Here is a 72,089-nt window from a genome sequence, read left to right as displayed (position 1 = left end):
CTGACAAAGGGCAAACTGAGAGCTAAGGAAATTATCTTTAGAGCAGCAATAACCATTGACACAAGTGGGTCAAAACTGCATGGCCAAGACTTTGAGAAAAGTTGCTGGCATAATCAAGGGATACAAGAGAAAGGTATAAGGATGGCTGGCAGTGAAGACTAAGGCTTTTGTTTTAGCTATATTGTGCTTCAGCAGGTGAACAGACAGGCCCCAGGAGAAAGCAGGAAAGCCAAGATCTTAGTTTCATCAGGGAAGCTGCAGAATACTTTTGCATCTTGTCTGCATTTAGAGGGTGTATGCATTTCTATTGGGAAATTAGATCTTCAAAAGATGAAATTCTGAAAGACAGAGGACTAGAAAGAACAAAGCTTCTGGAATTTATAGACATGAATTAGGATGGTTTTGAGAGAAGGACAGGAGCAGATTCAGGAATTACAAGAATTCAGTACATTCTACATGCTACATAGAAGCCATGACAACACACTTTGCAAAGGGAATGTCAGTCGTTGATCCTTATTATTTCTTTATCTGTGTAAGCCGCACTATTAGTCCACATGCATATGCGTGCACACATTAAAAATCAGAGAGAAAGTAGAGACTTCTAACTCTTGAATGACAAGGGAATCTAATAACCACAACAGAAAAAGTGCAAGAACCTTACCAAACCAAAGATTACAGATAATTCACTGTCAATATTAAACCATTTTCTAAATAGATTAGTAAAGAAAAACAAAGGAAAGAGTCTCAAGTGTCACTTGCCAATTCCTTCTATCCTGGATCCGTTACAGAGGATTTACAGAATAGTAGAAAGGTTTTGCTTGGAAGGGACCTTTAAAGACCATCTAGTCCAACCCACTGCAATAAGCAGGGACATCTTCAAGTACATCAGATTGCTCAAAGCCCAGTCCAGCTTGACCTTGAATTTTTCCAGAGATGAGGCATCTGCCTCCTCTTTGGACTGAGACTGTTTCTGGTGAATTGATTCCTCTGGTCAAAACATACAATCTGTGCTTACCCTAAAAGGCCTCGCTATTATGTTTACTACTATTCATCATGGATATGGAAATGCCAAAAGTATCATGAGAGTTTTTGATCCATACAAACTGTGAAAAGCACTCCTCCTGTTTTAATGTGCTTACCTGAAGAGAGTCAAGAAGTCCATACCTTTCCCGTACCTTGTTGAAAAAAAAGTAAGCCCCCCTGAAAAAATTGCCTTTTATGCTAAACACTAGCAACATAGTATAATTTAAAGGTTTTCCCAACCTGCAGACAAGTTCAGTCTTTTTGATCAACTCTTTTAATTTTTTTTAAATAAGTGATGAAATTCATCCCACTGATGAAGTGGGAGAGACACATGATGCAAAAATAATGAAAAAAATGTTCTTTAGAAGTTCCTACATTATTGAGTACATCAATTGTCAGATGATTAAGATATCTTGGGCAATTTTGTGGACTTTGCATCACAGACCCTATAGAATCTACCAATCAACAATAGAGAAGCTGCTGAAGACGTGGTATCTCCTCCCAGGCCCCAACCCTTCAGCTTCACAGGCTGACTTTGCTCCCAGATCTTTGCATGTATGTGAACAGTCTTGAGAGGAGAGATGCAGCCAACAATGGAAGAGTAATAGGTTATGCTTACTCACAGGAGCATGACTGAACAGAATCTGGAGCCCTGAAAGGGCTGAAAGTGTCAGCCAGACTGAGAGTAACATCCGTATTATAATTTATGAAAATTCAGGATGATCAGGTCACTACTTTAAAAAAACAAAACACCTTCTTGTCAATGCTGATCTTTGGCGTGTTGAATCTAACAGCCAGATAAAGCATCTCCAACTAAAATACCAAGAAATTCAAAACCAACCAAACAAAACACCCAGTAAAAGCTCCATCTGCATAAGGCCACCAAACCCCTCTACTCACCCTAAAAACTTCTTTCTCTAGGAGATGACAGGAAAAAGGAGCAATGACTGAAGTAAAGAGCATGTCTTCCTTTCTAGATATCTAGTATTCTGTGCAGTTGCCACAAAAGGCCTTTGCAGGCCTGAGCTGTCATTGCATAATGTTTCAAAGCCACATTCTTCATTCTGTACTTCCCCTCTAGCCCAGATCTGTGTTTCCCACTTAGAGAAGAAAAAAATTCAAGGCCCTCTATTTGTAGCTACTCTGTATGCCTGCAGTAGAACTGTCAACATCTAAACATTCATGTAAACAGGTGCATATTTTATTTTTTTTTCCTCCCATCAACATAATAAGTATTATTAGGGCTAGGGCAGGCAGCAGATTTTTAAAAGACTTTAGTTATATCAGTGGTAAGTTTGAATGGATTTTTGTCTGCTGTAGTAGGGCAGTAAAACATAATAGCCTCTTCACTGACACATTGTTATCAGTCTTATGGCTTTCTTCATGCCTGTCAGTGGATTATGGCAATTTTTTTAGTCATGGGTCTAATCAAAGTAGAAGACTCTGAGCTACTGACAACTCAGGAGAGATAACTGCTTACATACTGTCATTAAATTATAACACAGGCAGAAACTTCAGCACCTCTCGCCAAACTCTCCTCCTAGTAAAACAAAACAAGTTTTGGAACGACAGGTTCCTTTTCTATGTCAAACAAAAGAACAAAGAAATAAAATTCAATGCTTTCCTTCAAATTAGTACAGCATTCAGAACAAGAAATTTTGTTCTTCAGGGCAGCCCACTGTCATGCAGTTTAGAAATGGTTTTGAGACTACTACTGTAAACGCATATTAGTATCTACCTGTCCAAAACACCTCCTCTGCTTATTTCTGAGGATCTTGTCAAAATAAACCATTACTTAGGACTTTTTTGCTATGCAGTATAATGTTGAAATACCACTTTCTCACTCAAGCAAGCAAGCTACATTTACTTTATTCTTCAAAGCCCCAAGGTATGGCTTTGTGCAAGCATTATACAGTGGCTTAGAAGGGGAACAGCCAGGACTGTAAATACATGCAGGGTGTGCAGCGTCTATGAGCAGGCATACATTAAATGCAATGGATACAGCCATGTGGCAGTTGTTGGATTGCATCATATGTGGGGGAAATTGCTGTGTTCCTCAAGCTTTGTGGGTTTCTACAAAAGTAGATACATGTATACAGAAGATCCCAGCATTAAAAACTTAACAGGGCGTAAACACTCCGTGTTTCAAAAGCAGTAGTTCCAGTGAACTTGAGTGGGATAGATTAAGAACTGTGAAAGCCAAATTTATGCTTAGCATTAGGGGCTAGACAAAACGCTTCATGAAGGCAATTCACATCAGCTGTCCAATAAAATAGGAGCTTCCATTTTCCATTCTCTTCAGGCCTACTCCATGTGTCAGTCGCAGCAATGGTCAGTGACCCAGTGTATCCATTATGAACACCACTATCAGTAACATATTTCACATTGGCTACTGAAGAATGAGATTGCATTAGTCCTTTATCACAGTTGATGTGAGCTTGAAAGACTAACTTAGAGGTGTAAGGACTGACTTAAGAATATAAGCCTAAGATCAAAACTACTAGACTGTCTACTGAACACTAATTTCATAAGTGGCAAAAAAAAAAGAAAACAAGAAAAATAAATCCAGAGAGCAGACTGGTTGCACATTCTATCTCACCAGCATTCATCACCACTAACAGTACATGAACAATCTAGGAAAATAACATACCCTGCTGTGGAAGACTAACAAATTCTTGCTGAAGTTAGCAGGAATGATGCCACAGCATAGATTTCATTCATTCACCTTTGCATACAAAAACAGAGTCCTGGAGCTTGATCTGATAGTGAGTAACATTGCTTCAATGAAGTCATTTAGTTTTTTCATATCAATGTATGGGATGTGAGAACACTCTGGGGCACAGCAACCAAGCACCAGGAGGGTGTCTAAGAAAGAACCTATTCACAAAACATAGCCTTCCCTCAACAGAGAAGTATCAGTCTGCAGAGAAGTCTTTTACATTTTAGTATTTGCAAGTCTTCTGCTTCTCCTTCTCCCACTTCTTTATATTTTACTTGAGTTATAGACTGCTAAAAAGGCCATGATCAAAAACAAGCACAGACAAGTGAGCTAAGGATTTAATCTTCACATAAAATAATCAGAACAGATACTGAAGTTTAAGTGTTGCCTGATACTACATTTGCATTATCTGCAATGGTACAAATCATACCCAAAGAACATCTTCATAAAGAAAGGCAAAGTATTTAAAAAAATAATCCAAATTTGTTTTCTATTGTGTGCAAGCCGAGTTTCATTTTTCAGAATCAATTTAAATTACTGGCTACTTGAATAGCCATTGTATTATCTGTCAAGCGCAATAATAACAACTCCGCAGAGCTCCATGAGTCATAGTACTAGATCCAAAGCCAATTGATGTAAAGGTGAAATACTGTCTTCCCATTGACTTTAAAGGTTTTTGGCTCAAGCCTATAGCAAGGTACATGAAATGAAGCATTGCAAAAACACTTGAAACAAGCTAAAACACTTCTTAAGATAAGAGACAAATTATGACACAATACAGAACCTTCAGCACTTACTGCTTATCATTGTAGGATAAAATGCCATTTTCCATAGTTTTTATTCTGCAATGAACTAAGGTTATCTGCAGTAAAGATTTCTCTAAGACATTTTACCCTGCTTTTGCAAATCCTTTACCTTTTCCACTAGTTTTTATTATATACTTCAATCTCATCCATCCTTTTTAACAACATACTAATTTAAGAAACTACTGAACATAAACTTTAACATAAACAAGTAAAAACATAACTTGAGGGAAGAAAGCAGTGGAATCAGAAATATTTTCCAAACAAGAGTGATAGGGAGTTACATCTTGTGAAGCTAATTTAGCATTTTGGCTGAAAGAAAGCCACTGCAAATAGTACAACGGGGTTCAAATTATATAGGAGAACAAATAACTTCTACTAAAATCCTGATAGGCTCCAGACAAATACCACATGAGGTTGTTTGGTTTGCTGTTTTTTTTTTCCTTTGTTTGGTTTTGGTTTTTTGGGAGGGGGTTTTTGGGTTTTTTGATTGGTTTTGTCTGGGTTTTGGTGTTTGGTTTTTGTTTCTTTTAATATTTACCTTGCAAATAAGAAATTCAAGTACAACAGGATTCCAGCTTGACTATCAAGTACTGCCACTGCACAACAATGCAGGAAAAATAACATTTTAAGTTTGCTTTCCATATGAGGTATTCTCTGCCTTCCTAATGGTAGACCTCCTGTGGGGGGCACCTGCTAATTTAAGGTGCTGGAAGGTTCAGCTGTTGGCATAACATACTATTAGGTGGTATTTCTCATTACCACAGCAAGGACAACTACTGATCACAAAACTCATTGTAAACCATTGTCTTCAAAGATAACTGGTAAAATGCTAACTGCTTTTTCAGATTCCCTGGAATAGGAACATATTTCTCCATCTACTCTGCTACTACCCTATAAGGTTCTTCCTGTAAAACTGGCACAGAATAGACAATATGATCTACACAGATTTTGGCCCACTAAAGAAAGAAAAGCTAACAAAAGGAGCTGAAGGGTGATAGGTATACAAATTAAATACAGATTTCTTGACATCAGCTTTGACTAATGCCTCCAGGGGATCCAATAGGTTCCATCACCACCCTCTACACCCACCTGAAAGGAGGTTGTAGTGAGGTGGGTGTTGGCCTCTTCTCCCTGGTGACCAGTGATAGGACAGGAGGAAATGGGGTCAAGTTGCACCAGGGGAGTTTCAGACTGGATATTGGGAAAGATTTTTTCACAGAAAGAGTGGTGAGGCATTGGGATAGGCTGCCCAGGGAGGTGGTGGAAGCACCATCCCTGGAGGTGTTAAAAAAAAAAAAAGGGGTAGATGTGGTGTTTTCAGAAGATGGTTTAGTGGTTAGGGGTTGTAGGGTGGATGGTTGGACTTGATCTTGAAGGTCTTTTCCAACCTTGACGATTCTATGATTATTTACACCTAAGAGATTGAGGGTTGGGGCTTATTTCTTTTGGGGTGTTGGGTGGAGTGCATTGTTCCTTTTCTTTGTTACATTGCTGGTTTTTGGGGGTTAAGATTCAGTAACACAGATTTGAAGGTCATTAGATAAGGACATGACACTAGAGTGTTTTTCTTCCTACTGTTTTCCCTGTACAGGGCACCTGAAATAACATCATAATATGCTACTTAGTGAAATTGAATCAATTATATCAGATTGCTGTGGTTTGTTCACATACACAAAGCCAAATAATGAGCATTTGGTTTATTCCCCCTTTTCCGTAAACTCAGGTCTTGTGGGAAATTGATAACCAAAATAAAACATTATCTTTTAGCCTGTGGGGAGTGCTTCTGTTCCAAAAACAAAACAACAACAAAAAACCAACAAAACAACAGAAAGTGCCACTGTCTTTCATTGTGGAGGTATCTCCCACCAACATGGGCTACTGCTGATTAGCAGGCAAATACAAAATAAGCCATCTGTATTCCACACAACAGATTTCTCAACAATACCACTTTTAAGGACCCAGAAGTATCAGGCCACAGATGGTGCTTTTAAAATCATCACTAAGGCAATATAACACATCTCACCTCAATCTTTATTGTTGCAATTATGAAGCAGTATATCCAAATCAGTCACTCAATTTCACAACAGCTATAGCTCTTTCTCACAAAATGCACAGGATCACAGTAATAAAAGTAAATAATACTCCACATCATAGTCTTATGAGCCTGCATCATGACCTGTGGATCAGCTGGATAGTAAAAGTCAAGACATGACACACCTTGGTCCCTATGAAGGTTTCACAATAACAGCTTTTTAGTGACCAAGGATGCTGATGGAAATACCCAAGTTACTGAGAAAAGAGAAAGTGTTTTAAGTTTTGGACAGCTTCCAAACTCCTGTGATGAACTGGCACCATTTCAGTCTTTCCTCTTCGGGTTTTTTTATTGTTGGTTGTTGTTTTTTTAAAAAAGAATTCCCTGCTTAAGGGATTAAAGACTTGCTGCTCTTCTTTCTCTTTCTTAGGTCCAATCCTCTGAATGAAGTCATTGATACTATGATCTGGGAGGAAGTCATATTCTTTCCATCTAGTCAACCATACTTAATAGGTTGCACTGTGATGGTTTCTCAAGAACTTTGGGCAGAGGAGGTCTTACAATCTATCATGTGCCATTTCAGTGCCCCAGCCAGATGGGAAGAGCTTGCTTTCCTGCATGAACTCCAGTCCATTAGAGTTCTCTTTGCTAATAATTTCCATATTTTTGTTTTCCACACAACTGATTCTCTCTAAACATATGCATATTCTAACATTCAAATCTACACTCATATTCCAATTCTATAAGGGAATATTATGAAAATGAGAAGGCAGAAAAGTTAGCTAAAAAGACCATCACATCCCTAAAATACTATAGACTTCTGAAATCCTAACAATTTTGGATCTGACAGGACAAACCATATTATGGCTGCTCCATATTGTATAAGTTTCATGATCATCACTTCTGACTGCAAGACCATTGTAAGTTTGCAAACAGATTTTCAAAACAAATCTCTTCCAACTAGAAAGGGAAGGAAAAAGAAAAAACACAACTCAAAAAACAAATCTTATGTGCTACTGACAAGTCAGATGGACTACAACAGCATTAAATCCTCAAAAAATCCCCTACAGAAGATTGACTCACCATGTATTTTTTCAATTACCACCATAAAAATTATTTCTGTATTGCCAGATTTTCTCTCACAGAGAAAGAGGTAGAACCTGCTTTCTCTCAAGCAGAAGAATCAGTGTGTTAATAAAAATTATATAACTTCTAATATTAACTGGAAAATGTTCATATCAAGTTTGTAAACTTAGGTAGGAATTATTAACTGCTCAAAGCACACAGGAAAGAACAGCTTGCTAGGTCTTAAGTTCTGTAGGAATAATCTGGTCATTACATTGGACCTCTAACATGAATTATTTCATTTTTTCTTTGTGTTAGCAGCATACAATAAGAAAAGCAGATATGCTATTAGTAGGCATAAATATAAGCCAAAAGATAAGTGAAGTAACTGTTTAGCACATGTAACACATCACCTAAGTTATGGATTCATGTCTGGGTGTGGCATTTCAGGAAAAACAGACTACGTGGAGCGAGTTCAGAGAAGAGGAGAGATCAAGGATGATGAGAGAGGACTATTTAGCTTTAAGAGATCAAATGGAAACATACTAGTAAAAGTCTCACCGATAAAGGACTGCTGCAAAGAGGGATTCCTTTGTTCAGCCTATCCACTGTGGACAGGACACAAAGTAGCAGTCTTAGCTGCAGCAAGGGAGAGATTTGTGGTATGTATTAGGAAGAGTTTTGTGTGGTAAATATTAGGAAAAGTTTTGCATTAGTAAAGATAGTGAAGGACTGAAACCAGATGCCTGTGAGGAAGGAAATATCTATTGCTGGTGGAGAACAGGTTAGACAAACACATTTTGGGAACACCGCTAGAGTACAGGCCCAGGCACAGATGACTTCTTGTGATCCAAGAGTATTTCTTGATTCTTTGCATATTCTCTTAATTTTCAAAGCACTTTGTAGCATGTAACTGTTACCTGTTCCAGCCCATCTCTATCTTTCTGGCCTAGGATAGTTCAAATGTTCATTCACTCACTGAAAGCTGTTTTAAGTGGAACTGCCAGGTTTGAGAACTCAAAACCAATGCCTAGTATTAACTGAAAAAAATTTCTAATGGATAGAAGTTCTACAGAAACATACCTGAATTTGTGAGGAAAATAATTAATCTAAAGAATAAAGTAATAACTTAGGAAGTACAATCCCCTGTAAGACTACTTGGGGACTAGCAAAGGCCTGAGAATATTCTTGGTAAACCAAAGCTACACATTGCTGCACCTGAAAAGCAATACATTAAAGCTCTCAACTTACCCAGGGTACTGTGCTTCATTTCTCTCTTTCAAAAAATCTGAAAAGCAATGTAAATTCTAGGAAGACATACACATCATCTTGCCCCAACATATACATGGATATACTAATTGTGTTTAGGAAACCAAATAAAGGAAATTAAGAAAGAAAAATATCAAAAGTGACTCAGCAAGAACACTGCAATATTTGCATGCCCTATTCTTCTGTATTCCTTTGTCAAATCACAGCTCACCAAAGAGATAAACACTTTGAGAAGGGAGTCAGGTTAAGATTTTTTTTCATCCCTTACACATGATTTAGCAATTTTAGTATTTATTTGCAGAGGAGGAGGAGGTGGTGGCAGATAAGAGAGAGTTAATGAAAAGAGTGACTAATGGGTAGCACAGAAGCATTAATAAGACTGAGAGCAGATGGAGCAAATACTTCAGTAATAAATAAAAATATATGAAACATTGCACACTTGCAAGAAGTCTCTGTAGGTCTTCTTTATAAAAATAGCTGTTGCACCACTGCACTGTTTAACCTCTTAGCTACATTATGTTATTCACCTTCAAGTAAGAACTGACAACCAGCAGGATGCTTACAGGCTCCAGTAGGATGAGTGTTACAAAATTTCATGTGACTATATAGGATAAATATGGCAAGTTAATCAATATTACCATTGGACTGGTACTTATTTTAGCTTAAAATCTTGCTACATTATAGTTTTTAAAATATTTTAAATGTTTTAAAAATATTTTAAGATACATGTACCCAGTTGAGTGAATAATCTGTTAGTATGAAAATTCATTGGACTTTTCATGCAATCAAGGAATTACTCAAGTTAGAAGAGACTGAAGGGTTTGACCCAAAATATTTTTTCCTCCATCCTTGAGATTAAGTATGGAATGAGGCAACAATTCAACATAAACACCATTATCAGCATTTGGAACTTAATCTACTTTTGTGAAGGAGAGTCAAAGAACATACTCACAAGGAATAGCAATTCACACTGCAGTCTTGCTGAACTGAAAGAATGAGTGTGCTGTTAGTTTCACATGCCTATGCCAAGGCACAGAATATGCAAATAGCTTGTTCAACTGCTTGAACAAACACAGAAGCAACACAACAGGAATCCTAGACATGATGACAAAACCATTGCTATCTCAGCCATTCCTCCTCACAGTCCAGCACATCAGCACAAACCTACACTCTCTCTCCCAGCTTGTGTCAATACACCAAAGTATGGGAATGTGTTTCATTCTCTGCTGCTGGAGAGATGGTGTTTACATCTGGCATCCAGGTGGAGAAAACAGGAGGTACAATAAAAATTGCCTGCCCCCAAGATCTGGTAGCAGAAGTGACAATGTCTGTCACCCTAGCAGAGACTCACTTGTTGACTGTATTCAGACTGGGTCTGACTGTGAGAGGCCATTTACTTCCCTCTTGCATAAGAAGGGAAGAACAGGTAAGGCATTAACTTCCTCTTTCCTAAGGAACTTCCCTAAAGGCCCATATAATATATACACATTTCAATAAACCGTATTTCCTCTGCTGACTACATTTTCTCTCCATTTTCATTCCAACCTAGCTGAATGGTTTGTCAACCACTGTTTGGCAAGCCTCAAATTGTCCCAATATGTAAATTAGACTCCCCCCTCACTTAAATACCCCAGAGAGCTGTTTTTCCTGCATTAAAATCATTGTACCACCCATAACATGGACAATGACTCCAGTCCCAAGTGTTTGCCTACACTAATGAACATATAACTAATGAAATTAGTATTAATGAAATACCAGTGCTGTGACATAAGATAGGAAGTACAATGAGAGCATTAAGTTTTACTAGTGATGTATTTATGAAATGTGTGAACAAACCCCAAAACTGAAAGCTAAAACGTCTTTGACTCTAGACATCAAAACCAGAAATGCAACTCCCTCACTGCCAGCATGCAATATACATGGATTACATGTGTAATAATTGCTGTGGCAAGCCAGTAGCCCAAGCAGGATGAAGCACAAGACATCATAAGACATCAGGCACTGTATTCACTTGGTTTACCACTAGGTAGCAAAGCAGGTGCAGCCCATTCATAAAATCCTCTACCCAATGAACAGACTTTCTGGACTGGATATGAGCTTAGACTATGCTAATTTTAAATGGCTGTAACAACACTGTCCCCATTACACCAAGATCTGATTTAAACTAGCATTGATGAAAACCAAGCTTTAACAACACCAACATCTGGTTTTTGCCACTGATTACAGGAGGAAAACACTCAGCCATGTCTGCACTTTGCTCACACACAGAACTGCTAAGAAGCAATCTGACTTCCATTATAACTTAGAAAAGCTTCAGGTTAGTTTTAAATTACATTCTAATGCACTGATACTTAAAGCATTTTTAATGTCCCTCAAGCATAGGTAACGCAGGACTCCAGAAAAAACTGTTTATTTCTTCAGCCAATACCTTACCACCTCTTCAGCTTTCTCATACCAACTTTGGGAGAAGCTGCTTAAGACTGCACTATCTGAACATGCTTTTCTACTTGGAGAATCCTCACAGGTTTAATGTTCTTTCAAAGACCACCCCATATTTTTTTTCATTGTTAGTGCTATTGTCACTGAAATTCAGGCCACAGCAGTGCTGTTTGCTGCACTGCTGTCCTTGGAATGGAGTCAAGGGAAGCTTTCTTGCTTCAGCTAGGGATAATTAAATTTAAACTGGTGTTTGTATTATTAGTCAGCAGTTATCACATTATCTGCACCAAAACAGAGGTCAACATAGGTGTAGCCTGGAACACTGAGCAGTTATTTTCTCACATACAAGCAATGACGCCAGAGGGAACAATGTGAACCTGAACCCAGACCTATTGTAACTGTGCTGAAAAAATGTAGAAACAATTCTGTAAAATCTGAGTGGAAGATCTGTATTACTATTATCCTCTAGATAATTCCACAGTTGGATATGAAAGCCTATATATAAAGTGATTTTTCAGCCATCTCTTATAAAATTAATCTTTGAGAAGCAGTCCAGAGGACAAATACTGAAGGTTAGATTTTTTGGTTTAATAAGTGGGTAGATAAATAGCACTAGACAAGCCATGTTTAGGAAGCCTAGTCAACAGTACTTAAATAGCAGTGTGTGGGATGAACATAGAAGCCTTAGGAGAGACAGGGTTTCTTGGCATCCTGTGCTACTTAGTAAGTTATAGTGGAGGGTCTTCTCAGAAGCTCTGCATTCTGGAGAAAAGCTACACAGAGCCAGGGAAAAAGAATCACTGCTGCTTACAGAGTGCATTGCTGGGTGGCACTAATGAAACTTGGCATTAAACCTGCTGGGCTCATCTGTCAATCATAAAAATTCAAGTTCAAAACTTCTAATTATCTTTCCTAACATGTTCTTCAGGCCTACCTCTCCTCTCATGTTAGTGACTTCCAGACATGCAAGGGAAAGCTAGGCTTGTATCGTGTTAATGTAAGAGGTGCAAAACAGATACAAAAATAATCCAAATATGTATTTGGGATGACATAGCCAGATCTCTAGATGGCAAGAAGGAAAGGGGAGAGGAGAAGGTCCCAAAGCATTAGTCTAGGTTTTCTGTCATGCCTGTGATGAACATGCTTCTCTCTCTCTCCCTCCTTAGAGGGATTTAGAATAGCAACCTATAAACTTCTGTGTCAGCAGCAAAGAACCAGAAAGGTTCAGCTACACTCTGACCTGCTCCCATTCCCACTAGAAGCATTTCTGTGCAAGTGAGAAACAGGATAGATGACAGAGAGGAAATACTAGCTATCACCACTGTCATACATCTTGCTGAATTCACCTCAGTAATGCTAGGGCAGATAATGTAAATTAACTGCCGAGGGCCTAGTGAGTTTGGTCCCTTGAGTTTTCAGTTTGGTATAATCGCTAGCTTGATTAATTGTGTGGCAGCTCCCTAATCCTGCTCTGTTCTCTCCAGGGATAAGCACTGGATACTAATTTTTTAAAGTTCTTTTTTAAAAGCTTCTGGAGAAGAAAGTCCGTCTTTGATGCATATTATTAGTCCATTCCTAACAAGCAAACATCTGACTGATTGAAGCGGATTACAGATGCCCTTGCACTTTTAAAATAATCACAGTATGTTCCTTACTTGGTTTATTTCCACTTCTATCAACAGAAGGAATCAACAGCTTCCATTATCAACTGAAATTACCCAGTGCCATCCTGGGATCTCAAATATTCGATACTCCATACTCTCATAATATTTACTTTCTAACTTTTATACAGACTTAGTAGTATTGTCCAATTCTAAGGTACATTTTGGTATTTGTTATTTCATTTGAAGTCACAGCTTTGGGAGCCTGGTGGCTTCATGAAAAAACACACCTCTACATTTTATTTTATATTGTTAATTCAAGTAAGCTTAAGGAAAAACTGAGAATACAAATCTTAACAGAAAAAAATAGAAGCCAAGTAATTAAAAACACGGACTACTACTACTTCAAAAAGAAAAACAAAACAAAAACAAAACCACAAGAAGTCACACACCTCCTGACCTAAGTTTTGTGATATTAAGGACTCAAACTCAAAGCTAAGAACTGCCCTTTCAATGAATTCACATTGCATGGATTTGGATCCACACTTAAGTGTGCAACAGAAATTCAAGCCTGACCATCTAAGTGAACACAGCCACATTGTGAAGAAATAAGCTATGAATGAATACTAGGCTGATTAGGGGTCTTAAGAACAGGCCTTACGAGGAGAGGCTGAGGGAGCAGAGAGGCACCATCCCTGGAGGTGTTCGAAGAAAGGGATAAACATGGTGTTTCATAAGATGGTTTAGTGGTTAGGGGCTGTAGGGTGGATGGTTGGACTTGAGTATCTTGAACGTCTTCTCCAAACTTGACGATTCTATGATAATACTTTAATTGGACACTTGCAACATTGTCAAAAGTATTTACTCTATACATGATCCAACTGGAAATGTTCAATATCAACCACAATTAAAAATAGTATTTAAGCTATTCCTTGGCCTTTGAAAGATATATATTCACAATGTGTTGCTTATTTACTATGCTACTTATATGCATTTCCAAATGTCTCAAACACTATTCGGTACAAAGAGATAAATTCATTTTGTGTTCATTTCTGAAGAGGTTAGCAGATACACTTACTATATTTTTCATGGATATTTTCTTATCCTTTCTTCTTAAGTTAGAATAAAATCAGCCTGACTAAATATAAGTCTTTGCTTTCAGTGTGTAACAATAAAAAAAATGGATTTTAAAATGAAACAGATGGAGACTGGGAGACATTTAGTTATTTGGAAAGATCAAGTAAACATTATCACGAGCAGGATTGTAATTACAAGACTTGAGAATTTGCACAGAAACTACCATGGAAGGTAGTTTGCTCCTTTTCATTGAAGGTATAAGCTGTTTTGCCTTACCAAACACTACATACACATACTTGCAACACATTATGTCCAGACCTGCACATTTCAGAGCACAGCTTGTTGTGCTGCTCTTGTCCTTCAGGTCTTTCAGTCATTAAAGAGTGCCAGTGGTAATATTTGCTTCAATATCTGTCCATTTGTTTTGTGGCTTTTTTTTTTTTCCAATTAATGCTTAAATCCACATTTCAGAACAGTGTAAGAAAACAACAGACATGCTTTGGAGAAAGGGACTCCAAGAGGAAGTTAAATCTCTTCCTTTCAGGACCTAAAAGAAACAGTGAGTTTTGTATGACTCAGAGTAGTAATAAAATGCTCCCTGAACTATACAGTTCCTATGCAGTACCATGAGATAGCAAATCATAATTGAAAAAATAAAATCTCTTTATACAGAGATGTATTTCTTCAATTCATGCATAAGGCAGCTGTATATCTACTTAAAAATAGATATACTCACTGAATTTCTAGAAGAACAAAGAAAGGAGGAATCCAAAGCATGCCGTTGAGGCCAGGTACATCACGTAGCCTTCCAATACACAGCTGCTAGTGCATGCCTGGCCTAGCAAAAACTGTTATTTTGTGCATTCACTAAAACATATGAATTGTCTAGTGACTTGGTAGAGTATCACTTCTCATACTGATACTACCCCGATGAGAAAAGCCTCCTACATAGCTGCATATGTAATGCCTTAATCTACATGGGAGCAGAAAATGACAGAAGAGACCAAAAGAATTGTCACAACAAAAGCCAGCAAGGCATTCATATGCCTTTGCCAATACTTAGGGCACTAGAGTGAGCATCAGGAGAGAGAAAATACTGCTAGAGTAGATAGAAAGCTGTGCTACCATACTGCAAATGGTAATACTTAGAGAGGAAAGAGAAGGGCATATGGCAAAGCTGGAAGGGTTGGTCCCAAAAGCCCCTTAGGCAAAGACATTATTGCCATTATCTAACACATGGTAAATCTTATACCTGCAGCTTTGGGATCAATCCCAAACTTTTACTGAAGTCCCCAAAAGTTTCACTGAACAAGGTCTGTAAAAGCAGTTTTCTGACACAAAGCACACTGTACTGTTGCTGGCTTGTACCAAATTCCTTGTACAGGCTGCTATACTGGAGAAGGCAAGGAGAAAATACGAGAAAACATGAACTTCAAAGATCATCCAATTTATTAAAACCTAATGAGCCATTGCCCCAGTATGTGCAAAGCACGCATCAGCTCTTACATTCTGTCTTCAGACTGCAATTTTCTAATCAGTTACTGAAGCACCTCCATCCCAATGCAGTTACCAATTTATTGGTTAATAAAAGTTTCTACAAAGAGAACTTCCCTTCCATAATTGGTTAAGGAGTAAATCAGAGATTATGTAAAAAAAAAGGCAACCAACCCAACTCCCAAAAAAACCCAGCAATTATTTTCCTTACCCTTAAAATAAAAAAAGTATTCTACTATCAAAATAGTTTATACATTGGCATACAGCTCTTGTCCAGAAGACTGCACAATTATTCATACTTTTTCTAAAGAAAAAAATAGAAAACAGAAGCTTTGTGATATGACATGTACAAGAAGTCCACCCCAAAAGTCTTCAATGGGGCCAAGTTATCCCATGAGCAACCAGGTCACAGTTTCAAAATAAAAAGGTTATGGGGAGACAGCTTACATGAAATAAGCTGCTGTTACTGGTGGGCAGCAGTTCACACCAATCAGCATGAACTCATGATGCCACAGAAAGGCCAAGGATAGAATAAACAATACAAGATTAAATACTTGATCCAACATAGTTAGCAGTCCTTGCCACGAGGACACTAGATACACAAGTAACAAAACAGGAAATACATTTGTGCTGCTTCTGTGTGCTCTGCCCTGTCTTGTACCCAAAGGCACTCATTTCTCCAGGTTTGCCCCTGCATGACTCTGTTTACAAGCTCTCAGTTAATGCCTGTGACTAATACACTATCTTCACCAAGTCTATAGAGAAATCACAACTAGGATTCAAAAGCAGTGAGCCTTTCTCAGTCTGCAGAAGAAAAAAAAAAACAACACTACAGCATCCCTCCATCTAACCTACTAAATAGTGGCACTTAATTTCACTCAGCATTTTGGCATACAAGTATTTGGCATTTATACAGGAGTAAGTATCACTTAAACTGAGAGATGGATGAGTAATTTCAAGGGCACTGTCATCTCTTCCCACTCTCAGGAGGAAGGAACATTCACATGTTTTTTAATTCACTAGGAAAAAATCACCAAACACACAGGTATGGCATAATTACAGTACAGAGAGGAAAAAACCAAACACACACTATAAACACTCTTGTCACTTATTAAAAAAAAAAAGCAAAACATGAATCAGATTTTGCTTCAAATGCCACAGGCACTGTGCAAAGATGAGGACAGTAGTACAACTATACAAGTAATATTTTTTTTTCTTTAAAAATCATATTCCAGAGTAAAGACATTATATCCAGTAGGATAAGAGTTTCAACCTGTGTTCTTCAAGCCCACTTGGGTGATGCATAATGCAAGGTAAGGTGCGTACATTTGGAGACAGGGAATATACAAACCGCTTTGAAAATAACCTCTTATAAATCAATCCTAAATAAGCAAAAGTCTGTGCTGTTTCCTAGAAAAAAGGTGAGACAGGGCTGTCTCACTTCAGGATCTGGAACCTTATTCAAAGTTTTGAGCATCTATTTACCTGCAGTATTTTCCCTCTTGCCCTTCAATTACATTTCTGCTGTGCTTTTAATGCAGTAATTAATCACAAAGTTCCATCTGGTCAACAGTTTTAGTTCACATCCTGTTGCTTCAGACCATTAAAAACAACCCTTAGCACTAAAAACAACAAAGGCAGCCCCTATAAGCACTATGCTAAGGCTCTGGATACAGTTTTCTTCTAAAGAAATCCCTTTCTGAAATCAGCACCTTAACAGAATTTAACACTTGAGATCATCTTTAAATTGGTTTTGATAAAAAAATTTTAGACTACTGTCATTATTATAACTAGCTTACTTCAAGCACTAAGTTGCTTAACAACTCTTTCAAATAATTCCATCACTTCATTAATGACAAAGAAGTCAATAATAATTGAAGGTTTTGTTATTAATTATTATTAATGCCATCTCTTAGTCAGAGAGAACACTTTGTTACATATTTCTGATCTGACTGTTGAACTAAAACTTTTCTTTTACAAATTTAGCAGATCTTTGTGTCTATTTTTTCTGGGGTGGGGCTGTCAGCTGGACTCCTGTAACTGAGTATATGAAACTGAAGACCTAAATTATTTAAAAGGGTTTCAGAATAGACAATCTATACCTCAAGTGCAGTCTGGAATGTACAGTCTGTCTAAAATTAAATACTTTGATAAGCATCAAGATTGTGTCAGACTACAGGTAGAGACAACAAATTAGAATTTAGTCTTGTACTTCGGACAATAGCATTTTGCTCCTCCCCTTAGCCAGGGGTCAAGGAAGAAAGTTCTTGCTTGAGTACTGGTTATGTGAAACCATATGCTGCTGAAATCCTATATCCCTGAGCTTAAATATAAATTCATAGACAGACTGCAACAAGAGTTGTAACAAGAGTTGCGGCTCTTAATTTAAGAAGTAACAGGCCTCAGACTTAATGCAGCTCTTTGAAATTTCAGTTGAAGATTGTAAACAGAAGAAAACAGAATATGCAAAAATGCAATACAAAAAAGTAATAAAACAGAGGAATGAAAATGAAAAAGCAAACATGCTTTTTCCCCTATGCCACATAGTAAAGAACAAGGAAGGATAAAGTGAAAAGCATAATTGGTTTTCAGATCTGCTTTCTTGCAGATGCCTACACAAGTAGAAAGAACATTATAGTAAATTTGAGATCAGCTGAAACATTATCAATCACATTCTTCTGCATGCTCCATCACCAACAGGACACACAACATTCATAAAATAAGGTTATGGACTCTTTTCTAACCTAGACACTTTGGTCTAGTCTCTGCTATTTCCCTGATGTAGTTCTCAGTGCTTGAAATACATGCTATAAAAGAAAACCACCACAACATATTTCTTATAGATTGAGCTGTATCTAAATACAAAACTGTCTTGATTCCTGAATTACACTTCCAGCATTTAGAAAACATTGTATATTATAACAGGCCCAAAACAAAAGAAGCGATCTCCCTTGGAATTAAATCATACTGATTTCCAACTAAAAGAAGTTTATCCCTAGGTAACTGGAAATCACACCAAAAGTAGCATAGGCTCAAAATGTGAATTTTCTAATAACTTACTCAAGATACAACATCAGTATGGGAGTGATATACTAGAAAAACCTCTTACACCTATAATAGCTGAACTTTACACTGGAGAAACAAGAGTTCAATTTACTAAACAATAGGACTAGCAATAGTACTTACTGTGACACAATGTTAGAGGCAACAAACTCCCTCAAACACTCAAAAGAATGAGTTGCAAGGCTTCACAGCTACAATAAGCCCAGCAACAACTTTGCTTCCAACTAAGTGTCCCAAGCCACCAGCATCCTACTATGTACCGAAGTGCTAGTTTACAGGATTGCCAACACCTGATTCAAATCACAGGTGCAACCACTTGCTCATTGCAGCACTCCGGGCAAGCTATGCCATGTGAAAACCAGTACAAGGGTATCTCATGGCTGAATCCCTGATACAGGTTCTCTCTTACAACACAGCCTCTGAGGAACTGTGAATTCACCTTCCACAATAATATCAGTATCTGCATGTTACTTTTATCTTTCCATTACAGTTTATAGAAATTGCTTGTAAATACATCTTTGTTGTATTAGCTTTTTCTAGCCAAGTCTGGCCCTTATTTTTCATTAATAACACCTTTATGAAATAAAGTGCTGCTACCTGTTTGTCAATAAAAATTGGTGCCATTTCGTACATCAACGCATTTTGACACAAGACCCCTCAAACCATGAGACCCTTCACGTTACCCAGTGTGTCACCGTACCCATGCATGCACACATGGTCAGCAGATCATAAAAGGCAGCTCTACTAGCTCCCTAAATACTGTCTCCTGTGGTTAAGAGAAATAACCTTCTCCAATCTGCACGATCAGGTACATTTTTTTGCATTTGCCATCTCCTGTTACTGGTAGACAGACAAATTGAATCAGTAGTCCAGGCTAAAAATCATTGCCCTTATTAGTCGAAAGTTGTGGAAAAAGAAGAACATTCTTGTCTTTTTTTCTCTACAGGTATAAAGGCTTCCCAGGTGCACAGAGGATCTTAGGGGCTTAGAAGTTTGAAAACATCCCTTACCACAGTTTGCTTCCAAATGTAACAATCCTTTCCAATACTCTTCCCTGTAGGGCAATGTACAAGTATTTGATAGACTACGGAACTAATCTTCCAAAGTCACACCCTCCACTTCAAAATCTAACAGAAATTGCTGCCTGTTCATTATTTCACATGCTGAAATAAGACACTGCTGACAGCCTGTGAGGTATGTAACAAGCACTTCAACCTGAATACCCCATTCTCTGCTACACCAAAAGATAGTGCAAAAAAGAATTAAGTATGCATGCTAAACATAGCTTGCAAGAAAACAGAATGTAGAGCTCAGCCTCTATAAACAAATTAAGAGAGAACTTCATTTAAATAAATGGAACAGACTGCACGGTTATGGCTTAAATTATAAGCTGTTGGGTTTTCATCCTCTACAAAATTCCAATTTCCTCTCAGGCATTGCTTAAATTCCTATAGTAACAAGAAACTCAGACTCGGAGCAAACTGTCCCCTGGGTCTACCCTCTCTAGACATAAGTCTACACAGTTAGGACTGAACTATCATTCTACAAATCTTTATGCAGTGCTGGAGATATTTTCCTATTCCAAGCCACAGCATGATCTATAAACACACTGCAAAGTAAAGGCTGCTGCCCAGGATATATAAGGACCAAATACGTAGCCTTTCCTACCTCAAAGTAAGCTGCTGTGAAAAGCAATTATTCCCTGTTTGTGTCTGATTGATCATCTTCCCGTATATGAATGTGTGAGCTTTCATTTATTACCTACTTGGTCCCTGGCATAGGGCTGCAAAGGAAAAGGTCTTTCTACCAGGGTTGTTGTTTTTTGTTTTGGGTTGGGTTTTTTGCTGGGAGAGGAATTAAAATAGCATTTAGACAACTTAAGTAACAAAGAACGGCAGTTTCCAATCCTCCTCTGTATGTAAGACAACTCACAAATATAAAAAGATCCAGAGTAATTGTTTGGGATTCAGAAAGTGGATTTCAACCCCTCTGTGTTGTCTATTCACTTTTAAATAAAATGCAGAGAACGCAGAAGTCTGTGCAATCAAGGCAGAGAAAAGCTTTAAGTAACATTTTAATATTCATAACATTTTAACTTCTTAGTGATTATTTATGAAATATTTGATTACATCATAAGAACAGGCCTAAAAGAAAGTAATCTGTAACATCATTCTTACACCAGTAAAAATATTTTTTGAGCTGTATTAAGAACCTGTCCTCATAGGTGGGCTGAAATGATCTGCTAATCCCTACAAAGTATCAAATAAATAAATCCTTATTTCATAGAGGCCAATTGCTAAAGAAGTATACTTATTGCAGAAATAATAATCATAGACTAAAGCTGCAGCCTGAAATGCCTTCTTCCTCACAATACATTGCACAGGCCCCCAGTAAGTCCAAAAGACAATGGTGTTTTCCTCACATGAAAATTATCAAAAGCTCTTACCTATTCCCTTGGCTTAGAGACACTTCTACAGGCTTTACATGAGGTTAGATCATATGTGAAGAGGTTCACAACAGAAGAGAAGGAGAAAGGTCACGCTGATGTTCTGTCTCCACAAGACATCCAAGAGGGCCTGTGGCCATTTCTTCTTTACTGGAAAGGAATTTGTCATGGTCACAATTTAATGTACAAAGGATGGATATTCCCCAAGAAAAAGACTGTGACAAACCTATTCAACTAAGCTTTATTGTACAAGTAACTGTAGATTGGTGTCTGCTGAAGGTATCTCTCAGCTGGTTCTTCTTATGAAGAACTTCCAATTAATTTAACTAACTTAAAATATTAATGTATTAGAAAATTAGTGGTATGGAACAACCATTATAAAACATTTCCTCAGTTGGATAAATGATCTTCCACATGATTCTGAACCACTCAGCATCTCCTATTTGAGCCTAGGGAGACAAGAGGGTATAAAGGTTGCAAGATACTGTTGTGTTTATGTGCACCACTGTAATCTGCTGGAAGAAATCAGTCTTACTGAAATGTCTGTGATTGATTTGCATCTATTACCAGTAGCTGACATAGAGCAAAGATAACATAAGCAACAGCTAATGTATGTTCCCATTTAAGCTCCACAGGCCTGTGGCTTAGGACAGAAGGTTGTTAATTCTAACGTCTGTACAATGTAGCCGTAAACAGCATTTAAGATGTTTGCATATGCCCCAGATAGTGTTCTTTATTACCTTGCATTTGTACAGATATAACACCCCCAGGCCCTGCAGAGACCGGACCTTGCTGCTCTACATACACAGTTAAGATTCAAGATTGCAACTGCATGGTACTGTATCATTTGATGCCCAACATTTGCAAATGCCATCTCTGAAATATCAGCTGGTTTTGTATCAGCATGAACCCAAAGAAAAACCATACACAATCCCTTTGAGGACCTGAGTCTGAAACATTTTTGAAGAACAGCTAAAAGATACAAATGCAACCTCTTGCTCCAGCATTTCTAGCACAAGCATTCATTTTCTCAGGACAGGCGGGGGACCTGTAAACTCAAGTATCAAGATTGTAGCGCAGCTGCCTCCCACGCAAACATTATCACATTTTTGGGTACTTGGGGAAACACTTCCCTGGAAGAAGGTAAGCAAGAGAGCTGTGTGTGAGGAGGCCTTGCACCTACCTGGTAGTAGGGCACCATGACACCTAGCCACAAAGGCCAACAAGGCCGTTCCACAGCAAAGGTGAGGGTCAAAAGCTCCATGTTCACCACAATCATTGAATCATAGAACTATTCAGGTTGGAAAAGACCCTTGGGATCACCAAGTCCAACCATCATCCCTACTCTACAAAGTTCTCCCCTAAACCATATCCATCAACACCACATCCAAATGACGCTTAAACACATCCAGGGATGGTGACTCAACCACCTCCCTGGGCAGCCTATTCCAGTGTCTAACCACTCTTTCTGTGAAATTTTTTTCCTGATGTCCAGTCTAAACCTACCCTGTTGCAGCTTGAAGCCATTCCCTCTTGTTCTGTCGCTAATTACCTGTGAAAAGAGACCAGCACCAACCTCTCTACAATGACCTTTCAGGTAGCTGTAGAGACTGATGAGGTCTCCTCTCAGCCTCCTCTTCCTCAAACTAAACATTCCCAGCTCCTTCAACTGTTCATCAGATTTATTCTCTAGGCCCTTCACCAGCTTCGCTGCCCTCCCCTGTACTCGCTCCAGCACCTCGAGATCTCTCTTGAACTGAGGTGCCCAAACTGGACGCAACACTCCAGGTAAGCCGAAGGGAGCCAACTTTCTCTGAGCCCCTGGTGAAGGCGGGGAGCTAAGTGCCGGCAGCAGGTTCCCCACCGCCACCCTGAGGAGCAGCACCTCTCAGGGACCCTTCCCGCCGCCAGCGCCCCGGGGGCCACAGGGCGCGGCCGCCCGCCCGCCTCAGGGGGCCGGCGCGGGGGGCGGGGCCGGGGCGAGGGGCCTGCCGGGAGGTGTAGTCCCGCGCGCCGCCCGGCCCCGCCCTCCTCCCGCCGCGCGGCACGGCCGTCCCGCCCGCCGGACTGCCTTTCCCAGGGGGCGCTGCGGGAGCCTCTCCCGACCAGCAAGGCAAAATGGCGGCGGCGGCGGGCCGGGGGTGCGGCGGGGCCTGGCGCCGGGCGTGGCGGTGCGGCGCCGGGGGTCCCGGCCCGCGCAGGCAGCGGGCTGCGGCCTGGCACGCCAGGGGCGGGGCGGTGCCGGCGGGGAAGAGCGGGTACGGTGCTGGGACGGCGTGGGGAGAGGGGCTGGTGGCGGCGGCAGCCCGTGCTGCGGGCGCCGGCCGGGCCCGGTGTCGAGGCGCCGGGAACCGCGCAGCTGCGGGCCCTGAAGGCGGCACCGGCAGGTCGCGCGGTGACGGAGCGGGGCGGGGCGGGGCGGGACGGCGGGCGGGCAGCACCTGCTCGGCACGCCCGGAGCGCTCACGCCGCCCCGGAGCCTCCGAAGCGGCGTTTATCGTGGCAGTCGCGCTGCTCGCCCTTGGAGCCGTTTGGTAAAGTTCCCTCACAACGCAGGCAGCTCAGCAGGTGTTCGCATTCACGTGTTCGGAGTATAGACAGCGAGGGCTGAACCGATTTTGCAGAGCATTTTTTGAAGGGTTTTTCTGGTCCAAAGGAAGCTTTTATTTTCGGTGGAGAAACGTGACGCTTAACAGCGTGCCTGGAGCGGAGCGTTTTGTTCCTGCCGCAGCTGAGAGTTAGGAGTTGTACAACCTGTCATGTTCTCTTGATGGGGTTCAGGCTTCTCTCTCTACGACTGATCACCTAAGTGATGCAGACACCAGCAGAAGGATGCTGCTCATTCCTTCAGAGACACAAATAACCGTAAACCTTGAGCAACAGGTGCAAGAAACTCCAGGTTTCTTGTCAGTGTTAGTAGGACTGATTGTCTCTTGAGTGTAAACCAACACACCAATGAGGCGAAGTCTGGTGTTATTTTTAGTGCCATGATATGAAGGGGATGTGTTTCTTAAAAGTGCAGGAAACACTGAAATAAATTAGCCTCCAAAATTAAAAAACAAAACCAACAGTCTTTTCCTAAACTTTGAGGTATTTTTATGAGTAGTTGAAAATACTAAAGAAAAATACTATGTTTCAGTAAAATAAAGGGTATTCTTTAAGCATCTGAACCTGAATCCTTTATGGTAATATTCCTAAAGCAGCAATATAAGTGGTATCTACATCACGACTTTGGTGTTTGTAGGGATGTCCTCAACTGTTGGAGGGCAGATGGAGAACTAAAATCTTGGCAGTGTATTCTCTTCAACTTTGGAAGGAACACTGTACTTGATATATTTGTTTGATGTTTTTCCCCAGCTTGCTTATCTCCTATAGCTATCTGGGTACTTAGGCTGCTGAAGTATTCTGCCACAGAAATGTGATTTCATCACTGAAATATTATTTGTGCCACTTCATTTGTACAAGGCCAGATAATTACTTACAGAAACTGTCAAGCAATTCATACTGTAAAGGTGACCTTTTTCTCTTGTCCATATAAAGGTTATGGATGTGAGAATTGCAATTACTTTTTAGATTATATGGAGAAGCTTTATTCTGTGGAGTATATGCAAAGAGCAGTAGCTCTCTGGTTGAAATGATGATTTCTCTATTACCAGATTACTAATGTTTATGCTAATATGCTACTAACACTGCTCTGGAGAGCCACCTTTCCCAGCATGCAAGTGACTAGCTGACAAAGAATACATAATTTATTATGCCACCTGTCTGTTGGAGATTTATCAGGCTACCTGAGAAGTAATTGATATTTATAATGATTTTGTGATTTTCACGAGATACCAAATTAGGGTTCATCCAGCATGCAAGATTGCCTCATTAATTTATCTAAGATTTCTCATGTAAGGAAACATTACAGGTTTCAGATAATTAAATTTTTTTTTTTGTGCCATTCTTTTCTATATATAATGAGGACACTTTGCCATACAGTCCCCTCCATAGATATTGTCGTTTAGTCTCAGTTCTCCAGCATTGCAGCACACCTTTTACCATTACACTGCGGATGTATAAACAACATAATTTAGAGGGTTTTTACAATTTCATTTTAATTAAAAGATTAATTATTGTATTTTTAGATGTTTATGCAATTTGATTTAATGTAATCTATATTAAAATTGTATTTCCCTTCTTTCTTTTTCAGTCTTGCTCCATGGGTACCAGTTGTCGGCCTGGAAATTCATGCACAGATCAGCTCCAACTCAAAACTTTTTTCTGGTTCCCAAGTCCAGTTTGCAGCACCTCCTAACTCTTTGGTATCTTTCTTTGATGCTTCTTTACCAGGAACTTTACCAGTAAGTTATGCATCATCTTAATTTATATCAGGATTAATGTCAAGATAACTTTGAGTATGTTTCTAATACTTTGTTCTTCCCAAGATTTGACTGTAGAATTACTTTTACATATTTTTCTATTTTATCATTGTTTGATAACACAAGATGCCTAGTACTGTTTCTTTTCCATATACTCGCTCCGTAGTTGTCACTACAGATACACAGATACATGAGATCCTCTGCAAAGGAAAAAAAATCAGTCTCTCTTCAGCATATTGAATGAATCATGGTATTTCTCTGAGGACACAGTGGATGTATTTGGTTAGTATGCCACACAGGAAACTCCTTAAATGTGAGAGATACTTAAAATCCTATGAGAGAAGAACATCTCAGATTTCCAAGTGGCCATTTGATGTTACTTTGCCATATGTTTGTTTATGTAGTTGTCATTTGCCATTTGGAATGTCTCTCTGTGGAAGTACCGTGCTTCTAAGTATAAAGTCTCTGATCTAGGGAAGTGTCAACCATTCCTATTTCCAGAGCAAAACAATTATTTTTTTAAAACAAGTAATCTGTATGAGACATGGTGGACTAATGGGTCAGAACAGCTAGCTAGCAGTTAGCAGTGAGGTTTATTAGTGAGAACATAAGACATTTTTTAAGTCATAGCTTAGTTACAACTTTGTGATGGCAGTGCTGCTGTAGAATTATCTGGGAATCAACAAAGTTTAATATAAAAGTAATAGTTTAAAATGTATAACTTAAGCTCTTGAAGTACACTGAAAATGTAAAATTAATAGACTTAGCATTTCCTCCTGCAACAAGCATGCAGAGACTATAATGGGGTCAAATTATTTAATGCAAATTGTTTCACTAAGTGTATTTATTAAAGTGGAGGTTTGAATTCCAGATACATTTTTTAATCTATTGGAAGTTTTTAATCACCATAATACAGCCTGAAATAAAATTCTGAAATTGAGATTTAACTTACGGCAGGATTTCTATGGTCTAGAAATGTGCCATGTGATCCTTAAAAAGAGAAATTAGTTGATAAATTAATTCTGTATTTGCAAAGGTATTGAAACCTGAGGAAGTGAAGTTTAGGTGCTGACAAAATTTGGACTTCACTCTGTTCTCAGTGGCAATATAGGGCTGAGTTTCAGATCTAATTCTGAAAACTTTCCAGAGAGAATGGGAATCTTATGCAATGGTTTGGTTTTAGAAGAATGTGGTTAGACTTAACACAAAAAATTAGTTCCTTTCATTTGGGGGCAGGGCTAGGTAAGGGTTTTAATAGTCACAAACTTTAAAAGGCTTTAGACCTTTTACTTAACATTCCATTAATGCACAGAAATCCTTGTAAATTGTCTATGCTTCTCTTCAGTCAAATAGAAAAACTGTTATTGAATCAACAAAAATTACTATTTACTAAGACTTTCATTGTTACGTATGTTACTGTTTATCTGGGAGGGTTTTTTGGCTTTTTTTTTTCTGTTAAAGTGCTTTAAAATGAGGCTGTCTAGGATGTTATTGAGGAAAGCCCAGTACATGTGGGATGTAACTGCACCTGAGAAGTAAAAAGCAGGATGGTTAATTTAATAGTAGTGGTGCTATGTTAGATTCTACCAGGTGCTTTTATCTAAACAAAGAGAAGAAAGATTTTTCTCACTGTAGTACTGGTGAAAATAGAGTTGAAACTGAATGTTACAAAATACATGTTCTTGCATGTTACAGTGAGATACAAAATCCAGTCAGTAGGCATAGCATTATTTTCCTGTTGTACTTGCTGCACAGGAATTCATGTTAGAGACAAATGTTTATTCTGAAGTAGAACTGAATTTTGGTGGATTTAGAAGGATGGAGGAAGGTATTTTGGTTTAAATTTCCAAGTATTTGTTAAAACAAACCCACCATTTTAACAAATGTTAATATTATTGCCTAATAAGTTGTTGTATTTGGCCTTTTATTTTGACTCTGTTTTGTTGAGAAATAAAAAGATAGGAGCAGTTTTTAATACAGTAGTTGTGCTCTCTCTAGCAGAGAATAACTGCTGGTATAAACTGAGAACTATAGGGGCAGTTTTCCATGTCACAGGGATTAAAATTTACTGTGGCACCATGAGATGGTTGTAATAGACAACAGTACGAGTGTTTGCTGCTTCACAGTGGGGCCAGAAAGAATGGTGCTAAAGGGAGTTTTTCTGGTTGCTACATTTCTGGGCCACTAATGAGTGTGGGCATGAGCCTCTGCTGTGCTCTGCACACCAGAGGGAAAACTAGAAGAATGTGTTTAGCAGTCCTCTGTCTTGACTCTTTGTATTTCCTTCCTGTTTTGTAATACAGCTTATTTTATGCTTCTGCTGCAATTAGGCCTTAGGAGGACCATCACAATGTTAGTGTCATTGCTATATCACTAGGCTGCTCTCATAGTGTGCCTCTGAGAGACAGCTACAGGTAAGAACAGCTGTGTGTGCAGGTGCATTTCCGTTTGGCATGAGACAAAAAGAATGCTATGGAAAACCTTTGATTGGAAAAGTAGATTTAGAAGTGGTGAGTCTGGGCAATGCATCCCGTGCTACTCTGCACTCTTTTTGTGCCCTGTGGTGATAAAGCCCCTCACCATTAGATCAGATAACATCTTAGCCAAATTACTGCAAGGCTCTCCTTATTTGGGGACTACATATGACTATACATTACATTTCATGTAATGAAATATGCAAAGGCCTAGCTTTTTTACATGATGAATGAGCTTGGCAGTGATCTTAGCTTGGAGTCTTCAGGTGACCTGTTACAAGGAACGTTTTATGCTACATGTGGTGGTCTATAGTGCATCATACCTGAAGATTAATCTAAAATTCTTCTGATTATCCATAAAGGAGGTTGCACTCTCAGTCTGATTTATCCTCTCTGAAAATTCTGAAAATCTTTATAAGGGTTTATAAAGATAAGACTGGGCTCACAGAAAGAGAATCCATAATTTTCTATTCTTATGATTGAGGGGCTGACTAAAGGTTAATTACAGCTCAGCCACAGAAATAAGATGGTAGATCTGGTAGCTAAAGGCTGAAACCTTTTTGACTGTGCTGAGAGCCTTTGTTGCTAATCACACGAAAAGATGCACATTTTACATTTGTCTCCTGCATGACTGAAGTGAAAGCCGGATCCTATTTCTTTGTAGGCAAGAATTCTAAGTCATAATCTAGGATTTACATAACCAAGGTTTATGTTAATAAGATTTGAATTAATGTTAGCCCAACGGTCTTACATATTTTGAATTTTTTTCCACCTTCTCATGCATTTGAATGTCATTCTCTTCACAGTGTGAACAGCATCTGTTTTATCTTTTTCTCAAAATAGTTTTTGGAAACACTTGGTAATGATCAAGCTCTCTTTCTAAAGAAGAAAAGGTGAATACCTTGTGACTCAAGAAAAAGAGTAAGATCTCTGTTGAACACTCCTGTTGATTATCACATGAGATACGAGATTTTATCTGAATATACAGTTTTTTTTTCCTGTTCCGCTGGACATCCTTGAGGCCTTGACAACTCACTCAATTCTTTTATCCTGTACTGAGATTTTATTATAATCTTATTTTAAGTTCCTTTGGTTTTCCCTCTGCAAATAGTGTTAGAAGGAAGCATTTGGGTACTACTATACCTTGTCTTACCTCTATAATGATAGTCAGGTAACCAGATATGACTTTTCATCAAAGAAAGAAGGGCTGGAGTAGCTATTAGCCCTTGTTCCTTCTACTATTGCACCACTGGCAACTTGAACTCCGAACTCTGACTTCTCCAAGGCTGAGGAATGTCACTGTGACACTGTGCGGTAGCAGAGAGCACGTGTTGTGCTGTTGACTTCCCCACGCTGCAGTGCTCTCCTGTTAAGATGGCTGCTCAGGGATATGGCAGGGGTAATACCTAGTTTGGGGACTTAGAGAGTGCTTTAGTTCCCCTTCCTATATTGACACTGCATCCATCCTTCACAGTGTCAGATATCCAGTGTTCTTCCAGATCTCTTGGGTGATAGGTTGTCAGGATTTATTATTAATTTTAGATGTTATTAATGTACAGAATTTACCTGGTGCATTTGCTTCCAAAGGTACTGGGAGGTTTGTGTGAGATTTTAGTGTATCTGTCTGTCAGCTATACATATTGGAGAAAAACAGCACTTAAGACCAGAATTTTTACTTTACAGCTTGAAACTAGATTTGTTTGGTATCCTGTACCTGTTAAGTCTGGTGATTGCAACAGCTGCTTTACCAACCTGTGATTTCAGTTTTGTTTTGACATTCCTGCAAGGATGCATATGAATTTGGTCTCTTCTTGTACTACTTCAGTTTGAAAGAGCATTACTTCTTAGCTTGACTGTGACAGCTACATTTTTAATGGCATGCACCTTTCTCAGAGAATTGGAAAATCTTCTGATCTTTGTATATATGTTAATTTAACTTCCATTAAATAAATTGTCTTCTTTTCTTTGAAACTACATAGTGCCTAGGTTGTTGTATCCATGAGATGTCCTCTAAAAATAAATTAGTGGCAGTGTCTGAAGGAAAAAGTGAGTTGATGCTTGTTTTAAACCGTTTATTTATGTCGAGGTTCACTTTAACTGCTTTGAGTTAAACTGTAATAATTGTAGTTAGGGGGAAAAAAAGAGATATTTTCTTAGGCTCTGATGGTACCTTTCTGTTCCAGTCCTTACTTTCATGATAATATTTGGGTTTATGACATGCATTGTATCATCAATAGTTAACGGCCTTTTATTGCTCACACAGTCCAAGCTTGCTGGACTTGCAGTCCCAGTAAGCCTCTAAAAAGAAAATCCCATGTCCTTTAGGAAGAAGCTAGGAAAATTAAAAAGACTATCAAACCATTGCTCCCTGAGAATGCTTTTGCAATTCACAGAGCCTTAAATTCCTGAATGTATGATGGATTAAAGCCTGCCTACATAATTTCAAGCTCTTAACCAATCCAATGCTGTTGTTGTGGTCAGGAGAAGTCTTTGAAAGATGAGGGAGGCCTGCTCCAGGTGACTCTCAGGGCTGGATTATGGTGTGGGTTGTTCCTCATTCTATTTCTTTCTCTCTCATAGGATTGTGCCCAGCCCTGGGGTTACTTTTAGAACTAGTCTCCTTCACTGGAGTCTGAGAAGTGTTGTACTTTCTAGGCACTCAACTTTATTTCATACTTCACTATAAATGTCATTTTTCTGGAAACACCTCTGCTTTTGTGCCTTGAAGTATTTAGTGACATTTTTTGCTCTTAGGCTTTGAAGGAGTCCCCTGTAAGGTTTTCTCTTGCTTTTTGCTATGTCTTGTTTGTTTGTGAGAAGTTGTGACACTCATTCTGGGTGTTTTAATTTTTTTGTCAAGGCTAAAATCTCCTGTAGGGCTTTGTCTCCTTAGCACCTGAGTAACTGTTGAGCTTGCTTTCTTTTTGTTGTTCTTGTTGGCTTTCCTGTTCGTCCTTAACAGGTCCCTCTGGCTGATGTAAGCTTCCCAGTTAGAACAGGATTGAGTTGATAAAACATCTTGCTTTCACCTATTTCAGTAGATCTTTTAACGCATCAGTGATATTATCTACTTATTTTTTCTTAAGTGCTTTTGTGCTGGTTTTGTATTGCTTTACCTTTTGCTTTATACAGCTATTTTTCTGCTTCTTAGTGGGGAACAGGAGACTGCAGTTTCTTGTTTCTTTCTTTCACACAGTTCTGTTACTGCAGCTGTTGTGCCATCTTTGATACTTTTGGATGGCATGACCATTACATGACAGCTAGACAGATCAGTTCCCCTCTTTCTGCATTCAGTCTGAAATTGCAGCTGAAACACACATTAGCTTTTTGCAGTAGTTTTTCCCAGTAGGCTGGGAATGTCTTTATTTTAAATTCCAACCATGAGTGGATTTTTTGGGATATATTTCTGTTAATGCTGTTATGAGTTACTGTATAAGCTCTGGCACCCTCGCGTGTTTAATTTCATTTTCTCTCAGTATGTAGACAAACATATCCGGTTCCAGGTGACTCCCGTTGAGGAAACCCAATGTAGTATATTGTATATATGTGTATGAAAAAGCAATGCTCTATTAAGAAGAAGTTTCTGTAACAATCATGGCTCTACCAATTTGTTACCATTTTAACCTCACAAACTGACTTCTTGCTTCTTTGTTCTTCGTCTGCTTAATTTTTTCTTTAAGGAGTTTTTTCATTGAAAGGTATTTAGGAAATACTGTCCAACAATAATGACAGATAATTGTAGACTGGCTGTTTGTTCTGTCCATGTTTAACTGTCTCGTGTAATGTCATGTAACTGTCAGTTTTTATGTACTTTGGTTCAACCTTATGTTGGTGCACTTAGGTTATAATTGGTTCCTGGGCTACAATTAATTTTATTCTTTGTTTTCTCTCTGATTATAAGCCACCTTGTCACCTTAAATATATTATGACTATGTATTTGATTTTCAAAGGATTATGTAAGCTTCTGCAACTGGTGTTTATTAGTTACATGTGCAGATTTTGCCTTTGCAACCATTGGTTTCTATGCAGAAATGCTAGTTTTGCAATTTCACTGCCGAGTTTAGCCAAACTTGCCTCAAAAAAAATTTGTTTTGTAGATGTTTTTGTGAATATATGAGCAAGCACACAAAGAGGAAATTAGCAACTGAGTCTTTTCTTTCATCTCCCCACTGCTCTCAGCTTTATTTAAGTTGTGGTTATTCAGGTATTTGTGACACTTGTACTCAATTTGGGGAGAAGATGGGGTGATTGTGGAGGAGAGAGTGATGAGGCCACTGCTTAGGTAAAGCAAATTAGGACAGATATTTATAGGAAATTGATCTTCATTGGTTCTACTTCTTAATAGCTTTTTGCAAGACCTGTTGCATTATGTGTTCAGTTCTGGGTGCCACAGTATAAGAAAGACATTGAGATCCTGGAGTGTGTCCAGAGAGGACCAACAAGGCTGGTGAGGGCTTTGGAGGGCATGTCATACGAAGAGTGGCTGAGGGAATTGGGGTTGTTTAGTCTGAAGAAGAGAAGGCTCATGGGAGATATTATTGTGCTCTACAACTACCTGAAGGGAGGTTGTAGAGAGGCGGATGTTGTGCTCTTCTCCCAAGTATCTAGTGATAGGATGAGAGGAAATGAGTTTAAGTTGTGCCAGGAGAGGTTTAGGTTGGATATTAGGAAAAAATTCTTTACTGAAAGAGGGGTGAGGCATTGGAACCTGCTGCCCAGGAAGGTGGTGGAGTTGCCACCCCTGATGGTGTTCAAGAAGCGTTTAGATGTGGCACTTAAGGATATAGTTTAGTGGTTGTGGTAGTTGGATTAGAGTTGGACTTGACGATCTTGAAGGTCTTCTCCAACCTTTATGATTCTATGTCACCTATTATTTTAATGAATTAGTATATTTTTGTCTCTTATGATTGGTAACTTCTCGTTTACCCCCAATTTGCCTGTTGTGCTCTCTGAAGACATTGGGGTCTGCTTGAAGGGGAACGATGACTGCCTCTCTGTGGAGCAAATATGCATGTTTCAGGAGTTGGTAAATGGAGAAAAAAGGGATGAGAGACTCAGAGCAAAGACTTGGGAGTTTTTAGTGTGTGTTTAATGTGGGTTCTCAGGCATACCATGATTGCAAGAAAGAGCAGTGGGCAGATAGCTAAGACTTAAAAATTAAAGAAATTAACAGTTATATGTATATCAAGGGTCAGATTGTTCTACAACAGAGCTGGCTCTCACCAAGCCTGCAAACAAATGACCATTTCCAAGGATAAACAGGACAGGGATTGGTTTATAAACTGTATTCTGCCTTAAGTGTTCTGAATTTTCTCTATTTCACAAATGAAACAATCAAAGTTATATTGAAGAAGGCAGCTGTCATTCATGTTTAAAAGCCTTTTTTTTAGTCTTTTTTTGCAGAACTCTGTGCAGGAAAAAAGGTCTGAGAAGGTCCACCTCAAAGTTCTGCATGACTGGATTTGATCACATTCTGTAATTTAGCTCAGTCTGCTACCTCCAGAAGCAGTGAAGTGTTTTTTTCAGGTGTGTAACTTGTCCTGGATCAGATGGCATTAGCAACAGTTTAAATTTCAACTGGTGTAAAAGAGGGTGCATCCTTTTGACAGGTCAAAAAAAGCCACATGGCAGATGCAGAAGACTGTTCTATCAAAAGGGAGGTCATGTTAAGAGAGATACTGGGCTTCTGGAAGGGAACACAGTAGAAAAACAGTGTTTGATTATGGATATCATGAACAATTGTAATACCATTGCATTGTTCTGTCTTCCTGTGAGTTCTTGCTTGGAACCAGTTCTACTTGGTACAAGTTTATTTGGTTTAGCTGCTGCTGATGGTATCTGAGACATGAAGATCACCAGTTTGGGGGAATGCCACTGAACTGTCTGCTCCCTTGCCACCCCAGAAAACAGATTTATTCCACTGAGACCATTAAGCACTTTGTCCATGCAGTGGCTTGAATTAATTTTTCCCTCTGTTGTTTTTTTTTTTTTTTTTTAGCAGCTCCTGTCTCAAGGGGTTGAGAATCCCAGAAGTTGGTCAGTGTGTTAGTGGATTTGTATCTGGGTGTACCTTCCCATTTTTGTTACTCCCAAGAGTCAGCATTTCTCCCTGCTGCTGCTGAATTTTGCTGGTCATCACTGACGCTGAAATTTGCTTCTTCCAGTTCTAAGCCTTGTGTTACAAACTCTCAGGCTAGCTCTTCAGCTTTGAGAGTGTGCCCTCTTATTTACTTAGTGCTGATGAAGTAACATGTTTGGGAGCTTGGTACTTCTTAAAATGTCAGAGTTGCCTGGTTTTAAGATACGACTTGAATGAGTGTGTGCTACATCACCACATGCCAACTTTGCCACCAGATAAGGTTAGGAATAATAATATGTTTTGTACAGCAGCAAATATCTATGGTACCAGACTGCAGAAAGAGAAAGTTACAAATATATTAAGGTATATTTAATGCCCCACCCATCCCAATCTTCCTTTGCTGCTTCAGCTTTTCAGTTGCCATTTGTTCTCTTTTCTTAGGCTGAATCTCTTTCTATTAATCTAATACAATAATTTAAAATGTCCGGTGCATTCTCCCTTACTCACTTGCCCCTTTCCTTAGGGATAAGAGCATAACACTCATATTAGGGCAGGAATTGTGCTGTGAAGTAGATGTTGGACTGCAGCTGGCCTTCTTCAATTTTCTTGCAGTTAGAGACATCAGGTTTTGGAACATGTGGGCTCTTTGCAGACCAAACAAATGACAAGACTTAGGTTTGCTTGGTTTTTAAATTTTTACCATGTGCTTAGAGGGATGGGGTCTGGTTTTACACCTATTGAAATAAATGGGTCGTTTGGGAAATGGTTACGTCTTCATTTATTGTAACATACAGTCTGCCACAAGGCAGGTAGTTACAACCTTCTGTGAGTATGTGAGGATGCCAAGGAAAGAACGCTGCATTGAAGTGCTCATCTGCAGTGTCAGACTGAGCAGTCAGTCACAATTACGTTTGGACTAAGTACATAAGAGTAGTTTATTTTGTAGTTTAACTTATTATTGCATTTGAAAGAGCTATATATTGGAGCAAGTTGTTTCTCAGCACAGCAATAATAGTAATACTGAATATATCCATTGGTGGAAGCAAACAAAAATCAGGGTGATAGGAGATAGAAGTACTGGGAAATATGATTAGATGTATCTGTTAAGGTTTCTCAAGATTGCTGTCTGCTCTACAGAGAGCTGGCTAAGTACATTGCACTACTTCCTTCTTCCACCTGCTATTTTGAGTGAAAAAGAGCTAAAAGTATGGGTTTCTTAGATAAACAGTTCTGCAGTTAATCTTATTAATGCTGATTTCTTCATGAGTATAAATAGGAATGCAGGTCTTAAGATAACCAATTAATATGAAATCTACTTTATTAAAATGTGTGATCTAGAATAAAAAACTTTTTAAATATCCAGGGTATTATTTTGATTTGGCTGGTTTTAGTACAAGGAATACTTTGTTCCACAATTTAAGCTTCCTGGGTGCCACTGTTATGGCACAGGGTTACTTTGGTTTTTTTGAAGGTAGTAAAAGTAAACTTTTTCCAGGAGAGAGATCTAGATTACGCTTCTTTTTTTTTCCCCCTAGTTGTCCTATGTAATAGTCATTAGCAAAACAAGAAGCTGTGTACCTACTGTCTTTAAAAAATGTAAAAATTATCATCTACTAAATGCAGAAACATACATCTTCATCTAAAAGGAGGCCAACTTTCCTTAATAGTAATAGTATAAGGAGTAAACCTGCTGTTAAAGAAAACTGTTATAATTGCTTTTGGTGGGAATTTCTGCCGTTGAAGGCATTGTGTATGGTTTTATATAGTTGTTGAATAGTGTTGTATTTAAAACTGAGGTATTGACTAAACTGACCTTGCAAATAAAGATGATAATTTTTTAAAAAGAGTCTTTCCATTTGTGAACTAGATGTAAAGAATAGATGAGTATCAGAAAAAGAGAGATCTTGGTTGGTTTGTTCTTTCATTCCTTTAGCACTCAGTTACCATGGTGCTCTGGCAGGTAGCGCAGCTACATGGGAAACTGGTCTTGTCTTGCCATTGTTAAGGTTTTTCATGAGTTCCCAATACAAACTACATTTCCTTTTGTGATAGGTGTCTTCTTTAAATACCTTCGATAGATGCTTCCATTTTAGAAGACCAGAAATATTTAAGAAGGCTTTATAGGCTCTCTTGTGTTTTGTCCATAGCTATTGCGGGAACTACATAGCTTTCTTTCAGGGCCAGCGCTTTGTTAGTGTACCAGACTGGCAGCTTGTCTGTTCAAGCCAGTAATTTAAATCTTTGGTGCTAGTCAAAGCTGTCAACTTAATAACAGCTTACTGCATAAACAAGCTTGGGGGACTTACTCTAGGTCATTAGTATAGGAAGTTTCACATACTGAATTGATGTTTATCACTGCAGATTATTTGAAAAGCTAGGCTTGTTTGAAGGAAAAGTAGTAGTTTGCTTAAACAACCCTGCTCACTAGAATAGGTAGTAGTAGTCACTTCAGAAATGGAGCAGTATTAGACCAGTAAGTTTTGATTTTTGAGGACGTAAAGGGTTGTCTGATTGTTATTTTTTTAGAATAAAATGGGGCAGAGGAAACACATTGGTGTGGTAGACATCTCAGTATGCCAAAGATCTGCTTTGTAATGCCTCCGATCACCACCAAGGCCAATAAAGTAGCAATACAGGAAATGGTATTAGTGAGTGAGTAATGGTGCATGTACAATGATTTGGCTAGTATGACCCAGTGCACTGGGAACACATACACATTACAATCATCTAAATGCTTAATAACACTACATAGAAAATAAGCAATACTTCCAATTTCTATGACAGTTTTTTCCCCAGATCAAAATGGTTCAACAGCAGTAGTGCAAAAAGTTTCTCACGGGTATATGTAGTATGTAGGTGGGAATGACGTCCTTCACCTCAAAACAGTGTTATCGCTTCGAGTGATGAGTATGATAGATTCTACCTTGTTTGAAGCAAAAATTGAAGAGCAAATGGTCAAAGGGTGTAGCTTTAGTGTTGTCATTAGCTAAACCCCACCCGTATTTGAAGAATGTGCTGTGAGGCTCTTGCTGACTGTGACTCAGTGGCTGGATTTTGTCTCATTCTCCAGTTAGAGTCAGTCACAAGTCCTACACCATAAGGAAATGTAGCAAGGCACCAGTTTACTGCTTTGACACAGTGTTTTGAGTCTGCACGGTCCTTATGGAGGCTTAATGATTTCTGGTGACCAGTTGTTAAAGAGCTGACTGGCATGGTCCTCACTAGTTTGTAAAGCTGAACAGGATCATGCCATAAGGCTTTAGTAGGAGGAAATTTTGCCTGTGTGTTTAGAAATATGATGATATTTTAAAAATTGAACAATTTTCCTTGCACTGTTAAGAGCTTCCTTAAACAGTAAAAAAATCTGGGAGCATTTAATTGTTTAAAACAGGAACATCTACTATATGGTGAACTGTAGCTATGAATCTAAAGTAAATTAGTATTTTGTAGTTACCAATTTTACTTCAGCTTACAGTCAGGACTAATTGCATTAATTTTACTGCAGATTAATATTTCAAAGGGAAATTGTTCGTCCTTTTTTCTCATTTAAAGTTTGCTTTTAGTATCCTTTGAATGTTTTAATAAATAAAATACGCTCGAACAGATGATGTATTCTAGTTAGGTATATATAGCTACACTAAAGATCTGAAAGTTCCCTTGTTAAATGGCTTGAGTATTTAATTTCTTGTCTGTATAAGTTATTTTTAAGTTTCTCTTACATTAAGAATTTTTCATATTTTCTCTTACTATTTTGATTTTTTAAAATATTAGACAAGTAAAGCAAAGAGATTCCTTTTCCAGCTGAAGACATGGGATGATGGGAAACATACAGCTGCTTAATCTCTTTTCAAAAATCAGGCTGGAGAATGCAAGAAGTAAATACTGTCAGAAACATCGAAGAAAACATTAGTTAAGCCTTTTGTATTCTGGTCAGTGCAGATGAAGTAATGTAGATTCTTTAACATAATGTGCCCCTTTAGTGGGCTGAAAATTTACTTCTTGGCAGCTATACAGTGCAGAATAAGATGGGTAAAGTTCTGTTCCTGTTTTAAAGTACTGTGTGAGCATGTCAGAGTTGCACTAAGACAAATTAAGTTGTTGTTTTTTCAGTTTTATCCATTTGATGTTAATTAAACTGACTGCTGAATTAATGAGAGCACATTTGAAAATAACAACATTACTTTGAAACACTGCTTGTTAGTACTTTTTGGAGTGGAATTTTCTTTGCCCTCTGCATCTTGACCTTGCTGAGAAGATAGGAAAGTAGTGTGGAGAATGATGAGTCCATGGTGAGAAATTTCATTTAACTCCTTTACTTTTTCATGAAGTCCTTGCCGAGCCTTCAGATCACGCAACATTCCCCAAGAACCTTAATCCCATGGGTTACCTCGGTACAGGAGATGCATGTATACTTGTAGCCATGGGATCAATGGATGTCTCTTTGGTTCTGTTTTAACAAAGCATGTAAGTGTGCTTAATTTCATCCTGGTTAAGCAAAGCATTGAAATCTGTGTGTAGATACTCATGAATTCACAGTAGTTCTGGTTACTGGAGTTCTAAAGTGTTTTACTGAAATGGCGCTGCAGTCTCTAATGCAAATCCCGTGTTTCCAGGTCCCCCTATGAGTTGACAGCTAGTTACAAGTCAGTTGTTGTTTGCTATGATTTGTCTCTTGCACCCTCAAAGGCTCAAAAGTGCTGGAATGTTTGCAGAAGTAGCAAGGTGGAACAGTGCACACCTCCTTATGTGGCATGACAGAATGACTGAATGGCTTGTTTCTTCATCCTAAAGCTTTTCAGATTTGAAGCTACCATGACTTTAATGATGAATAAGAACTACCCACAGACAGAGATCTAATGATGGCTGAAGGCAGGAAAAATTGAATATGTGCTCCACATAAGGCAATGTGTGGGATACACATTTGTTACATACTAAGTATCTGAGCACAACCATGTGTCATGTTTCCTTAGGTTCTCAACAGGAGATGTGTAGAAGCAGCAGTGATGACAGGCCTGGCTCTTAACTGCAGCATAAACAAGAAGTCCTTGTTTGACAGAAAACACTACTTCTATGCAGATCTGCCTGTAAGTATGCAGTATAGCTGGTCCCTTCATGGCTATAAGAAAGGACAGGTCTGGAGGATGAGTGAAGAGATGCTTTTCTCGTTTTTCAGACAGTGTTCTGCTCAACCCAACAGGATGCTGTGCTGTGCCCGGATGAATAGGCAGCTATACCCTAGTGCTCACTGCTTAAATATGACTACTCTGATTGCTGACTCCTTGCTTAGCTGTAGATTCCAGTAGCTTAATGTAATTGAACTGGGAGCTTGAGCTGCTTTGCCCCTTAAGTTCTCCATTCCTGGTGTTCAGTACTAATTGTCTGTTAGGGTAAAAGCAGTCTGATAATAGTCCTTCATTTAAAGTGAATGTATAACAAACACATGTTCCAGTGATATAAACATAATAGTGTCTTTTTTGTGTGTGCTTAGGGACTTAAAAATATTTAATCTCCCTTTAAAACTTTCTCAGGCAGTAGCTCCAGTAAATTACAAAAAAGAACCCCAAAATCACCTAAGAAACTTGAGTTCTTGGTGTTTGTGTGTAGCTTTCCTATTTGGTAGAAGTTGTTAATGGAAGTCAAATATATTGTGCCACACTTGATACGGGTGTAGAAATATTGAAATTATCTAAGAACCTGACTAATGTAATTGCAAAAGGATGCAGCAGTGTTTGAGCCTTTTTTTCTATTTTAATGAAATTAAACCTTTCCAATTTTAAAGTTCTGTGGTATTTCTTCTGTCAGCTTATTTGTACTCAATGATTAATTTAACACTAACCTGTCAAAGGGATGACTCTAGTTTTACTTTCTCTGATTTTAAGTGAAGTTCTGATAACTGCAAAAAATCCGTTTCTGTTTTATCTGAGAAAGATCAGGCATGTTACCTTATCCTCTCTTTAGGTGAAGGGTCTGGACATCCAGAGAAGCAGAGTGGGAGATTTCTCAGGTCCCAAATTAATGTGTAGAGGTGCTGTATTATTAACCAAACTACTTCCTCTCTTTCTCTTTTGTTCAGGCATTGGTTATTGTGAAGTTACATAAAACTCAGAAGAGATTTCTGTTCTGTTTTCTTCTAAGTTGGGAACTTGTGGCTCTTCTGTGAACTTCGTGCAATTACTCATTTGGTTTCTGGGGATAACAGTGCTAATATTTGTGAGCCATTAAGAGGCCTTTTTCTTGGGGGCTCTATAGTGAGCAACTGAGAATGCAAAATGCAAACTTAGCAGTTTGAATTGCCAATACTTATTTTTTTACTTGTTAAATTATCTTAAAGCCGATTTCCAGACCTGAAGGAGAAGAAAGTGAAATAGCAGGAAATAAACATTACTTTCAGCATTCCTTTACACAGCTTTACACAATAAAGAAATACCAAAAACTTTACAGACTTTTTTGCAAGCCACCTTTGGTGCCTCTGTTGCTAAATTGAAAACTATCTCTCATATTCATGTGATTTCTGCTGCTGTCAGTATACTGTATAGAAGCTGTATATAAAATGTTGTCATAGGAAAGAAACCACATCCATGTGTTTGGAGGAGAAGAGTGAAGTGGGAGAAGGTGTGTACAGCACTAAGTGGTCTGCCGTAGTCTGCAGACATGAGTTTCAGGATACTCTGGTCAGTTAAGCATGTAAATTTGGTCAAGGAGATGCTGACACATTTTATTAGCTTGAAATACATAATTCTGGCTTTGTTCTGGCTGCCTTCTGCAGTTTAAGGACTAACAATGAAGTGCCAGCCCTGCATTTTTAAGTGAAATGGTCTAGTCATGGACCCTGTAATAAGATGTAGAGTTTAAGCTAATGAGCTGTATAGAACAGATAAAATAAATCCAGCTCTTAGGGTCATTTGACAATGGAATTATTGTTACTCCTGAAAATGGGGCTTTGGATGGGAAATAGGATTCTTGTTACTTATTGTCACTCACTATTTCAGGCTTTAAAAAAAATCATTTTAATGAGAAGTTTTAGGAGATGGGAAGAGCTGTGTGATTACTGTAGGCTGCATAAAGCCAGTTATTTTATTTTTCTTATAGTGATTATGACTAGAAGGTCATGCACTTCATTGCATATATAAACTGAGCTGTTCATAGGGCTGGGCCAGTGTTCTCCATTCTAATGCACTGTCACCATGTCTACATTTTAGAGTAAGTTCTTCCTCCCCGCAAAACACACAAATGCTCCTCCCGATTCACATCTGTATTTTTACATCATTGCAGTTATTCCAATTCCTTGTCACTGGCAGCCCCTTTTCTGGCTAGCAGTTTTCCCTCTGAGTGGAGTTCCAGACACGAGGTGGCATTTATCAGCTGTGTGCCTTATGTGGGGTTGCAGAGTCCCTCTGTTAAATCATTTCAATCATTAAATTGAGCTTTCTCATTATCGTGATTTCCATCCCCCCCCAACCTTTTCTTTCCCTCTCCTCCTCTCAAATGAGTAAAACAGGCCAAGAGGGATATTCAGCCTAATGGGAGGATGAGTGATAGTCCCGGTTTGGGGACAGTGGTATGGTAGCTGACTTCAGACAAGATTTAGCATGATCACAGAACCACAGGCATGGAAGAATCTCTTATGGTCCATTTCCTGACCCAATGCCATATCGGTGAAATTTATGTCATCCTTGACAAGTGGTTGTGCAGTTGATTATTTATTATTTCTTACACTTGCCTGTATTGAAGAGTGCTTTTATCTTTTCCAGACCTCCAGCTTCTCACAGCTATGTCAAATTCCAGACTCATCTTCTAGCTTGCTTCTTTAAGAACTAAGCAGAGGAACTTCTGAATTTACATGTGCATGTGTTCTATTCTCTTATTATAGGTCACTATAGAAGATGTTGCATTTTCAGTTTTGTTCTTAGACTGTAATATTTGCACCTGGCCATGCTGCTGTTTTTTCAAAAGTGAATGTTTTATTTGAGTATAAAGCTAATTTTGTTGACAGGCTGGCTATCAAATCACTCAGCAAAGAGTTCCTGTTGCGGTCAATGGAAGTCTGTCATACAGTCTCTGCATAGACAACAAAATGAGCCAGATGGTGACCAAAACTGTGAGGATTAAACAAATTCAATTGGAGCAAGACAGTGGAAAGAGTCTCCATGATGACACAAGGAGCCAGACTCTCGTTGACTTGAACAGGGCTGGTAGGCTTATTTATTTTCCTATTTTTCTCCTCTTTTCTGAGTAAGACAAGTCTTTAAAGGTAAATAGATGACAAGGAACAGGTGAAAAATAAAAACAGCCTGATGTCTCTCTCCTTGAAAATAAAAATTCCTCAAAATGACCATTACACTTGAAGCAGGAGAATACTTGAGTTTTTTTTAATGGCCAGTGGATCTTTGCCATTGCTGTTTGTTGATGGCAATTAGCAATAGCAAGTTAGAAATCTGTTTGCACCAGTTTGCTCCAAACTGTATGTGTCAGTCACATACAGCCACTCAGCTATTTAAGCTCTTGACACTATATACACTGTTGTTTTTTAAAAAAATAAATAAATCACAGACATAGTGCATCAAGTATATAGAAGTATATAGAAGGAGCAGTGATGGAATTTGTCATTGCAGGAGTCAGACATTTAATTATTAGCTTTGAAGAACATTAATTTTTCTTTTTGAACTTTGAAGTCATAAACAGAATGAACCAAATTAGCACAGAACATGAGCAGCAACCTGGAAGGCCCAGCCTAACTGGGACCTCGTCTTCCCATGTCCATTGAAGTTAAGGGTTGTGGCTGCTCACATTCTTTGAAAGTTGGGTCCTGAAGCTAAAAGCTAGACTGCATCTGTTTACAGTTCTGTCTGCTCCAAAATTAGTTTAAGATTACTAAATTTGAACCTGGAATCAGATTGGCTTTAAATGGGAGTACCTGCCAAATGGGAGTTCTAGAGAAAGGCAGAAGAGGATGTGTCCTTCTGGTACAGAATGTACCCTCAGCGAGTTTGCTGATGACACCAAGCTGGGAGGAGTGGCTGACACACCAGAAGGCTGTGCTGCCATTCAGAGAGACCTAGACAGGCTGGAGACTTGGGCGGGGAAAAACCTGATGAAGTTCAACAAGGGCAAGTGTAGAGTTTTGCATTTGGGGAAGAAAAACGCCATGTACCAGTACAGGCTGGGGGCTGACCTGCTGGAGAGCAGTGTAGGAGAGAGGGACCTGGGGTCCTGGTGGACAGGAGGATGACCATGAGCCAGCATTGTGCCCTTGTGGCTAAGAAGGCCAATGGCATCCTGGGGTGTATTAGAAAGGGTGTGGTTAGTAGGTCAAGAGAGGTTCTCCTCCCCCTCTATTCTGCATTGGTGAGGCCACATCTGGAGTATTGTGTCCGGTTCTGGGCCCCTCAGTTCAAGAAGGACAGGGAACTGCTGGAAAGAGTCCAGCGCAGAGCCTGGACAAGGATGATTAAGGGAGTGGAACATCTCCCTTATGAGGAGAGGCTGAGGGAGCTGGGTCTCTTTAGTTTGGAGAAAAGGAGACTGAGGGGTGACCTCATCAATGTTTACAAATACATAAAGGGTGAGTGTCAAGAAGATGGAGTTAAGCTTTTTTCAGTGATGACCAGAGATAGGACAAGGAGTAATGGATACAAATTGGAGCATAGGAGGTTTAAGGTGAATATCAGAAAAAATTTTTTTACTGTGAGAGTGACAGAGCACTGGAACAGGCTGCCCAGAGAGGTTGTGGAGTCTTCTTCTCTGGAGACATTCAAAACCCGCCTGGACGCCTTCCTGTGTGATGTACTCTAGGTGACCCTGCTCTGGCAGGGGGGTTGGACTAGATGATCTTTCGAGGTCCCTTCCAACCCCTAGCATTCTATGATTCTATGATTCTGATCCGCATGTGATCAAAGGGTGGAGTGTTTGTGGTTTGTCTGCTCCTTTAAAAAAATGGGAGGAAAAGTTTTTCTAGCAATCTGCGGCTGGGCCCATAGTGAGGGTTACTAAATAATACACGGGGATTTATTTTTTTTTCAAAAAAAGCTCAAGTGCTTTCATGTGTTTGGCCAGTTGTACTCTAATATGCCAAGATCAAAAGCTATTGTTGAAAATCTTATGTCTCTTTCCCTTATAGGAGTCGGCCTCATGGAGGTTGTCATGGAGCCTGATATGTGCTGTGGGGAAGAAGCAGCTGCAGCAGTCAGAGAGCTTCAGCTCATTCTTCAAACACTTGGGAGCAGCCAGGCTGTCATGGCAGGTAAAGAAGGGGGAAGGGCATGTTTGCTTGTCACCAGTAATTCTTCATTTGCAGGAGTTTTGGAGCTTCTGTTTATTTTACTCTGTTGTTACTTAAAACACACAGCCTTTTCTAGCTGTTGTTCTTAAAATCCTCAGAGCCTGTCCTGATGTCTGCTGTGCTTCATGTGTCCTCAAGGGCCTGTCTTTCTCTGCAGACATATGCAGTGGTAGGTTTTATATTGCCTCTCACAGTGATTTTACAGGATAAACCTAGGCAGGAGGGGTTCTCCCCTGAGTTCTTGTGCTGTTTCTCTCTGTCTGTGCTCATCTTACTTGCCACAGTGCTGCAACAGAGTAGATCTGTAGTAAGAATTATTTGTAGAATGTGGAATTTATGGGACAAAGTCATGGAAGCATAAACCGTCTTGTAAGTTGTGTGTCAGGTCTCAGCTAGTCCTAAAATGGGTGTAGGCAGTAAACTTGTGCTGGTGTCATGGGTGAGATGGAGTAAATTCCAGTGTATAGCAGACAGGGTTGTTGGGGTTAATATAAGAACCAACAAGACTGAGGCTTTTACCCTACTTGATCATCTCACACATTCACTCTCTCTCTTCCTCCCCTCCAGCATTATGTTCACTAGGTTTCAATTTCTCTTTCCATTAGGGAGATCACTGCTGGTCTGGAGAGGTGGGCCAGAAAATGTTGTTGCTCTATGTTGTGCAGCAGGTGTCCAAGGCCAAGGTCCCTAGGTATCCCCTGGCATTTGCATCTATGCATCTTTCTGGTCTTGGGGCTCCTCCCCCACCTCCACGATCTCTGTAACCTAGATCACTACTGTCTTTCTGAGGCTACTCCTCTTTTGGGAACCCCTGCTTTTGGCATCAGCTCCTCTTTCTGAAACCTTAAGGCCTCAATTTTCCCAATAAGTAATGCGCAGAAGCACAGCATATGATCAGCTTCCTGACCAGTGATTCAATCTCATGCCTCTCTATTAATTGAAAGATTCAAGTCATGCAATTTTTTCTCAGTCCTAATTTTATCAAAATGTACAACCAGCCCATGGTTACAGCTAGCAAAAGCAGGCTTCCGCTTAAGAGTTTAAAAGTACAGTTTTGGGCATTCATCCCTTCCACACATACACACAATTATAAGCTACCTATTAGTGTTCACAATGTAAGCTATATTTTTGCCTGTGAGAGTTGGCCTTGCCGTTCTGGCAGCAATTTCTGTCCACAGTCTAAGTGGATGCCTCTTCCAGAGAACTGAGTCAGAGTTGTCAATGTATCACACAATAGATGAGATCCAATAAATGTTGGCTAGTGATGCAAATCTAAATTAGTGTAAGGGGAAATAATAATTGCTAGACTTTATGTATATCTCTGAATCTTTTCTCTCACTAGTGTTACACATGTCAAATGGGGCACAGCTGTTAATACTAAGCAGCCAGTTTGCATGCTTCTTCAAAGGAGTTTGTGGACATATAAATGACATACATCATTTATCACTACTGAATTTGGCCCTCCTTTAGTGGAGGGAATATTTTTCCTTCAGTATAGTTGGCTTTAAAGGTAAAGATCTTGGATTTTTTTTTTCAAGGTATTGTTTCTAGGGGCTTTTTCCTGTGGTTTTCCCTCATCATAACTACTTCCTTTCAAATGAGGGCTTTACATTCTCATATTTTACCTTTATTCTACTTGTGTGTTCAGTGAAGACAAGTGCCCAATTTTATCAGGTGTTATTTCATTAGCAATAAACAGATGAAAAGATTGTTTCACTCTAAAGTGAAGGGAAAGTAAGCTGGGCTAAAGAAGGCTTGACAGAAAAAAAGTTTTTTAAGAACATTTGGGGCCTGATTCTCCTTTCACTTATGCCTGATTAGCTTCATCGTCTTGTCACATTGACATGGACATCAGAGTAGAAGCAGGTCACGTCTCAAAATGAAGCAAGGGCAGGACAAAACTATTCCTTTTTTGGAACGAGTACTCATTTCATCCCAAAGAGAGAGCACATGCAAAACACTTCTCTTGAAAGAGATGTTGGGTCATTCCAGCACCTTTATCCTTCATTTGCATGTCTGGCAAGACTCTTGAAGACACAGGAAATCAGTGTGCTATCATCGAGCCTACTTTTACAAAGTGTACCGAGGCATCTCTAGTCAATTTACATCTGTTGACCAGAGTGGATTCTGAAGCTGTAGATACCTTCACAGGTTTAACTCTGAGCTATTTTGCCCTCTCTTTAATAATGCTGCTGTATCTAAGCAGTAAACGTTTCTTTCTTTTTATCTGTATTTGAAATTAAAATACAATTTTAAAAAAGCAAAGAAAGGCTACAGATGTTCATTGTGCAATATGGGAAAAATTATGTTACTTTTTAATGCAACTTCTCATGTTTGTTTATTCACACCAGCTGAATAACTGTGCAAGCCTTTTCTTCTCAGAAGGGATGTCTTTAGAGGGGCAAAACTTAGAAAGATACAATTATGAGTTACTTGTGGTTAAGTCAAGAAAGATCTTTAAGGACATTATTCCATTTTGGACTAAAAGTCCAGGGTGCTTTTACATATAACTTTGTATTCAGTTTCATTTTTTTGCAGCCAGGGAAGTTTGGGGCAGGAGGGAGATTGCAATTTCTTTAGGGAGAGGAAAAAAAATACCAAAAAATCCTCTGCTTCTCAGATTTTTTCCTTGAGCTGTGAATTTTCAAGAACACCATAGTAAATCTGTTCAGTGTAACTGTAGGTTCCTGTGTTCCATGCTAGGGTAGTACGTATCCATCAAATTGTAATTCCAAGAGGTATTTTAATGCTGTTTTCAGAGGAATGGAAGCTCAGAATCCAGCACTTGAGATTGCTTGTCTAATTCTGCCCTTTATTTAAAGGCTGTGAATCAGAAGCTTTTTTCTCTATGTGAATTAGAAGATCTGTGCTGCACTGCACCATGCAGATTCCTCTGAGAGGAATTATGAGCAGTAATGTTTTTTAAAAAGTAGTATTCTCAAAAATTTTTGAATGATTGGAGACAGTCTTGAGATGGAATCACAACAAGAACACTTTGATGAGAAGATTGTTACTCCTTTCTGAACTTATGGAAGTCTGCTATTAATGCTCTGCAGGTTACATACAATTTATTAATGCATGCCACAGCTTTTACTTTAGTTTACAGGGCAGACAATTCTGTTGATGAATTTTTCTTTTACAGAGGGTCAGCTGAGAGTGGATGCAAATGTTTCTGTTCATCACCCTGGAGAGCCTTATGGAGTGAGGACTGAAGTGAAGAATATCAATAGCATACGATTCCTGGCAAAAGCAATAGGTAAATGGTGGTTGCTTCATTACAGGGGCATTGTAGATACTTCATGACATGTTTCATGTCAGGCCCCTGAGCGCAGTCATTGGCCTTAAATGGCATGACTGACTTTGTCTGGGTGTCCCATCTATGCACCTTGCCCATGGGAACAGAAGTCCCATTTAAGCTCAGCCTGGGGCCTTCAGACTTGGCCTGAGCTACATCACAGGTGTGCCAGTTTTCAGTCCTATCTCCTGGTGGACCTTGGACCTGTTCTGTAGTCTTGTTCCCAGTCCTGTCTCTGGACTTACCTCCTGCTGCTTCTGCCTGAACTCCCTGGACCAACTCTGAACCCACCTCATCCTCTCACCTTGACTGAGACTGTCAGTGGCCCCTTTTAGTAGCACATGCCTCTGTCCATGCTGTTCAGATGAGTGGGACTGCACTAGACAGTGAGGGCATTGCCCATGCTCTGGTCTCCCTCGGCTCCTCACTTATCCCTCTTTGTGGAGCAGCCCTGCTCTTGCTGCTCTCGGAGAGATTAAATCTTGGTATGGGGTACTCTGGGGATAGCAGCCATGTTGGTAATCAGTACGTCTCACAGAGGTAGCCAACCCTCTGCCTGCATAAAAAATAAAGCAGATTATTTTCAATGCCTAGCATGTTTAGAACTGAATTATGCTAGCAGTAGCTTTGTGTCCTCTGATGTAGATAGATGATTGCTTTCCACTGAGTACAGTAGGTGGTGTGTATGAAGTTCAGATGCAGCTTGGCTATCAGCAAGAAAGAATGATTATTACATCTCCAATAAAAACTGAACTGGGTGATTGGAAGGTCACCAGGAATGTATGGTTTGGCTGCAGTGCCTGAGAGAAAATATTTTCTATTTAAAGGGAATGAAAGAAGATGATGAAAACATGCAAAGAAAGAAACAGTCCTGGAGAGAGAGACAGTGACTGATAATTCTGCCTGTAACTACTGCTCTTGATTTCATTAAGGTTAAAACAACAAATTACTCCATTATTGCATAGCAGTGAAAAATAAAATAGTGGAGTGTAAAAAAGCTAATAGTGCAGTATAAGAAGCTTACTCTTATTTCTTTTGTTTCTGTGAGACTATGAAATACAGAGGCAAATTGAAGAACTTGAAAATGGAGGAACAATTCTGAATGAAACAAGAGCCTTTGATTCCAAGCTTGGGTGAGTTTTTATTTTGGAAGAATATCAGGAATAGTAGCTTAGAGTGCCACAGGTACCTATTAACATGATCAGGAGAGTTAAAATAGTATTGCTCAGCTTCTGTCTTCTGAAGCTGGCATTCACAAGCATAGTTTCCTCACAGGTAGTAATTTTTCATGACAGGTTGTGTGGTACATCAGGCGGTGTCTGTGTGAAAATGGCTGACCTCTTACATACACACAATCTTTGAAGTGGCTTTAAGAAGCTCTCCTGATCTTCATGAGGCAATGTTTTTGCTTTGTGTCTTTGCTATAAAAGTAATTTTGTGGTACCTCTTACAACATCTTACGTATTTTGTTTCTATTTCAGGTGCACTGTATCAATGAGAGACAAAGAAGGGAAACAGGATTATCGGTATTTTTTTTATATAAACATAACATTTCAAGAACTGAGAATTTATTTAATTTCTTAAGTGTAATCAGTGTAATGAGCATGTAAGTTGGTCAGCATAGTGAGTATGTACTGGAAGTTTATCTTCCACTGAAAGGAGAAGAGACCTGTCAAAATCCTTGCTAGTGTGAGCAATTCAGATCTAGAACCGTGTCTTATCTCTGCTAAAACACGTAGACTTGCCCCCAAAACTAAGCTGTAGTACCTTAGCTCAGAGTGGGTAAGTTGAAGGTTTACCTTGTGGCCAGATATAAACGTATTCTTAAGAATGCCTGACATAAGATGTAAGAATATTCTGAGTTAAGCATTGTTTGTGCTTTAAGCAAATACCAAGGGAAATTATTTTCAGATAGTAGGCCCTGCTTCTCCATGCTAAAATTCTGTGATCATTGATCACAATCACTGTTTGAAAACCCTAATGACTATTGAAAGGTGTAAGGATTTATGGGCAGGTTTCTACCTTAAGATCTTTTGTAGACCCAATGTAAGTACTAAGTATTTACTTACTAAGTACTTACTTGCTAAGTACTGTGTGCCTTCCACCAGTGTGAGAGGACATCTGTCAAACCTTAAGCAGCCACCCAAGAAGGATTTAGCCAGAGGGCAAGAGAACAAGGCATGAGTCCTGTTGGGAAGCAGTGCTGCTGGGAACAAGTGCTGGGGCAGTGCTGCAAAGAAGCAACACAGCTTCTTAGTGCCCTAGAATAGGAAGCAGTGGTGTCTGAATGGGATGGGTTAGAGGGATGCAGCTCAGTGATTGCTTTTTGCTCTGAGCACCCTTTCTTCTTCTCTGTGCGTGCCTGCCAGCTTCCCTGGTTAGTGCTTATTCTCCCACTAGTTCCCTAGCTCTGCATTGCAGAGGTAGTCTTCCTGTTACTCCCAGAGTTCACTTCCCACCTGGAGAATTGTCACTCTGCTTCTGCAGGAGAACTTTAAGAACTTCTTAGGTTTCCCGTATCTGTGTTCCTGTTAAATCCACATATATTCTACTACTGATCTTATTAGAGCAGAGCAAGGATTTTGAAAACATGCCTCAAACTTTAATCTGCTTTGAAAATAATTGTTTGTAGAAATGCAGCAGAAAAGGCAGTGGTCATTTTGTGAGTTCCTTGTTATGGTAGGGGCTGGTATGAGGCTTATTTAACAGGACTAATTTGAACAAATGCAAAAGAAAATTTTTATAATCCAGACAAAACTGGTGAGTCAAAGATATTTCAAATCAAGACCACAAAGATCATTACTAGTACTAAGATTATGATCAGTATTAAACTGTGTTTTTCAAACTTTTTATAATTTGCTGCTGCAAATTATATATAAAACTTAAAATTTATGCTTAGGCAGATTTGAAATAGAAATTATTATAGCAAATGTAGAGGGCACCCAATGTCCTTTATTCTGATATTTTTTAACCCCTCATTTGATCATAGAAGAGTCAAGTTTCGGCTTCAGTCATTCAAGTGGTTTGAATTGGCCTTCTCTTTAAGGCAGCCTTTTGTTCTGTGATAGCACCCTGCTAGCACAGTAACTTTGCTTTTAGCACAGCTTGAGATTTCATCAAGATTTTTGAAGTTAGTCTGGAAAAGGTTACAACCTGCCCAGATCACTCCTGGCAGTTGGCTGTCAGTCTGAGTTTTTTCCTGCCAGTCCACTCCCTTTTTTTTCAGATCCACAGTTCATGCTTGATGCCAAAAGGAGTGGGTTGTTTCCACATCTGCTCTTCCTGGGTTTATTGAGCTTTTTTATTATTATTTTGGGTGCAGAAGTGTTTTAATTACCCCTTTTCTAACACTAGCTCTTTGGCAATCAGTGGCAAATACTCAAAGAAAGGATGTAGGGGCTTCACAGCAGTTCAGGGTTTGGTCTCTTACTACTTACCAGTGATACACCAAGTCTTGAATTTTTAGTATTTTATTTAGTGGAAACATTTATACAACTTCTAGGTAAGTATGAACTTGTGATACAGATTTTATTCCTTAGCTTATGACTAAAAATAATTATAAAGGAGTTTTTCTTGATTTTTACTAGTTTCATGCCAGAGCCAAACCTTCCTCCATTGATTCTGTATGATGCAAAATCTTTGCCGGCTAATATGAACCATCAGCAAGTGATAAATATTGATTGGATTCATGAGAGACTTCCTGACCTCCCCAGTGTGAAGAGAGCAAAGCTTGTTGAACAGTATGGGATTCTTCCTGAACACAGCTTCACCTTAGTGGTAGGTCTATTGATCAAGTGCTAAAATAAGCCTAGAAACTTCAGAGTTGCACGGTTTTTGAAAAGATTTACAAATGTCATATTAACCAGCTGTCAGTTCTCATGGATGTTTTTTATTTGGGAATATGTCCAATGCATATTTTGTACCTTGGAGTCAAACACCTCAAATGGTGTGGAAAAGAAACCTTACACGGTGCGCCTAGAAAGTGCAAGATGCAGTCAAATAACTGTTATTTAATATTGATCTTCTCTGTCTGCACATGGATGCATCCATGACTGACTTCAGCACATGTACAACTCCCTGATGACAAACCCCTGTCTGCAAGTGCCTCTTCTTCTTGTCTTTGGGTCTGGTACGAGGCTGGGCACATGGTCAGTATGTAAAAAATTAATAGACATGTTTTCCTGACTGTAGAAGCAAAATCCAAAGTTTAAGTCTCTCACTTCCACATGCCCACTAATGTAACTAATGCCCACATTATTTTGAAAAAGCCCAGGCTTATTCTGAGGTAAATACACCACATGGCTGTACAACATCAACTGTGACCTCACAATGCAGTTTACCAGCAGTAGATTCAGAAGAGGGGAAGAGAAAGATAAGGATGTGGCAAATACAGGTATAAATAAGGAAGAGACAGCAAAATCTCATAACTTCCAAAATTATTCTGAAGGACTTTGAGCTTCTTAAATACAAACTTTGTCATCTCTGTTTACCAGTGGTAACTCTGTGTGGGAGTTTATTCTACCCACTTAACCAGCTAAGCTAGGAGTGTCCTGCTTTTGTTACCTCTGGTATTAGTAAAGACAGAAGGAAAAGGACTTCTTTAGAGTAAGATTCAGAGTGGAACATTAAGTACTTCAAATTGACCTCTGCTGGAGTTCCTTTCCTTGGACTATAAATGGAGGGAGAACAATGCACATAACTGCCTAGTATCTCTTCATTGTGTGTCTGTAATTTAATACACTTGTACAGAAAGTGATTTCACAGAAAAAAATAAAATTGTTCTTTCTTCTGAAGAAAGCTGTTAGGAAAACTGCTTTTGTGGTGGTGTACCATTTTTGTGAGTTGCAGATCTTTTACTTTTCTGTGGGCAGGTGAGTCATAAGTCTTACCGAATCATGAGGGTGCAGTGACAGCATCAAGAAGTGTCAGTTCTTATCTTTCTATTTTATTGTATCAGCTGCAAAATGTGATTTTGCAGCCAGTATTCTTGTCCATGCATGCATTTCTTCACATGGACATGTTTCTCACCTATTAAAATAAATAGAGCTCAGAAGGGTAGATAGGTGCTGAACTTTTTCTGACTGAATGCTGAACTGAATTTTTTCTGACTTTTTATTCTTCTTTGCCCCTTCTGTCATGGGTTGACCCTGGCCAGCTGCTAAGCACCACAGCTGCTTGTTTATTTCCCCTGCCAGTGGGACAGACAGGGAAGAGAACAGGAAGAGCAAAAGTGAGAAGGCTTGTGGTTTGAGATAAAGACACTTAAATAAGTGAAGGAAAGAGGAAGGGGAAAACTCAAAAGTGATGTACTCACCACCTCCCACAAGCAGACTGATGCGCAGCCAGTCTCTGACCAATGGCAATGACCACCTGCCCCAAAATCCCCTTCCTTCAGTTTTCGTTGTTGATCAGGGCACTATATGGCATTGAATATCCCCTTGGTCAATTTGGGTTAGCTGTCATGTTGTGTTCCTGCCCATCTTCATGCCTACCCTCTGTCTACTTGGTGTAAAGGGCTAAGTGGGAAAAAGAGACACTACTGCTCAGCCTTAGCCAAAACACCGGCGTATGTCAGCACTGCTTCAGCCACAAATCCAAAATGCAGCACCCTACATGCTGATCTTAAGAAAATAAACTCTCTCCCAGACAGACCCAGTACACCTGTTTCACTTGGTACCAACCCACTTGAGCATTTCAATTTTGCTAGTATTGATGGCTTCTGCTGTGTGGTTTCTGTCATCTCTATCAACTAGCCCTATATAATTGCCTCATCAACAGCCCTTTCTTTCCACTTGTTCTCTGAAATCTACTATGGCCTTTTCTTTTCCCCTTTTAACTTTTTTTCCTCTTTGCAACATGTAAGACAATTAATGAGCTCCAAGCTGAAATTTGGGATTCAGCTTGTAGTAAGATAATGCATCCATTTGAATGCATGAAGTGAACATGTTCTTCATTGCAGGTCTTCTTTTATTGTGCATTAGAATGTCAGCATGTATGCTCTCCATGAAACTTGCTTGCCTGTTCACTGGGAGACTAGTTAACCTTAATTCATCTGAAAACGGTATGTCTGTTGCTGTGTTAAGCTTACCTCAGAAGTTGTAGAAGATTGCTGATAGGGCCAGATGCACAAATCTAATGAGCATCCTTTCAGGTTAGAGCACCCAGGAGTGCTCATTAAATAAATGGCAGTGGTAGAGGGATGAGTCTAAAATGCAAAATCTCTGTTCTGTGCCAACTTGTTAGAGAAAGCATCATCCGCCAAAGTTATAATCAAACAATACCATACTTCAGCATTCACATTAGCTTCTGAGCTTACTTCATGAGCTTTATTCTGGTGTACAGTAGCTACCTGTATGTGCTGCACTACTGAGAATCTGAGAGTCCTGCTTTGCCTCAATACAAGATTAAATGGAAGGAAAGAATTACCTATTAATCTTAGAAACACAGAATTATTATGTTTGAAGGGACCTTAAAGATCATCTAGTTCCAACCTCCCTGCCATGGGCAGGGACACCTCTCACTAGACCAGGTTGCTCAAAGCCCCATCCAACCTGGCCTTGAACACTTCCAGGGAGGGGACAGCCACAGCTTCTCTGGACAACCTGTTCCAGTGTCTCACCACCCTCCCAGAAAATAATTTCTTCCTAATATGTAATCCCTCTTTAATCTTAAAACCATTACCCCTTGTCCTATCACTACATGCCCTTGTAAAATAATACCTTAGTATCTCTGTATCTGAACATCTTAATATCTGAAATTTCTTAAGTGTAAACTGCTACATTTTTTACAGTTTGGCATTAATTGCAAAAAGAAATTAAGTTTCTGAGTTTCTTCATGCAGAACCTTGTTATTCGTAAAGATAAAATCTATGAGCCATGTATACTCCATGGTATTTGGGTACTCAAGTTCTACATGCAATTTCTACTTTGCTGTGTAAACCAGGAGACTGGCAAATATTTCAGTGAAGAGGGGTCTCTGACAACTTTGCCACTTACAGTATTATACTATTATTGTCTTGCTTTCTATTGAGTTAAAAAAAAAATATATGTGTTAGCATAGACATTATTGGGACTTTTTTTTTTTCAAAAAGCATTCTGTATTCTGGGGAGGTCCAACCAAAAAAATCTAGATTAATTGTCACAGTACAGCATTATCAAAAAACCAGTCTGACCACTTCCCCTTTCTCATCTGAATTCCGAGTCTTCCTGTACATTTACTCTTCCTCTGTGTCGTGGTTTAGGACAACACCACAGCAAAGGAACAGCCCGATGGCCGCTCAGTCAACTCCCCACACACACACACACACTCTGGGATGAGGAGGACAAAGCTCAGGGGTCGAGGCAAAGGACAAGGGGGGTTCTTCACCGATTAAGGTCCTGGGAAAAACAGACTCAACCTGGGGAAAAAACAGTAATTTAATTTCACACTAATCAAACACACGCAGGACACAGACAATACATACAGCAGGGCTTGCATATGTTACCCCACCCCTCCCTCCTTCCCAGGCCCAAATCCCTTTGTTCCCGGTTTCTCTCCCTCCTTCCCCCCAGCGGCACAGGGGGACAGGGGATGGGGTTTAGAGTCAGTTCATGGGCTGGTGGTTCCTGCTGCTCCTTCCTCCTCAGGAAGAAGGATTCCTTACAGTCCTTCCCTGCTTCCCCACGGGGTCCCTCTCATGGGAGAGAGTCCTCCACGAACCTCTCCTTCATGAGTCCTTCCCACGAGGTCTGGAGCTGCTCCAGCCTGGGCTTCCCACAGAGTCGCGGGCTCCTTTGGGAACAAACTCCCCTGGTGCCAGGGTCTTCCAAAGCTGAGTAATCAGAGTCCACAGGCAGCAAATCCTCTGGCCACAAAATCCAAGTCCACTGGCCACGTTCACCCCTCCTGGCATCCCCAGGGAATGTTCCACCACGTTCCTCCACGAGTGCAGGGGGACAGCTGCCATCTCGCCATGGGCTGCAGGGAAACTTCTGCTCGGGCACCTTCTTCCCCTTCTTCCTCACCAGCCACCAGCACCGCTCTCCTGCCCCAGCACAGCTCTTCTCCTCTAGCACAGCTCTTCTCTGCTCAGATGTTACAGCTGTATGTTAATCACTGAGACGCATATATTGTCCCTCTAATGGCTCTTTGGGTGGGTTTTGGAGTAGGGGGAGCTTCTCAGCTTCTTACCAGGGCCACTCTGGAGCCCTTCCTCTGCTACAAAAAAAACCACCAAACCAGAACACTCTGTTTAGTCAGATAAAAGTGGCAGGTCCATTTTGGCTTTGGTTCGTTGCTTTGGTAGAACAATTACATTGGTGAATCTTTCTCAACAGTCAAAAGTGGGATGCTGCAGAAATTGAGTTTTGACCATTTTGTTTATGACATGACATTCTCATACACACTGATATGCAGGTGACTTTATACTTATTTTTAAAACTTAAATAATTTTATAAGAAGATGTAGGAAAAAGTTTGAACTTTCTTAGGCTGCTCATCTGCTTCAATAAGGCTCCATTTTCTGTTTTTTTTCACTGACAGTATTACACATTTTTGCAGCAGTTAGTTAACAGTTGGTTATTGTGGGAACTGATGGTGAAAATGGGAATAAGAAAGCAGAAAATTACATTTTATTTGTTAACATTGATGTAGTTTTCTTCAGTTCTTTCATTATTGGTCTTCAAAAGCATAAGTTTGTAATCTTTGATTATTTGTCTTTAAAAGCCTAAGTTTGCATAACAGATCAAATGTCCCTAAAGATTGTACCCATAGCATTTTGTAAAATAATGTATTAGAGGTGCCACCGAGGCAGAGTCAGCCCGCACCTTGCACCAAAACCACTTCGGTTAAGAAAAAAATACAGGTCCTTGTCATAGGTGACTTGCTTCTAAAGAGTGCTGAAGGCCCTATGTGCAGGCCAGACCCACTTCTTGGAGAACTCAGCTACCTCTGTGGGGCCAGGATTAAGGATATACAGAGGAAACTCCCTACCCTAGTTTGGCCCTATGATTACTAGCCATTCCTGATACTTGAGGTAGGCAGTGATGAGGTAGCTCCCAGAAGTCCAAGGGCAATGAAGAGAGACTTCAGGGCCCTGGAATGACAGGTAGAGGGATCAGAAGCACAATTAGTGTTCTCTATCCCACCAATTGCAGGGATTGGTGAGGGGATAAACAGGAAGAGGCTCCAAGACTGGTGTAACCAGCAGGACTTTGGTTTCTTTGATCATGGGTTGATATACAGGACATCAGGCATGCTGGCAACAAGTGGGGAAAGCCTAACCCAAAGAGGAAGAAGGGTCCTGGGGCAAGAGTTAGCAGAGCTCATTGGAAGAGCTTTAAACTAGGTTTGAAGGGGAGTTGGAGATGAAACTAGGCTTACTATAGAGGACCCTGGGAGCAGCATGCCAGTATTTATGCGTAAAAGTGCTAGCAAGGTCTTGGAGTCTGTTGTCTTTGTGGAGGCAGGGGATGGTGATCCATGTGGTAGCAAAGATGTGAGGGGCAGTAATAGGTTGGTAACCAGGGAAGTGTCTGAGCATGGTCAGGTGGGAATCAGGGCTTGTCTGCCCAAAAAGGTGGCAGGAAAATTAGCCCAGCTGTAGTGCATCTCCACCAATGCACACAGCATGGGCAACAAAAAGGAAGAGCTGGAGGCCATTGTACAGCAGGAAAACTATAATATAGTTGCCATCAGAGAAATGTGGTGGGAAGACTCACACAACTGGAGTGCTGCAATTGATGGCTACCAGCTTTTCAGAAGGGATAGGCAAAGAAGAAGAGGTGGTGTGTCGGCCTCTATGTTAGGGATATATTTGAATGCCTGAAATCAACATTGTGAATGACAGTGTTGAGTGCTTACGGGTTAGGATCAAGGAGAAGCCCAGCAGGGCAGACATCATGGTGGGATTTTGTTATAGAACCCCCAACCAGGGTGTAGAAGCTGATGAAGTACTCTGTAAACAGCTGGCAGAGGTCTCGTGATCCCCAGCCCTTGTTCTCTTTGGGAAGTCTTCACTGTTAAAGCTGTCCCTCATGAATCCCAAACCCTGGAGGCAAGGGGAAAGGTCTGGAAAGAGGAAGACTTTTCCTCAGTAGAGGAGGACTGGGTGGGTTAGAGACCACTTGGCCAAACTGAACATCCATAAGTCCATGGGCTGTGATGGGATGCACCTGTGAGTACTGAGAGGGCTGGTAGGTGAAATTGCTGGGCCACTCTCCATCACATTTGAAAGGTCATGGAGACCAGGAGAGGTGCCTGAGGACTGGAGGAAGGCCAGTATCAGTCCAGTCTTCAAAAAGGAAAAGAAGGAGGACCCAGAAAACTACAGGCTGGTTAGTCTTACTTCTGTCCCTGGGAAGGTGATAGAGTGACTCATTCTGGATGTCATCTCTAAACACATTGAAGAACAGGAAGTTACTGGGAGTGGTCAGCATGGATTTACCAAGGGTAAATCATGCTTGACCAATCTGATAGCCTTCTATGATGACATAAGTGGCTAGCTAGAAAAGGGGAGAGCAGCAGGTGTCATCTACCTTGACTTCAGTAAGGCTTTTGACACTGTCTGCCATAACATCCTCTAGGAAACTGAGGGAGTGTGAGCTAGATGAGTGGACAGTGAGGTGGATTGAAGAGTTGGCTATGTGACAGAACTCAGAGGGTTGTGATCAGTGGAACAGGGTCAGGTTGGAGGCCTGTAACCAGTGTGACCTGGACAGGCTAGAGAGCTGGGCAGAGAAGAACCTAATGAGGTTCAATAAGGGCAAGTGTAGGGTCCTGCACCTGGGGAGGAAGAACCCCATGCACCATTATAGGTTAGGGGTGGACCTGCTGGAAAGGAGTACTGAGGAGAAGGATCTGGGAGTTTTGGTAGACAGTAAATTATCCATGAGCCAGGAATGTGCCCTTGACACCAGGAAGGCCAATGGAACCTTTGGTTGCATAAGGAACAGAGTGGCCAGTAGGCTGAGGGAGGTCATTCTCCCCTCTGCTCTGCCCTGGTGAGGCCATATCTGGAATACAGTGTCCAGTTCAAGAGAGACAGGGAACTACTAGAGACAGTCCAGCGGAGGGCAACAAAGATGATTGGGGGATTGGAGCATCTCTCTGATGAGGAAAGGCTGAGAGAGCTGGGACTCTTTAGCCTGGAGAAGAGAAGGCTGAGGGGAGACCTTATTAATGCCTGTAAGTGTCTAAAGGATGGGTGCAAGGAGGATGGAGCCAGACTCTTCACTAGTTCCCAGTGATGGGACAGGGAGCAATGGGCACGAGCTGTAACACAGCAAATTCCATTTAAATACGAGGAAAAACATGAGGGTGACAGAGCAGTGGAACAGGCTGCCCAGGGAGGTTCTGGAGTCCCCTTCTCTGGAGATATTCTAGACCCACCTGGATGCAGTCCTGAGCAATGTGTTCTAGGGGATCCTGCTTTAGCAGGGGACTTGGACTAGATGACCTCTAGAGGTCCCTTCCAACTCTAAAAATTCTGTTTTAAACTTGTTTAAAAAGCATCTGGAATCACTCCACCACTAGTTTGCGTGGTTTTTTGACATCTCAGTACTATTAAATGATCAGCTTAAGCCACGTTTAAGGAAGAAATTTGCATGTGGTTAAAACATTGGTATGTCAGATTGCATGCCAGTGAGCTTCTAATGATCAATTACAGCATACTTAGTCTGTAATGGAAACACTGTGTGGGCCTGGATCACAAACTCGGTGCTGCAATTCCAGACTTACTGTTTTCTGTTATGAAGATTAAAATGTGTTATTCAGAATTGAGGGAGAACAGGCAGTCAGCATTCCTGTAAACCAGCACTTTAGAGCATGCAGTGGTTTTCAGCTCGAGTCTGTAAGATGGACTGGTGTGTGTGTACATTGGTAGTTGGAATGAATTTGGCGTGAAGAAAGTTAACCCAAATGCGGAGCAAATTAAAGTCAAGTTTGTGCAGTATGTAGAAATTGAAGCTAATAAGTTATGCCTGCATTTTTCTAATATGGAAAGAAAAGCTGGAAAATGTTTCATTTCTGTCAGTCATTTTGATGTTTTGACATTCTGCTTATTCATTTCAGTCTAGCTTTGCTGGGTTTTTCCTACTCTTTGTCTACAGAAAATGACAGTCACTTTAAAAAACCTAAAACACAATGCAAAGGAATTTTGTGGAATATATATATTTTGTGGAATATATATATTTTTATGTGCACAAGTAGTGAGTATGGGGTTTGGTACCTGGTATCACATACAAGTGTCTGAGTATTCCTGTGGTTTTCTTCTCCTCTTGCTGCTGGGAAATCATCTGATTAAATTGTGCAGACTGAGTATGTTTGTCCTTGATTTTCAAAGGTCTGGCAGCAGGGTCAGAGCTGTAGCTCCAGCCAGGCTGTAGGTATCCAGAAATCTGAACGTACCCACTGCTAGAGATACATTATTTAGCCTATACATGATAAAAGCATTGGATGTGCCGCGTCTGTTCTGTAGCCTGCATTGAGACATGTGGCATCCACACACATTGTTTTTGTGTGCATAATGTTGTAGCTAGACTTACTCTGCCTGTAATGTTTGTAAAACCTTCTGCAGCATGTGTAAAGAAACCAGCATTTATACATTCTCACTTTTGCCTTCCTAAATTGGACAGGCGTTTTTGCGGATGGGAACCCGCTGTTTAAATAATCAGTGTTTGTTTGTGCTAATGAATCCTGAGGTGAATTAGAAAGAGCTCAGTTGTTTAGTAATTCCACTTAACACATTTTTAAATCAAGTTTACTGTACTTTGGTAATCACGTCATTCCCTTACTGTTTTTTTTTTAAGCCAAATTTGTTCCTTGTAGTCTTTTTAGCCTTAGATTTTACATTATTTGATTACAAAGTAACTGCCTGTTAAATGTGCAAGAGCATTAGAAAATAAGGGAATTATGTCTGTGTGTATTAACAGGTAAATAGGAGAAATCACAACGTTTACTTTGTTTCACAAAAGACTTCAGTGGCTTTCCCAGTCTGAGAACTTGGTTTCTTTGCTTGTGATCTCAGGGTAAAGAGGACAGGTCTGACACACCAGTTTTACAGCACATCAACCATTAATCTAAGTACACTTTGTTCTGTTTCACAGAACAGAGAACAGTAGTCTGCAGTCTTCCCAAAAGCCATACATCATTACCAATGAAAAATATAGTATCTACAGCTGTTGGAAGTTTGTGTTGTGAAAGTTTTGAGGAGGAAAGTCTTAAATTCTGCATCTCTATAGTGATAAATTGCCATCAAAAACAAGGGCAAATGAGACTGTGTTGATGGAATGTGTTTCAGTGGAAAAGTCAGGCTTTGGTTTAGTGCGTACCTGCACTCTTTTTGCTCAGAACTGTTCAGAGATCTGACTGCAGTCAGTATGTGCTTGGAAAATGTTTTTGGTGTGATGATAGTATACTTAGAATAGCTCCTTGGCTGTCTGTAAACCGTTACATCTCACAGCTTCTGAGAGCTGGCTTGTCCTCCTTTGTATTTATGCTACACACTGCAGAAGTCCAGTGGCACACTGGATTTGGATTCCTCTTTGAAAAGGTGTGAGCTGCCACTTAATATCTCTTTAGCCTTCAGTAGACCTAATGAATTCTTTGCTACAGTTAAAGATCCGTCAATGCCTTGACAAACAGCACAGCATTCAACAGACTGTGTAGTATCTGTTCCCCTAAAAACAATCTCAGATTTCACTTAGGCTATAAATTGAATCCCTTACAGTCATACCTTCTGAGCATTTAGGGCACTGTGGAAAAGCTTACATAGCTTCTCTGCAAAAACTAGTAAAATAAATCCTTGATTCTTACAGTGTGACCTTTCCATACTATTGAATGGTGAATGCAGGATAAACTTATTCCTCCAACCCTCCCAAAAATGGAAGTGCTTACGAGATCAAGAGTGAAAAATCTGTAGATAATTTCAAGAAAAATCTCTTCTTGGTAAAAGGTACATGACAGCCTGTCAGATGGCAGCTCTATGTTTTCTAGCATTATACATTTAACATACATGAGGAGATGAGAAAGCTTCTCCCCAAATGCTAATTTTAGGGAGGAGTTAAGAAAAAAACATCACTCCTTTATTGGAAGTTCTATTGAAACAGATAGGCTGGCAGATAAGCTGTATGTATCTATTCTAGACCTAACATAGTTTGTTTGCTGCTACGTTAATAAAATTACTCCAAAGTCTTGTGACTTCACAGTGAATTCCCAAGACCAAGTTTACTGTAGCATTGAGTATTTTTACTCCAAATGTACTTTTACAATTAAACATGTTTGTGCTCTGGTATCTTTTTGAAGCATCTAATTTTTCTTAAACAGAATGAAGATGGATTAACAGAATTTTTTGAAAATGTGGTAAACCAGACCCAGATGAAGCCGAAGAAAGTGATTGGCTGGATTCTAAAAGACCTGCTCGGTTATTTGAAGCAACACTCCCTTACAGTAAAGGAAAGGTCAGACATACAGTGGTGAAACTCTATGAATACCATGAATAGCATTGTGACACGCCATTGCTTGCTTCTGATTTAGTTATTATCTGTGACCTTCATTCCTCTAGGCAGTACTACATAGGCCTTGATGCTGTCATCCTGAATAAAGTTAACCAAACACCTCAGAGAGAAGAGGACCGTGTAGTTAAGGGTAGTAATCAGAGTCTTCCTTCTTTAGAATATGCTGATGCTAAGGCATGATCAGGCAATCAGTACCAAAGTTGAATATAGAGTATCATGAGGAAAATACTAGCTTATCATGCTAAACTGTGTGGTCTTTAGGCAAGCAACAGTGTCCTAGATATATTACTCCACCTGATTCTCTGAGGTAACTTCTGCCCCCTTTTTTCTCTAGCCCAGTCAGTTCTTTGCTCCTGGCTGACCTTCTGAACCTTCTAGAAAAGAAAGAAATTTCTTCTACAGCAGCAAAGCAGGTAAGTACCTTTTTCATTTTACTGTACTTTGTCTCTGTTGCTGCTTACTCCATTCGCACAGCAATTTTATAATCAGAATGTACCAGTAAGCCCGTTGTGTTAAAAGGAAATTACTTAGTGTTGATGAAGGATACATTTTGTATCTACTATATACATATATAATTTTTCAGATATATCTGCATATTCAGTGTTGGAGGCAGAAGCCAAATAGTATATTTAAGCAATGTGAACTGAAGTCAGTTAAATAGATCTTGCCAGACACTAGATCTCAGTTTCACAGTTGAGAGTCAGACCTGAGTGAAAGGTTAGTGCAAGCTAATCCATGATTTGCAGTTAAGCTGAGAGTATCAGTTACTAGGTACTAAGGGACAGTGAGGTCTACGTTCACAAGCATTAGCATGTGGAAAAGGATATAGTTCCCCTGAGTGTAATCACAAAAAGAGTTCTGCTTTGATGTACCCCCAAGTCAAAAGTGGAGAGGTCTGGCCCTTTTTTTTTTTTTTTTTTTAAAATCCCTGAGCAAGTGCTATCATGAACATCTCAAATACTGATGGTAACGCTAGTTTTCTCCCTCCTTTTAAACATCATCTTGCTTAGGGCAGTCTGAAAAATCAGCTCTTGATTCCTATCTAAAATTGTGAACTGCTTCTGATGGGTATGATGACTGCTGTGTCTGTAGACAAAATCTGGAGGTTTTCTGTGATATGGAATAATCTGTCATTCACCTTAAGTTGTTGCCAGCTTATTTATGTGGAATGCGTTGTCTTCTCAGATTCATTATTACCCTCTGGATAAGCAGGTTAGATGACTGCTGCTTCTCAAGTGTTCATCAGTGAGACTGCTCATGAAGATACTTAACTTGCAATGAAGATATTTAACTTGCCTGGCCTGCTTTCAAGCTTTTAACACTCTGAAATACACAGGATGGTTTTCCATCTTTCTAGCACATATTGATTTAATCCAAGTACAATTTGTGGAGTAGTATTGAAGTCAGTTCACTTCTTTTTGCATTACTATATAAACCAAGTGTAACTGTTGCAAATGTGGCTCTTTATCCTACTTGGAGACAACTTAAACTCCTGGTTTCCTGTTGTCTTTTTTGGAGATGCTTGTGTGGAGATGTGTGTGCAAGTTTGCTGATGACACTAAACTGGGAGGTGTGGCTGACACACCAGAAGGCTGTGCTGCCATTCAGCGAGACCTGGACAGGCTGGAGAGTTGGGCAGGGAGAAACTTGATGAAATTCAACAAGGGCAAGTGTAGAGTCTTACATCTGGGGAAGAATAACCCCATGTATCAGTACAGGCTGGGGGCTGACATGCTGGAGAGCAGTGTAGGAGAAAGGGACCTGGGGGTCCTGGTGGACAGGAGGATGACCATGAGCCAGCAGTGTGCCCTTGTAGCCAAGAAGGCCAATGGCATCCTGGGGTGCATTAGAAAGGGTGTGGTTAGTAGGTCAAGGGAGGTTCTCCTCCCCCTCTATTCTGCCTTGGTGAAACTGCATCTGGAATATTGTGTCCAGTTCTGGATCCCTCAGTTCAAGAAGGACAGGGAACTGCTTGAAAGAGTCCAGCACAGAGCCACAAAGATGCTTAAGGGAGTGAAACATCTCCCTTATGAGGAAAGGCTGAGGGAGCTGGGTCTCTTTAGCTTGGAGGAAACTGAAGGGCGACCTCATCAGTGTTTACAAATATGTTAAGGGCGAGTGTCTGGAGGAGGGAGCCAGGCTTTTCTCAGTGATGTCCAGTGATAGGACAAGGGGCAATGAGTACAAGCTGGAGCATAGGAGGTTCCACTTAAACATAAGGAAAAACTTCTTTACTGTGAGAGTGACAGAGCCCTGAAACAGGCTGCCCAGAGAGGTTGTGGAGCCTCCTTTGCTGGAGACATTCAAACCCCGCCTGGACACGTTCCTGTGTGATGTGCTCTAGGGGATCCTGCTCTGGCAGGGGGGTTGGACTAGATGATCCTTCGAAGTCCCTTCCAACCCCAAAGATTCTGTGATTCTGTGAGAAGCATTGGAATGCTGAGCAGTTTAGTGCTTGGGGGGGGGGGTTTGGCACACCCATCATTTTGGTGTCTGCATTTGTAAGGGAATCTTCTGAACTCCAGCTTTAACTCTTGGCTTGCTTGTGGATGTAGAGACAGGGTACTAATGCTCTTCCATGGGAGTTTCTTGCCTTGTGATGTATTTGTGTGCCAGCTCTTCTGACAGGTTATGAAATGTCAAGAGTTTCAGAAATGCTTTTCTTGTTTAATTACCAACTCCCTGTAACGTGCGTTTTGTCCTCGGTGTTCTGAAATTGGACACACAGAAATAACAGCACTGTTTGCCATCACTGAGTGATGCTGTCAAACTGCAGAAACCTCGCCACATTTAGAAAAGTATTTTGGTTGCCTGGATGTCGGAAGAATAACAAATGTTTGTAACAATTCTCAGCAGTAGGCAGATACTGGGGTGGCCTGAGGGCAGAAAGGGCTATATATACACAACAGCAGATGAACTGCAGCACTTGGGGTGAGGAAGAATGAACTGTAGTGCTTGAGACAGATCCAACAAGAAAGGATGGAAGGGTTTGGTGGGGTGAGTGCAGACATGCCTACACATACATGCTTGCTGCAGGAAGGTGTTAACAATTTTATTTTTTTAAGAGGTGTTGTGTTCTGTTGCTGCTGTATAAGGCACTAAACATAGGCAGATAAAAGCTGGGAGCACTGACTGTAGACACAGAACACTGTATGGTAGGATGCATATGCCAAGGAAAGGGAGCTGTGTGCTTATATAATTACCACTTGGGTTATTACAGAGCTCACGCCCAACTTGCCATCAAATATAGCATCCTACTCCAGAGGTCTCCAAAGCAGTTTCAGAGTGGTGTGCCTGTGCAAAGGGGAGCAGCTTCCAGCTTTTTTTTATTTTATTTTTTTGCAAGCATGTCTTGGATCAGGGGACCTGCACAGGCAGGTGCTGTTGCCAACCCCAAAGGCACCATTTTTAAACCCACAGTGGGAGGTGCCAGTGCTGCTCACCCAGGGCTGAAACCGGTCTGATGGGGAGTATGCCCAAAATGGGGCCTTGGTCTTGGTTCACACAGCTGGCAGTGAGTGCACCTCTGGCATAAGGGGCCTGCCTTTGAGTTACAGTATTGGAGGAGGAGACTGCTTCCTGGGCCAGGGAAGCAGAAACCAGCCCCTGCTGCTGAGAGCCATGCTGGAGCAATTCTGCACAGACACCTCTGTCATGTGTTCATCAGGGATCTGTAGCAGGGGATGGAGCAGAGCAGACCCCAGGTCTTGGTCTTGTTTGCTTGTGCAGGTGCATTGGTCACCCATGTAGGAACAGACCCACTTGGCACCCCTTCTTTAAAGTAGGTAGCAGGGAAATGAGTACAGTACACAAACCTAAACAGAACCATCTGCTTTGACAATTACAGCTATACCATCTGGAGGACTGGACTCAGCCTGCCCCTCACTTTTGTCAGAGGCTTAGGGACAACTGCCAGACATTGAGGCTTCTGTCTCTGGAACAGAGAGATGCCCACAGGACTTATGGGAGTGGTACTGCCTGCTGCTTCCCTCCCACCCTTGGCAGCAAATCACTGCAGATAGTATTTCCAGTTGGAGCATTCTCAGGCACAGCAGTCAGCTGGCACGTTCACCAGTTGCAAAATGTTTGATATGATGCCCGTGGCAGCCAGACGTGTAAGTCCTGATTAATTCATCTTGACCAATGGTTTGCTGCTCTGCCTGTGTAGGCAGTGAATGCAGAACATCATTAAAATCTAATCACGCTCAGGCAAGAATCAATAGTAGAAACTACTGGGATTTCAGTAATGGAAATGAGGCCTGAGATGTTCGTTTTGGCTCTGGAGACTTCATAATTTGATCCTCCTGTTCTGGTGCAGGCAGTTTGTGTAAATGAGTCAAAATCATTTTTTAAACTGCTTTCTTTAGATTCGTACTGCCTGCCAAGTGGAAAACCACATTTTTAAAAGTGCATCTTTGACACGTCTTGGCTGCATTTCTTTCTGCTTTCCTACATACCTGTAAACAAGCAAGGGCCGTGGTAACATTGTTGCTCTACTAGCTGAATGGAGATGCTTGTTACCAGTTTGAAAACTACACAGGATGCAGATGTCATGGGGAAAATCTGGTGTCCTCGAGGTTTGTAATGGGCAAGTTTTTCTCAGTGCCAGGAGACATTTGGCATGGAAATAGCATGGAATCAGAGCTGGATCTCTGACTGACAAGCTGTCCTGCCCCTGATCTAAGTTAGCCTGATGTATGAGTTGCTCCTGGGTAGCTCTGCCATGGTCTGCTGTGTAGATTTTGTTTGTTGCAGATTTTCAGCCCCTACAGCCCATGACGTCCTGCTTGAATACATACCGGTCCTAAACATCACATCTGCATTTTTCCAGGGGAGCAATAGGGCTTATTCATTGTCCAGGCCCTAATTTGTGCAGCACTTTAGACTCTCCACAGTGTTTGGCTATGGGCTGTGCTGTGTGAAGAGAACAGGGCTCCTTCTAAGGGGTGACGTACTGTCCTGGTGCCTCAGGAGGCCTCAAGGACAGAAGGCTCCATGCCTGGTCCCTCAGGGAAGAAGTGGGAGGGGGCTGCCTGGGGTTGCAATGGAGTGCAACAAAAAAAGGCAAGCAGCAGACAGGTTGAATCTCTGTTGGATGTATTTCTTTCTAGGGGTATTCTAGGTAGCACTGGCAGGATGATTTTTCAGTACTACACTAGAAGGAAGATCTTGTAGAACACATCACTGAAAGCTTTACTTCCAGCATTTGTAAGTCTGACTGCTTATCAGTAGCTTTAATATTGTAATCTGCCTTTAACCCTCTTACAGGGGAAAAAAACAAGATGTAGCTACCACAGTGCAGCTGTGTTGTTCCCCTCTCTCAAGGTCTCCAGCAGAGTGATAAGATGCTATAAAAAGCTTTGGGGTACCACTGGCAAACAAATCTCTTGCAGGAATTGTGTCAATGCATGGTTCTTAAATAGCTGTTGTGGCTACAAAATGGTTTAACTGAAGGTCTCTTGTGCCAGAAGATTCTCCACGCTGAAGAAAATTCCTAGAGTAATTAAGATACCACCCCACGTGTGTCCTTTTTCCTAAGTTGTCTTGCTGCCCTTCTTATTATGTAACATACAGTCTGAATACCCCTTCCTGTCTCCCCATCCCAACCTCTTCTTCATCCTACAGTGAGTATTTAATGTTGAAATTTTGACTTGACATCCATATTTCTGTACTGGTACACAGGAATGGCCCAAACATACAATTACATCTTCAGCTCAGGGTGGTGCACAAGCAGCTGTTTTAATAAGGGTTTTCTTTCTCTCCTCCCACAGCTCTGAAATAAGAGCAAAGGGAATACAGAAAATGACTGCCCAAGGAAATTGTTTTTTTATAAATGTTCTCTTCTCTCAAGTTTATTCCAGGGCAATAGCCGTGCTAGAGCACAGGAAAACACACTGGCATTAAAAAGTAATGATTCCAGAGGCCTGGGTTCACCCAGCATTTCAATACTTGGAGGTGATGCATGGTGGGCTGGAGCTGCTGCATTTATTCTGCTCGGCACTATTTTTCTTCTGCTGTGTCATGCAGACCCTCATTACAGCTTGCTGATGAGGACTGGTAAAGGGATGAGTTACCTGGGATTGGACTTGGTACAACAGTCAGCTAATCGTCAGTTCCCGGGCAGAGACATTTCTCATGGAAATGCATTTTCATAGTCTTCTCAAGCAGTTCTTGTGAATAATGAGATGAGCGTGAGCAGTGCCAGAGGAACAGCCTTGCAGTCACGGGCAGTCTCTGCGGTGTGCCCCCCTCTCCCAGCCAGGGAGCAGTGGCTGAGTGCTGCAAGGGGGGCTACACACACCACACATCTTTGAAGAGGTGCCAGCACTGGTGGTGGCAAGGAGCTCCCAGTGCTCTGGGAGGCTGCAGAGCACCTGCTGCAAACCATTAACCTGTACTCAAGCAGTGAGTGAACGTGGGCGTTCTTATTTCAGGATGCAGAAAAGGAGGGAGGGCACAAAAGCTCTCTTTTCAGTGAGGCTCAGGATTAAATCTTGGGTTTGTTTGCGTTTAGACAATCTGCTTTTGCTTTAACTAAAATCTGGCTTCTTGGATCACTAACGTGAAATACTGCACTGATAGCTCAAGACACTGACCTTCTCTTACTCATTGTGATTTTCAGGTGCTTGCAGAATTGTGGAAGGGCGAAGGGAAGACTCCTCTTGAAATTGTTAAAGAGAAGAAACTTGAACTGATACAGGATCAAAAAGAGCTTGAACAAATCTGCCAGGCTGTGATTGATGGACAAGAAAATGAGGTGATTGTGGTGGTGCTGGGAAGCTTGTGCATTATGGCAGTCTGTGGCACTAAAAAGCAAGTTAAAATGGCCTTTTTTTTTCCTTTTGATTGGCATTTGAGCTCTAGAGCCAGTATAGGAGCATTAAAGCTGCTGCTCAGATATTATCAGGCTTTTCTTCTTTTTTTTTTTACTAAGTGTTTTTTAGAAATTGAAGCATAAACAAAATGATCAGAAGAAGAAATTACCAGTCTGGCTAATGTGCTAAGTCATTCTGAGAGACCATAAAAATTTAATGCAGGATAGCAAAACTGTGGGGCTCTTTCCCTCTTCAGCTATATTGCCATTAATCTGACCTGGCCATCCAGCCACATAACTTTGATTTTTATTTCATTCTGTATATCAGGGCAACAGTTTAGCAGTAACTCTTCTGAAGCTGGAGATTGAAGTTGCTTCCAGCAAGGCATATATTAGTTATGGAATTAGAGACTGTATTGGAGGCTTGCAAGGCAAAAATTTTACTTGCAACTGTCTTTTCACCATATCCTTGTGTCCTTCTACTGCCAAAAAGATGAGTCTAGCTGGACCTCCTACCTGGCTGTGGGGTAGGGAGGAGATGGACCCTCTGTGGCAGCAGCATTGGTGGCTCCAGAGCTGCTGCCTGCTCTGCTACTGGGCTATGGCAGCAGCACCAATGCTGCAGTAGGAAAGATGAGGGTTTGGCTCTTCCCCATCTCCTTGGAAGGACACACAGCAGACTGTGTGGTTCATTACTCTAACAAAGTCTGAGCTGGGAAAAAAGGAAAAAAACCTTATTTATCATAAAGGGGAGGAGTGGGAAGGGATCTTGACAGAGTTTAAAATCTGCTTTATAAAAAGGAAAATGAAAACAAGTGCTTATATGTTCTCTGGAGCAAAAATGCAAAAGCCAAAGTGAATAGCTTACTTCTAATATAAATATTGTCTAGATACATTTGCCATTTAGAGAAAAACATTAACATCTTTTGAGAACAATACCACCAACCTAGATCTCATTGGGGGATGCTAACAGCTCTGCTAGAGCTTTTGATGAAGAAAATGAGCTTGCAGTAGGTCGGCGTGACCTCTATCAGACTGAGTCATTTGCAGAGCCTGATAAAAGCTCTGCTGTATTTTCAGCCTGATACAGGAGCTCAAGTGTGGATAGAAAGACCATTAGAACTGATTGGGAAGTGCAGAAGCCGAAGGTCTGTAACTATGCTCCCATTGTAATAATGTTTTCTCCAAGAACATAATTCCTGTCTGTTTCCTGCTGTTTCAGTCAAGCCAAAGGCAGTAGAATGGCCTGACTTCCTTACTTCTTCGAGGTGATCTTAGCCAAGGCAAAAGCTGCCTTAAAGGCCTGTAATTAATTGCTTTATATTGCTGTGAGAGCTTCCCTTACAAAACAGAGTTAGCCGAGTACTTCACTGGGGGGGCAAACCTAGGCCTTGCTTTTTGATAGTAACTTTCTTTAAAATGAGCTAACCTAGAAAGAATTGTTCGAGCCAAGACTGATTATTTTATGAACACGCCGTATCTGGACTGCACTCTGTTCTGCCCCACATGGGTAATCTCTATCAGATCAGAAGTAATGAGTCCCTTCCATATTGTGATGTTACAGAGAGGAGTTTAGACTGCCAATAATTTGGGTATCATAATGAGTGGCAATATTTGCATTTGTGCTTTGGTATTGGCATAGGGGGTGGTTCATATGTTTGCAATCCTTTCTTTAATATCTGTAGATATGACATCCTATTTATTTGAAGCGATCATGATTTGGCCAGTAACTGACAACACAGTGAATGTCTTCCCTGCCACACAACATGAAGGCCAGAAACTTGCCTTCCAGCAGTAGCATCTCTTTTAGAAATGCCTGAAACTGTAGTTTCCAATGCTTTATTCAGTGTTTTTACTTAGCTTTTCAATATGGGCCTTGCTATTTCGGAGGTGATTGTGCATCAGAGACTAGCTGTGTGATAGGAAGTTGTATTTCCAATCAGTTAATTAATTGCTACCTTGCAAAAACACCTATGTCTGTACTTGAAGGACTTCACAAATATTATCAAATAAGATAGTGATTTGATGCAAATTTCTTGTTATAACTTAACAGTATGTTGACTAATTTCCTGTTAGGAAAAAGAAGTCAGTCTCATTTTTCTGGCTCCTTTCCAGGAAGCTGCTGTTCAAGTTTCAAGTTGCAGACACTGTTAAAATCCAAGTGTTTTCTGACTGTTTTCTATAAGAGGGGGTCTTGCTATTAGTTGTAATGCCCTGCTGCTGTAGGGACTTGCTGTTGTCTCATGGGAGAAGAGCAGGAGCTTATTGAAAAGCTGAAGGCAGTTTTTATAAATAACATTTTAACCCAAAATACAGTATTCTACCCCAATGGTCCAAAGAACAAAAGATGCATACCTTGGCTGTGAATAAGTAAAAATGTCCAGGTTTACTATAACAGTGGTATCTGCTGTTTTGTTTTTCTTTAAAGGTTATGGCAGTAAAAGCAGGAAATCGTAAAGTTCTAAATAAGTTAATTGGCCTGGTACAAAGAGAAACACAAGGACGATCCAATCCTGTTCTGGTGAAGCAATTATTAGAGAAGAAGCTGTCATTGTAGCCGCCAGAGAAAAGCGTTTTCAGAAAACATGTGCTTCCTTCTATCTGGTTCACTGCAAATGAACTTCGGTGCCTCCTCGTGTACCATTGGGATTGTTGGTTATACTTCAAGCAGCATCATGTCCCAGCCTACCCTGGATGCATCAGCCAAAGGCAGATGAGCAGTACAGCAGGAGACGATACAGTCATTTTTATCTCCCTCACTTTGGTGTGGCATTCAGAAATGTGATTTCCACACAACCACAGGAAACAAGTTTCCAGAGGTGTCTGTGAGTATGCAGAGAGCTGAAATTGTATGGGTTAGTTTTGTAATAAAGCAAGTATAAGCACAGCTTTTCTAGCTTCCTTTCTGTGAAAAAGGAAATTCATGCATCTGGAATGCAAAATCAGTTGGTGCATGCTAATAACTTCACTATAAATCAGTGTGAGCACATTAGTAACAATAATTAAGACACCTAGCAGTAATTAAGAAAAGCACGTGTCTCCCTGCCTAGCAGAAGGGAAAAAAATGTCCACTGCTATCATGAAGTCAGTAGCTGCTTAAGAAAGTGCCTGAGGCCACAAGCAGCTCTTAGTGCCCACATATAAGAACTAAGGGCAAGTTGTTTGCTTGCTTTCTCCTTGTTATGTACCCAAGCACCTGCTTTGCCCTCTCCCAGCTCTCAGTCCTGAAGGGTGCCTGAGGGGTGTGTGAGCCTGAGCC

The 72,089-nt window shown here is 40.3% G+C and overlaps 1 protein-coding gene across 1 annotated transcript; it reads left to right on the top strand.

Annotated features, from left to right (window-relative positions):
- The first annotated feature begins 23,148 nt into the window (after positions 1 to 23,148).
- GATB (glutamyl-tRNA amidotransferase subunit B) lies at positions 23,149 to 71,717 on the top strand. The gene is made up of 13 exons (XM_051616964.1): positions 23,149 to 23,292; positions 25,230 to 25,380; positions 38,922 to 39,035; positions 41,945 to 42,143; positions 44,069 to 44,191; positions 47,373 to 47,486; positions 48,574 to 48,658; positions 49,007 to 49,051; positions 51,113 to 51,302; positions 61,826 to 61,959; positions 62,351 to 62,429; positions 68,639 to 68,773; positions 71,259 to 71,717. The coding sequence occupies exons 1-13, from the start codon at positions 23,153 to 23,155 to the stop codon at positions 71,385 to 71,387; spliced, it is 1,638 nt and encodes a 545-aa protein (XP_051472924.1). The 5' UTR covers positions 23,149 to 23,152; the 3' UTR covers positions 71,388 to 71,717.
- Positions 71,718 to 72,089: the final 372 nt, after the last annotated feature.

Source organism: Apus apus, chromosome 4 (genome assembly GCF_020740795.1).
Source record: "Apus apus isolate bApuApu2 chromosome 4, bApuApu2.pri.cur, whole genome shotgun sequence".
Lineage (NCBI taxonomy): Eukaryota > Metazoa > Chordata > Aves > Apodiformes > Apodidae > Apus > Apus apus.
The sequence above is the reverse complement of the archived record's forward strand: the minus strand, read 5'-3'. Positions and strand labels throughout refer to the sequence as shown.

What these genes read in the sequence shown, in the direction of transcription:
- GATB (XM_051616964.1), top strand. Translation starts at nt 23,153, where the DNA reads ATGGCGGCGGCGGCGGGCCGGGGGTGCGGCGGGGCCTGGCGCCGGGCG. An exon ending in ACTTCTATGCAGATCTGCCT is followed by an intron (nt 39,036 to 41,944) that starts GTAAGTATGCAG and finishes TTTTGTTGACAG; the next exon opens with GCTGGCTATCAAATCACTCA. An exon ending in CTTCTACAGCAGCAAAGCAG is followed by an intron (nt 62,430 to 68,638) that starts GTAAGTACCTTT and finishes TGTGATTTTCAG; the next exon opens with GTGCTTGCAGAATTGTGGAA.